Source organism: Galleria mellonella, unplaced genomic scaffold (genome assembly GCF_026898425.1).
Source record: "Galleria mellonella isolate WM207_F2 unplaced genomic scaffold, CSIRO_AGI_GalMel_v1 utg21, whole genome shotgun sequence".
Lineage (NCBI taxonomy): Eukaryota > Metazoa > Arthropoda > Insecta > Lepidoptera > Pyralidae > Galleria > Galleria mellonella.
In genome coordinates this window covers 2,032,414-2,104,502 of record NW_026442037.1, presented here as the reverse complement: position 1 = coordinate 2,104,502, position 72,089 = coordinate 2,032,414, and the positions used below count along the sequence as shown (strand labels likewise).

At 34.0% G+C, this 72,089-nt stretch overlaps 3 protein-coding genes and 1 pseudogene across 3 annotated transcripts; 1 reads left to right on the top strand and 3 right to left on the bottom strand.

Annotated features, from left to right (window-relative positions):
- The first annotated feature begins 9,420 nt into the window (after positions 1 to 9,420).
- LOC113520695 (uncharacterized) lies at positions 9,421 to 11,470 on the top strand. Its single transcript, XM_026906138.3, has 2 exons — positions 9,421 to 9,482; positions 10,353 to 11,470. Exons 1-2 carry the CDS (start codon positions 9,471 to 9,473, stop codon positions 10,890 to 10,892), a joined length of 552 nt encoding a protein of 183 aa, XP_026761939.2. The 5' UTR covers positions 9,421 to 9,470; the 3' UTR covers positions 10,893 to 11,470.
- A 15,837-nt stretch (positions 11,471 to 27,307) lies between these two features.
- On the bottom strand, positions 27,308 to 29,022 carry LOC116413222 (uncharacterized; annotated as a pseudogene).
- Positions 29,023 to 33,763: 4,741 nt separating this feature from the next.
- On the bottom strand, positions 33,764 to 44,859 carry LOC113521848 (uncharacterized). The gene is made up of 5 exons (XM_026907506.3): positions 44,671 to 44,859; positions 41,539 to 42,377; positions 37,524 to 37,536; positions 34,975 to 34,995; positions 33,764 to 34,775 (listed from the first exon to the last, which is right to left on the bottom strand). Exons 1-5 carry the CDS (start codon positions 44,731 to 44,733, stop codon positions 33,870 to 33,872), a joined length of 1,842 nt encoding a protein of 613 aa, XP_026763307.2. The 5' UTR covers positions 44,734 to 44,859; the 3' UTR covers positions 33,764 to 33,869.
- Position 44,860: 1 nt separating this feature from the next.
- On the bottom strand, positions 44,861 to 63,150 carry LOC113521366 (putative uncharacterized protein DDB_G0282133). Its single transcript, XM_052894385.1, has 2 exons — positions 63,012 to 63,150; positions 44,861 to 49,172 (listed from the first exon to the last, which is right to left on the bottom strand). Exons 1-2 carry the CDS (start codon positions 63,030 to 63,032, stop codon positions 45,894 to 45,896), a joined length of 3,300 nt encoding a protein of 1,099 aa, XP_052750345.1. The 5' UTR covers positions 63,033 to 63,150; the 3' UTR covers positions 44,861 to 45,893.
- Positions 63,151 to 72,089: the final 8,939 nt, after the last annotated feature.

The following is a 72,089-nucleotide window of genomic DNA, read 5'->3' as shown; positions in this document are numbered from 1 at the left end:
AAAACTAACTAGTAGTAACCGAAGTAAAATAATGAAAATAATAGAAGATAAAAAAGGCTAGGCCACCTTAATCGAAATGACGATTTTTTAAAGAGCATAGTAGAAGGAAAAATAAAGAGAAAGAGAGGAAGAAGGAAGACCGGGGAATAACTACATGGAACAGATAAAGGAAACACTAGGTGTCGTGTCGTATAGGGAGGTCAAGGATAATGGCCTGGGATAGAACTGGCTGGAAGAAAATGAATTAGTTGCACTGACAAAAGGAAAAAAGAAATAAAATTTAAAATTTTAGTTAGAAATTTTCTTAAATATAAAGAGGCCCGAAGCATGTTACCAAAACTTATTGAAGTAAGACAAATAAAGTATTTTATTATATTTCTTTATTGACATTCGTACTGACATAACAAATTCTCTCGCGCGATACGCAAATTAGTTTCGCTTGGCCGACTCTGTTTAATTGAGATATGTTGTCGTAGTGTTGTTTGCAATAGAGATCAGGCCTAATATTTTCGAAATGGTCCGCTCACTTAAGACAATACATTACATTACATTACATTACAATACATTTTGGACAAAAGAATCGCCTGTTACACTACATATACAAACAATCTTATCGGAGCGCGGCGGCGCCGAGTCGAAATCACATCAAAAATGCGTGAAACATTTACGCAATTATGAGACAATTAAATCTTTAATTTGCTAATGTGCCATTATTTTATGCACTGCTGTATTTTTTTTTAATGGCAACAATCCAATAATCAGCCCCTATGGCTCTTTGATTACATATTTTACAAAGAGTTTAAGATAGCGAAAATTTGCGCGACAAATATTCATTTTAACAATTTTGAATTTAAAAGCGAAGCCGCCTTTGAAGTGTAATTTAAACTAACTTTACCATTATGTAATAGCTGTTTATAAGAAAAAAGTGCATCTAAATCATTTAATGATTAGGAAGCAATTATGCATTATTATTGACAATTAATAAATGAGCGCCAAATGATTGTACAGTATTTATAATTGCTAATTTATAAATAAACAGCTTGCGAATTTCTTTTTGCTTGTTACTAATTGTGTAAACGTGTCATAATTGCCATACGCTACCGGTCACCGGATTTGAAGTAGTAATATATATATATATATATATATATATATATATATATATATATATATATATATATATATATATATATATATATATATATATATATATATATATATATACTTATAAATTACCACTTTTACTGTAATGTTGCCAGATGCTATTTATATTCCTCCACTTTTACCCAATCATAAACTTGTGTCGATTTTTACTACGTATTGCCATATAGTCACAAAGTAGACGTTGAAAAAAGGCTGGGGCAGCCTTTTGATTAATCTCTCCAACCCTTCCTTCACCGGTTATACCTAATTATATTTATACTTATATCACTCTGCAGTTCACAAATACAATTGTTAAAAAAAAAAACAATTTTCTTCAAGCCCATTTCACTTTTCTTTAAACTTTTCTCTAAGAATTCTATTTTCCCAAAATTTCACAAACAGAACTTTGTGTTCACCCAAAAATGTAAAAAAGAACATGCCCAGTCTGGCAAGACTGCCTTATTCAATCTTTTTGGCGGAAATACACAGTTTCATCGGTAGAACACTACCATAAAATGATACGAATTATTTTGTTTTTTTCCATGTATTGACATTTTTAACATTAGTACGTATGAACGGACTTTTATCTTACCGAATCTGTTACAACGGAAACTGATTGTACTTTTGTCATTAATGCACTAATGATGTCGTAAGATAATAAAAAAATCAACGTCCTTGTTCTGCTTTTGTGTGAATATTAACTTTCAAAATGGAGATATTACTGTAAGCATATTTTGGTTAAATAAAACTATACCAAATACATCAAGTTCTTAATTAGAATCCTCTATGTTATTATTATGGAAAAACTAAACATTTACCTATCTAACTGTTCAAAATGAACCTTTTTACATACATACATTGATAGATGTAGCTTTTGTATAAAAAAGAAAATTGATAAACAATTGAAATAAAACAAAATATATATTACATGAAGTCAACAGACAGCATTTTCACTTACAATTAATATATAATAATAATATATACAACAAGAACCAGCATAATTTATAAACACTAACTCTCGAGACACTAACACTAGGTGTCATGTCGTATAGGGAGGTCGAGGATATGGCCTGGGATAGAGCTGGCTGGAAGAAGATGCATGAATTAGTTGCACCGACAAGAGGAAACTCTTAAATAAAAAAGAAAAAAGAGAACTCTCGAGACAGAATATTTAAATAATTCCAAATTATTAAGCTACATTGAGAGTTAGGGGGAAGGGATTGATTGAGTAATACGGGCTACCAATCCCATTGCTAGCAATATCAGGTCGACTGACTAGGGTATGGTGAGGGATGGGCAGCAGCGTTACTCTTAAAACATCTCTAAAGCCTGACTGCGGTTGTCAACCCGCCTGCCAAGGGTGGCAACTAGTGGTAAAACCCCCCCAAGGGAAAGCTTATGTTCAGCAATGGATAGTTAAAGGCTGATATGATGATGATGATTTATTAATAGTTTAAAAAGAAAATTAAAGCAACTTTTTTGCGTTTTTTTTTATGTAAGTTTTTTTATTGTATTTTCTTATTATTATTTGTAAGTATATTTATTTTTATTTATATTGTTTATATTGCGTTTAAATTTATCTTTAGCCCTTTTTTTCTCTCTTTTTTAGTCTTATTATTTTTCTATTACGCCTTGACCAGACAATTTTAATTAGATCTTTCCATTCGTAAGGTTACCTGGAAGAGATCGCTATTTAGCAATAAGGCCGCCCATTGTTGCCTCTTTATTTTGCTTTTGTATAATTAAATTTATGTAATTAAGTATTAATTGTTTGTGTAGATATTGTTAATTTTAATTTTATTATTTGTATCACTCTTTACTCTCAGGGAACAATAAAGAGTTTTTATTCTTTCATTCAATTAAAACAATTTCACAGGACATGTGAAAAAGACTCCATTTTCCGCGCTTAACCTCTCACTTGGGCCATTGTGCGTATAAGTCGTGGCTAATGCAGCCAACCTAGCTCCGCCCAGAAGCGCAGAAGCTTCCTGGGTTCTTCACAGGCCTCACGGAGCGACCTCACCATTCCGAGGATTTCTAAACGTTGATGGGCCACAGCCTCACATTCCAGGGTTACGTGAGCAGCCGTTTCTTCGGAGTCGAAACAGCCTCGACATAGAGGGCTGTCTGTGGCTCCTATTGTGTATAGATGTTTGTTTAATGGACAATGACCCGTTATTGTCCCTATCATTATTTTAAGGTTTTTTCCTATCTAGTTTTGATAGTCGTTGATTCAACGTAGGCATGGCCAATTTTGATTGTCTGCAACCAGTAGCCTGTATCCATCTTTGGTCTTTTCACAGGACAACGGTTAATCATTTTATCAGACAGACGATCTTGTTTAGTAGTGCAAGCGACCTTCAAACTAATGAAAGCACAGTGTTCACCAATGACGGAATGATGATAACGACTGACTACTTGCCTGTATAAAGCATATGAATACATGATAAAATTAATCATCAGTATTCTTCTAGCGCAGTATTCTACTAGTGAAACTAAACATTTTTCTTAAAGGAACATGAGTCGAATAATAAGAAATTTTAGGCTGCCTAAGTCTAGTTACCATAAAGGTATTTATTCTCATTAGAAATTACAATTTAATTTAACTAGAGAACAGCAATATTATTAATATAATTATATCAGCCGTTAACTGTCTAAACATAGGTATCCTTCTATTGGTAAGCCAATAGTAAATAAAAAAAAAATATTTTTTTTTTTAAGTTTTGTCCGTCTATCTGTGTGTACATTTGTTCTAAAATCGCGTAAACATTACTGAACCAAATCGAATACGGTTTCCACAGTCATATTTGTGAAGGTCTAACTTGAAATCTATTATATGTTCTAATATATCTTGATACGCCATTAGGTGATATTTTTTATTGGTTTTGCTTTTTTTTATACCACCGAGGTTGCGAACAAGCATACGACCCACGTGATGGTAAGTGGTTACCGTAGCCTATGAACGCCTGCAATACCAGGGTTATTTTTTTATACTACTTAGAATGGCAAACTAGCTGACTGACCACCTGATGGAAAGTGGTAACCGTCGCCTATAGACATGAGCAGTACTATGGACATAACAGAGTATACTGTTTCGCCCATGTTACCTCCCATACATTGCCATTCCAGAGGATTCAGGTGTTATTCCTCTGTACCCTGTAAATTCACGCCATATCCCACCTTTCAAACCGAAACACAGCCATGCAAACACAACTGCTTCACGGTTGAAACACGAATGGGAAAAGAGGTACCCAAGCAATCGACTTTTGTACAAAGTCTTCCTCGCGCGCGTTGCTGACCCTGAAGAAACCTCTTTAGCCCTCTTTTGAAAAACCCCATGCTGTAGTCTCTTAGGAAAACCGCTACCTCTAAAATCCACGTATACGAAGTAGCGGATAAATAGTTAATAATTAATAAAATAAATCATTAATATTAGTCTTATAGTTTTATTATCTGATATATAAAATTTTCGTGTCGCGTTGTTTGTTACCAAACTCCTCCGAAACGAATTTTGTGTGCATATCGGGTCGGTTTGAGATTCGGCCAACACCTATTTTTCATACCCCTCAATGACAAGGGTCACCCTTAAATTTTTTTTCCACAACTTTTTTTATTCTTATTTGATTATGATTCAGCAATGTAAAAGACCCATAACCTCAAATTTTCACCCTTATACGATCAATCCCTGTTTTTCAATCGCGATTTATATTCTTGCAATAGGGTTGCAAGATGGCAATTGACTATCATAATTGTAGTATGATGAATTTTCATGTATAATTCTAGAAATAATGTATATGGTGGTGCGTTGGGGGATTACTTTTAATTAGTATTAGTATTTAAGGAATTTTATATTAACTTTAATTTATTGTTGTATTGTTTTTATGTCCTGTATCTAATTTTTCTTAATTTCCAAATAAAAGATGTATATGGTAAAACAACGTTTGCTGGATCATCTAGTATATATAGATAAACCCATATACATATTTATATATACATATTTAATAGAATAATATAATACGGCGGCGACAGAAATAATAAAAAATTAATGCCTATAAAATTATGTAACTGATTGCTGTTGCTGATCACTTTATCTCGAATTACATCAAGGTTATTAATATTGGATTTTTATTATTGCATTCGAGGTCTGTGTATGTTTGATTCTTAACGTAATTAAAAAAAAATTGGGATAGCCTTTTTAGATTAATAATAATTGCACGTCACAACGAATACCTTATTGATTCTTTATCATCATCATCTCGGCCATTATCCGTCCACTGCTGGGCATAAGTCTCCCACATAGACTGCCATAAACGGTCCAGAGCCACTTGCAACCACTGACTCCTTTGCAATGCATTTGAGGTTGTCACTCCATCTAGTGGGGAGTCCTGACGGCCTACTATGAAATGTTTTCCGAAATTTCGGAGCCAAACGAAACACAAATTTGATGTTAAAATTACATAATACACACCGTTTGGAAATATTAAAAATGCTAAAATATCATTCCTTTGGACTTTTATGGTAGGATGTATGACGAACGAAATGTTAAACTTCATTTGTTGGTTCGATTTTGGTATAAACAAAAACACGATATTGAGTCCGAAAATACGGAATTTCATTTCATGGTAGACCCGCTGCACTGCATACTACTGTTACTAATTGCTACTATTTAAAAAATAATTTTGTTAAAAAAAACATAGAACTTCAATCGTGATAAAAACAAGTATGTAGTTTGAAGACTATTCTACTGAACTGGGGGCCTACCATGAAATGAAATTCCGAAGTTTCGGACTCAATTTCGTGTTTTCGTTTATACCTAATACAGCCCAGTAAATGGAGCTTAACATTTCGTTTGTCATAAATCCTACCATAAAAGTCTAAAAGAATAAAATTTTTAATGTTTTTAAACGGTAAGTTGTATGTAATTTTAACATTAAATTTGTATTACGTTCGGCTCCGAAATTTCGGAAAACACTTCATGGTAGGCCTTCTGATTTGAATAAAATTTCTACAAGACTAATTTGAAAATAAATACTTTCAGACAAAAAAATCCAATCGGTTTATAAATTGCAGAGTTATGCGAGAACAAACACGAAATAAAATACAGACGAATTGAGAATCTTACTTTTTTATGAAATCAGTTGAACAGTGCTGATTCGAAATTCAAAATCTCACTGTGACTAAGTATAAATCTTACTTATAGATAAGTAAAAAGTTTTTTTTAGTTATTTTTTGAAGGAAACAATAAATAGTATCTATTTATATATATTTTTTTCTTTTATACAACTTAGAATGACAAACAAGCTGACGGCCCACCTGATGGAAAATGATAACAGTCGCCTATAGACATGAGCAGTACCATGGACATAACAGAGTATACTGTTTCGCCCATGATACACCCCCCCCCCCATACGTTGCCATTACTAAGAACTTGTGCGTTATTCCTCTGTACCCTGTAAATTCACGCCTTATCTATCTATAAAGTAGTAAAAATTGGTTCTTGTGTAAAATGCACGATCTATTATATCTATTGACGTCTTTTAATTAAAAAATTTGTATCCTTATTTAAGCAAGAAATTAGATTTGCATGTCTACAATTTTAAGGCAATTAAACAGATGCCAAAAAGTTTTGTCACATGGCCCTTATAATGTCAAATGTCTGTTTAAAGCAAATAAATATTTCATTTCATTTCAAATATTTCATTTCATTTCAAATATTTTATTTTATTTCAAATATTTCATTTCATTTCAAAAAAAGTAGTAATATTATTTATTAAGTATATACTTTTGATTTTAAGACAGTTACGCCACAGATAATATAATACTATGGTTACGCTTTAATATTCAATAATAATCTATTTAACATAGGTGCTATATTATTGTAGGATTGTTTTTGAATCGTATTTCACTCTCGTTACATCCATACTTAATTCATATATCTAATACTAGTACATAGGTGATAGTGAAAGTTTAGCATGATGAGACAATTTACAAAAGCTACGAGACGATAGGAATACTAATGACATTAAAAAAGTAGATGTACTCGAGTAGAACAGTATTAAAAACATCTGTCTAGCATTTGTTTTGTTATTTATTCGCTTTCGGCGTGCATTAACAATTGATTTTGGCAATAATGAATGTGTACCTTGTTTGACATTTGAATGAAAGAAATAAAAGAAAAAGAAAGAAAGAAAACATTTATTGACAACAAGAAAAAGTTACATAAATTATGAATTAAAAAAAAAAACTTTACATTTATTATTGCCAACGTGGTCACCACTCAGCATGTGCTGCAGCAATTTAATTGCTACAGCGCTGATATTCTGTGGTGCCCATACGTGACATTACGAACGACGACAGCAATACATACATATATATATATATATATATATATATATATATATATATATATATATATATATATATATATTATATAATGCTGGTCTTATTTTAGTTTTGGTCTTCTAAGCAAGTGGTTTACAAATCTATTTATAGTCACGTTATCATACGTTATTCCATGTAATGAAGTGAGACAACAATATTCGGCATTTGGTTCTTTATTGTATGTCATCATCATCATCATTTCAGCCATTATTCGTCTACTGTTGGACATAAGCCCCCCCATAGACTGCCATAAAGAACGGTCCTGAGCCACCTGCATCCACTGACTCCCTGCAATGCATTTCAGGTTGTCACTCCATCTAGTGGGGGGTCGTCCTACACTGCGTTTGCCCGTACGCGGTCGCCACTCAAGAACCTTTCTTCACCATCTTTATTGCGTGTATAAAAATGATAATGATAGATTCAAACATCTAATCCACCCGATTGTTATTTTTACTCATCTTGCAGCAATTAATTTTTAACCAACTTAAAAATAGGACGTTCTATATTTCATTGTTTTTATTTAAGTTTATTACCTCATAACTCTCATAGTTGTAAATCGATTTGTAAAATTCCTTTTTATCTGAAAAGTTATACTTACAGATTTTTTCCATAGAAATTTTATTAAAATTTGTTTAAAGATCTAAGTTTTAGACCAAAACAACTGGTTTTGTCACAATTGAAGTCGGTTTTTTTATTATTATTCTACATTTTATTCCATGTATTCGTCTGTGACTTACAAACATCTAAAACGTACAATTACATCTAACCCAATCATGTAGTTACAAATATCACACGGTTTCAAAGGGCTGATTGCTACAGTACATTGCATAAACATAAATTATACAATCTTGGGTGAATTTATGAAGCAGTATTACTTGTTCTAACATTACAAATGTTAATAAAAACATTTAAGCAATATCTTCTTAAAAATCTTAAATGCTAAACTAAATTAGGACCCACTTGATGGAAAGTGTAATTTTTTTTTAATGGATGAAAATGGAATGGCAACCCCACTTGCGCTATCGATATAAGCTGGCGGAGTACCAATTAGAGATGATAGGTGAGGATGAATGCAATTCTAATTAGGTTTTTTTTTATACAACTTAGAATGGCAAACAAGCTGACGAACTACCAGATGGAAAGTGGTAACCGTCGCCTATAGACATGAGCAGTACCATGGACATAACAGAGTATACTGTTTCGCCCATGATACCCCCAAACGTTGCCACTCCTGCGGACTCAGATGTTATTCCTCTGTACCCTGTAAATTCACGCCATATATCACCCTTCAAACCGAAACACATCTATTTCCCACTCATATTTCTGTCTAACTAAGCAGACGACTTTTATGCAAAGTTTCCTTCTGATAAAACTAAATATTATTGTATTATTATATATTTATAACCCAAAAGTTTTCTAAATTAGCTAAGCTTCTGGTGCTCTTATTGTACTCTCAGATGTTTGTGACTGATTGTTCCTAATAACTCAAGGTACAGCTCGAGGACCGAGCGATTGCTGTGAATGTGTAAACACTTATTAAAAAAAAATTGAACATAGAAATAATAGACTTTGCATTTCGCAATCCAATCGAACTCATCAATCGACTTTCATTTGAATTTACTTCAATTATGTAAATCACAACTCCATGCAAATGTGTTGTTCTCGATCGATTACCGAACAATTACGTTTACACACAAAGGTTACATGATAATTATGGTAAAAATCTAACTGTCTGTTGACTTTTTTATTTCTATCTCCCAACGAATTTCTAGCTATTGTTCTAAGATGCCGATAGACTGTCAATGCGAACGAATATATACACGTAACAAATGGAGCACACACACATGGAAGGTATAAGTGAAACGGTGTATATAAGCGATGTAAATTACAATCGCTAGCACAACCTGACACCCTCTCGTGCAACAAGCAATTGTAGCAAGCAGCCAGCAATGAAATACCACGTGCGTACTTGTGTTGTGTTTGTGTTTGGTGCCAGTGACCGTGCTTGGAGGAAGTGAATTTAAATCTTAAGATATATCGCATTAGGATTATATTCTAACGTTAATTTGAACCAATTAACAGTGAATTTTAGCAGATAAAAAATATTGTTTTTTTTTTTTATATTTAAAGAAATAATTGCATTCTAAAAAAAGAAGTCCGTAATATTATAGCCAATAAGTTGAGAATATGTTACGCAAAAAAAAAAACGTAACAAAATTAATATGGATCGTAAATAAAATAGTAAATACACAATTATAATATTTAAGATAAAAATAATTATCAAAATCAGGTCAGAATTAACGACATAATTGCATAACATAGCAATAAAAAGACAACAGCATAACATTTGATTGGGAAATTCTTTTTTTTTAGAGACCTATTAAAATGTAGTTAATATTTACAAGGTATTAATAAATTCATCTATAAAAATAATACATTTTATTAAAAATAATTTATAATTTTAAGTTGTTTCTAAAAAAAAAAAACATAAAACACTTTCATTTATGTATCGATTTAGTAAAACTATATTTGAATAATTCCACATCGGCATGATCAGATTTATAGGAAGACTTTCACGTTACGTAAGCCCTAAATGCGGTGTTCCTCGTATCATTGCATTCAGCGAAACAGGTTTCGTAAGAACTAACTCACAGTATCACGAAGATCTCGAGTCCCTTGCTACTAATTGGCAACCATGTCCATTATTGCATCAAGAGGAGGTTTAATTACAATGATTTCCTTCGATGCAAACTAATTCGTAGCACAGTTATCCTTCAACTTAATCTCTTTATTATTTTCAAAGCAAAACTGATAGTTATTTTCTTTATCAGGTTTTCCTGGGATTCCTGGCCATCGCCGCCGCCTACCCCGGCATCATCCACGAAGAAACACCCCAACTGGACCACCATGCCATAATCGGCGAGTCCGGACACCATCATCAGATTCAGCATGAGCACGCCAAGTCACATCAGTCGATCAAGTTCGAGCACTTCCACCCAGTGCCCGTTTACATCAAGAAAGAGCACCAGCATTTACTTGAGCACCCGCTCGAGAAAGGAAAGACTGAGCAAAACCTAAAGCTGATCCACCCTGAGACCGAACACAAACTCGGCGGTGGTCTGGTGCTTGAAGACCACAGACTCGACACAGAGCATCTTGCTCAGGCTCTTGAACACCAGGGAGCTGGTTTGGAACAGGGAGGTTACGAGCACGGAGGCTATGAGCACTTAGGTGGCTATGAGGGTTACGAGAGCGGGGAAGGATTGAAAGCTTACGCGGAAATCCAACCGTCTCAGGGCCATTACGTCCCTGAGCACGGCCAGCTGCTTTCTGGTAACAGTGGAGAGAGCTACAAGTTCGGTGGATATTAATTGTGAATAGTTTTATTTATGAGCATTTGAGGAGTCCTTCCTCAAAACTAATTAAGGTCTGTTTCTTGCCTGTTATTCTTTATCTGGTGATAGCACTCATGGAGAGGAACTGCATGTTCCTTTCAAGTTTCCAATTCCATTCATTACGAACACTATTTCATTACATTTCTCGTGCCCAGTATTGGAACATATGAGTTTATATGAGAACTATGTTCCTCTTTATGAGTTCCTAAAACCACTATTATATTAAAACTTATGCTTAGGATATGTAATAGAGGCGCCCTTATTTCGGCATTAAGTACCTGATTTAGGCTAGAAATTGTTCAGTACATTGTATTATCTCTATACGTAATACCTATTGGAATATTGAACGTTTATCTGATTATGTGAAAATTATGAAATAGTTACGGCCGCCGCGCATGCGTAGAAAGCAGCGGGTCGTGCTCGTGTAATAAGGCGGACGGTTTTGTCCGTGTGTTTGTTGTACTCGGCGTTCCCTCGCTTGATGTTAGTAATTATTGTGACCGTCTATTGAGTCCCAGTGAAATTGTGATATTAAAATGTTTGTTTTAATTTAATGTTTTGTTTTTTTTTATTATCCTAAGATATACTTATAAAGACGTCATAAAATGAATATGTCAGCAGGAATATAAATATTTGTTTGTATTGTATTATAAAAGTAAACCCGTGATCGTTGGGAGGAAAGGGATTGTTAGCAATGGAGACTGAGAATCCCATTGCTAGCAATATACCCAACCAGGTCGACCTGCTCGCGGTTCTCCCTGGAAACTATCATGGTTAATTCCTGATGAATTCATCATAATGGGCAAAATGACCTGTTTTTATTCTCATCTATCACCCTTCGCTGGTGTTCCGCCAGCGTATCCCGGTAGCGCAGTACCATACCATTTTCACACATAAAAAAAAAAAAACACGTGTTCGTTTGAATTACATTATAAAAATACCTCATAGTAAAGCTCGTTCCCATAATACGACTATCAACTATAAACATTTCTAATTAAAAAAAAGGGAAAACCTACTCATTGCTTTTTAGAACATAAGTAGTAGTTTCATTTTTTCCTTTTCTTTTTAAATTTATTTTAGGCGCATTTTTCTATATATGCCAGTCCCATGTTAACTTATATACGTATTTGGCACGCCTGTCTCCATTTCCCATTTTATCTTAATGTAATTTCTAAACACATTACATACAGATAATAAATAAATACAACATAAATTAATAATATAATTAAATAAATTTATGTTAACCAATCATAATAAAAATTAATTTAGCACCTTGATCTAAAAGCCCCATCAGAATACTCTCTAAAAAGTGCATTTCATTAGGTCTGGTAGTTTTTTCGCAATGCCCGAATAAACATTTTTTTTTTATACAACTTAGAATGGCAAACAAGCTGACGGCCTACCTGATGGAAAGTGGTAACCGTCGCCTATAGACATGAGCAGTACTATGGACATAACAGAGTATACTGTTTCGCCCATGATGCCCCCATGCGTTGCCATTCCTGAGGACTCAGGTGTTATTCTTCTGTACCCAGTAAATTCACACCTAAGTTAAAGAGTTATACAGTAAATATTTAGTCAAGTAGATAAATTAAAAAAAAAATCTTATCTTGAAGAGCCCTCTTATAAATATTTCTTAAAAAAATATGTACAAATATGGTCTGGTTACAATTTTATGGTGCGTATGTAAATGTATGGATAAGTACATTATGTCGCTTCTACGGTTATAATTTTGTGACGCCATTGTTGGGCACCATGGTCTTGCCTAATTCTACAGAGAATCACCAATGCATGAAAGGTTTAATGTTTGGAGATTGAGAACGTTGTACTATGTTTATGGTGTGTTACGTTATGGTACGGTAAGCTCCAGGGAAATCTGACACACAAGAGGCGTAAAATCTTATTTCTTTGATGTAGCAACGACTAATAAGTACCGGCATTGTATGTATGCTGGCATTATTTTAAAGATATAATTTTTTATGAATATATATATATATATATATATATATATATATATATATATATATATATATATATATATATATATATATATATGTATATTCTTCTATAGATACGGTTAACACTTTGTATCAAATGGGCAATGAATTTGGTTCGGTAGTATGAAAATTAAAATTTACATAACATTGAGTTTAAATTTGAGTCTCCCAAAAAAATTAATTCCCCTAAAGGTTTAATATTAAATACTTACTGTATTTATAATCATCATCATCATTATATCATCCGTCTACTGTCACTGAGGAACAAAGGCCTCCCTCAAAAGGAAGGTTATGCCAGCTTTGGTGATGTTTTAAGAAGGACGCTGCTGTCAATCGCTTGGCCATTAAGTTCCTTTAATCGTCTCTTACGAGACCCATAGGAAAGGAAGAGGTTGGCCTATTCTATACCAGGGCTACATAGCAAAATATTATAATAGATAACAAAATATAAGTAGGAAATAATCACCACCTGGTCCTCGAGCTGGGATATCCTGTGTGATAAGGTATTAAGCAACGAACTTATGGATACACAACGCAGAAAGAGAGGAATCTGAAACAATTAAAAAAAATCCTTTATTGACCCGTCTGGATATCGATCTCGGGACCATATTTATGCAAATCAACATGCCTGCCACTGCGCCTAGGAGATACAGATAATTTACATGTGACTAATTATATAAATCAATGTATACCCTGGTACTCACGAAATCAAAACATACAAAAAGTGTGTGTAAACTTTTTAACAACTTCTGGATGATTGTTTGTTACCTCATAACTCCGTCAATTGTAAACCGATTTGGAAAAATATTTTTGTATCCTTTTAAATTCAAATTTAAATTATCTTTATTCAAATAGACTTTTTCAAACACTTTTAAATCGTAATTTTTTTTTACTCTACTGCAAGGTTTGAAAAGTTGTTGAAACTCAACAGTTACTCTTTTAAAACTCTATTAACATTATGTGTTTTTATGGAATTGTACTAAGTCGACAATTATTGGTCATTAAATAGCCCATGCATGATCGATTAACACCATGCATGTATATAAACTAACACCATGCGTTCAGAATACACTTACAGATTGATCCCATAGAAATTTTATCCAAGATCAGTTCAGCGTACAATTTACACAGCGTACGGGCGTGTGGGGAGCGGAAGCAAAATCCTTCATAAAAGAGTTGAGTCTGCGCATTGCGGATGGGGGCCATGATCGCCGTTCTGGTTCGTATCTTGCTCAAAGGATATCTCTGGCAATCCAACGCGGAAATGCCGCAAGTGTCATGGGGACCTTTGGGTCGGGTACGGATCGTGAATGGGACTGATTGTTGAATTTTTTTTTGTTGTGATACTGTGAAATGTATTAGTTTTAACTTAATAACTAGCTTAATATAATTTCTTGTTTGACAAATAATTGGCTGTAAAACATTGAAAAAATAAACTAGTATATATCTATTGGTTACAATAATAAGAAACCTATATGTTCAATAATTTAATTTTTAAACCAAAATAACTGGTTATATCACAAATAAAGACAGTTTTTCTGTGTAACGCAATCTTAATTTTGTACATAAAAATTTTTTTGACTACTGTGTTTTTAATTATAAACACGAATCCAAAATTCCACCAAATGCCAACAGTTATAGCAGCAATAGAATAAAAGGTAATTAATAATTTTGTAGTTTCCTCGTCTAACAATTCAAAAACAGCTATCTATCTACCAGTGGAGTGGAGCGTGTCTAACAAATAGTGAGGTAACATGCGGCAACCAATATATCTTTAGCTTTGTTATCTAAATCTACGTAACTACTGTAACTGGATGGCCGATCACGCGATACGTTTACTGTCTACATTTCTCTATATTTTCAGACTATATTTATAAACATAGACGTTCTCGTGGCGTAGTGGCGGACATTTGCTTTGCACAAGTAAGGTATCGCGTTCGATTCAATGTCAGTCGATTCATTAAAATATTTTTGTCTGAATTGAGACTCAATTGTCTCGAAGTTTTCAGCGTTGTGCCTCAATATATTTCCCCTCTGATTCCTCTTAACACGAGGTCTCCTAGTTAATATTTTTGTCTTAATGACTCAGATCTAAGTGTTTTGGGTTGTGACATCATTAAGTGACTTTGAAAAAGCGAATCTGTCTAATTTTCTTGAGGCCTTTATGCCCCCCCCCCCCATAGGCACGGTTTGATATAATCGGAGGCAGTGCCTGCACAATCATTAAAGAGTGTTTTATATTGCGATTTATTGATTGCGCATCTTGTAATCACACTTTGTATTTAATTGTAGAATCATTTATCATTTCTATTCATTCACTTCTAACATTAATCATAATTTTAATTTCTGTTTTTTTTTATTTATTTTAACAGCAATTTTGACAGCAATTAATTGTTCTCTAAAACTGAAATTAGATTATATAAGTATGCTACACTATACATATAATTTAAGTTTGGCCATAAATAAAAACTGTTACATAAAAACTTTTCTTTTTTTCATATATAATAATTATAGTATATAATTATTATTTATTTAATAGTAGTATATAATTTTTATAAATTTTAGTAATATTACATTACTTCATAAGTAAATGCATTTTAATTTATAACAAATTTTATGGCTGGACTAGGTATATATATTTTATTATAATATCTATATTACTCAGTAGCCAGGTATTTATATATTTAATGACAAAATAGATATATTTTTAAAATGTTGTTTTCAGTTTTTTAATTTGTAAAATTAACCTATGGCTTACTACACGTTTTGTGATACTGTAAGTGTGGTGAGTAATTTATGAATAAATAAATAAATTGAAGTCGATATTTACTATGGCACAAGCATGAAGGAAAGGAAAGAAAGGAAATTGTTGGTTTGTATATTTTGCATTTTGTTTTTTTTTTTTTGTTTTGTTGCTTTTTTATTTTCATTCTTTTATCTCTTTTACTGTGTATTATGTGTTTATTGTAATTTGTGTGCTGTAAGTAATGTAAATAAATTATCTATCTATGTATTCCGACATTTCATTGCCTTTGGTCGTGGTTACACACACGTCCATTAACCCGGCCCTTGGGGGGTCAGAGACACCTTCTCTGTCCTCCACTTGGGTAATTCCTGACTGGCGCGTCCTAGTCGCGGGGGTGGGCACCACTCATATCAGTAGGATCGATTGAGATGGTGGCAAAGTTTAGCAGGGACCCAGTTCCGTAGGGTATAATACGGATCCCATGCCCAGGGTTACGGGTGAAGACCTCAACGGCTATAATGGCGGAGATTGCATCAATCGGTACGGCGGAATAGGCGGAAGAGGCAAAATCCCAATGATAGGCTGCCACCAATTATTGGTGTTACAGGCTACATTGGAGCTGGTATTAAACAGAATAACTCTAAGAAGGATGGTGCCGGACGAACCTGATAAACAAACAAACGGCAGCTCTCAAGTTCTCTGGAGAAATTACTGACCTAAAAAGAAAGTGGGATACCTATACCACGAGGACAAGACCTTAAAATAAAAAAATAGGGGATAGAGGCTTGGGTAACCTCTATTACTATAAACCCAAAAAAAAAAATTACTTAATGATGGATGGAATAATTGATAATGTTGTGCCATGCTTTCCGGCTAGCGACCGGCGCTTGGGGGTAACCGGGCCCTCGAGTGTGAAATTGGTTACCGAAGACGATGTGGAGATAGGTACCCAGGTCTCCTCATTAGTTAATGCTACTGGTCAAAATGAAAACATAATAAAGCCCACTGTAAACACAGAAATTGTATTAAAAACTACACCACACACTAAATTAACCCAACAGACTTTCCATAGAAGCATGTTCTACAGTAGGGAGAAATCAAATAGTGAATCAAATTTACTCGGACAACAGATTACAAAAGATAACCAGCAAAGACCATCATGGCAACGAGCTCCAGGGCCAAAACATAAAAGAGTCATATCCCCAGAATCAAATCCAATAATAAAGAAAACAAAAGTCAATGAAAAACGACAAACAGAGTCCAATAAATTAAAAAATAATATGAATGTAGTAGATCTCACTATAGAAACAAGTAATAAGTTTGATGGCTTGAACACAGATGTAGAAGACAGTGAAGCTGTAATAAATAAAACAAAAAAGATATCTTCTAAACCACCACCTATAATTCTATATGGAATCGAGGACCTCAGCAAACTTGCCAAATTTATCGAAGAAGTAATAGGTAAAGAAGACTACACATTCAAAATAACTTCCAAAAATCAATTAATTATATCCTCATTCAAAGTTGAAAAATATAAGTCACTTATTGAGCACATACGAAGCAAAGGCCTAATTGGACACACTTTTACAAGAAAAGAAGAACGATGCCAAAAGATTGTCATCAAACACCTTCATCATTCCACTCCCAAAGAAGAAATAATAAAAGCTATAGAAGAAACAGGAAATAAAGTTAAAGGCGAAATAATAATTGCAAGAGTCAAAGGAACAAAAGAACCTCTTAATACTTTTTTTGTAAATCTAGAGCCACATGAAAACAATAAAAGAGTCAAAGACATAACCTACATCTATCACCAGCGGATACAAATACAGGATCCAAAAAAAACTAGCAATATAGTACAGTGCATGAGATGTCAACAGTACGGTCATAGTAAAAACAATTGCATGAGACCCTTTCGATGCGTTAAGTGTGCCGGACCTCACAAAACTACAGATTGCAATATCGGGAAAAATGTTCCAGCTCTATGTGCGCTGTGTTCAGGGCAACATCCAGCTAACTACAAAGGCTGTCAAGTTTACAAAGAAATAAGAGCAAGGAAGATGAGAAAAAATATCCAGAGACCGCAAAATTCTAATAAACTAATTGACATTACAAACAATAAATCAGAATACCCACCATTACCTAAAATAAACAAGAAACAAGATCCAAAAGAAGAAATATGTATGAAAGAAACCCAGAATAAAATAATACCTGCATACAGCGAGATAGTAAATAAAATAGAAACTAATTTTAAAGTGAACACACGGAAAGATCAAAAAACAAGAACAGATGACTCTAAGTCACAGAGAAACAATCGTAACGACTATGAAAGTAACGCAAGTAAAATAAATTCACATGAAACTACCACCTTACATAGAATCGAAGAGCTATTCTTAAAACAGTCAGAAAAAGTCGACCGTATCTTAGAAACCATGACTTCACTGATGAATCTTGTCACAAAGCTAATCAGTAAGAATGTCTAAAATGGATTTTAAAATAGCAACATGGAACATAAACGGCTTACTTCCCAATAGTGACCAGTTAGAGATTCTAATAAAAACACATAAACTTGATGTCATCCTCATATCAGAGACACACCTTAATAATAGTAAAACATATAAACTAAAAGGCTATGATGTCTATAATACTAACCATCCTGATGGGCGATCGTATGGTGGTACAGCTGTTATCATTCGGAATAACCTAAAACACTACCTGCATAATAAAATTGAAGAAAAATACCTGCAAGCTACAACAGTTACTGTTATGGATTGTAAAGGAACATTAAACATTAGTGCCATATATTGTCCACCAAATGAAAAAATCAGCGATAAAATATTTGCTACCTATTTCAAGACATTGGGTCCTAGATTTGTGTGTGGAGGTGATTGGAACTCAAAGCATACATTCTGGGGGTCTAGACTGAGTACAACAAGAGGAAGACACCTAAAAACTTGTGTTGATAGATTGAAACTACATCCAATGTCAGCCGGTGAACCAACTTACTGGCCAACTGATATCAATAAGACACCTGATTTGCTTGATTTTTATATAGTGAAAGGATTGTCCAATCTATATACCGTTGTGGAATCATGCCTTGATGGCTCCTCTGATCATACTCCAGTAATAGCTACAATCAGTACTGTCATATTAAAGAGAAAAAGACCCATAACCCTGTATAATGAAAGAACAGATTGGGACGCATTTGCTGATTATCTGGAGAATAGAATTGATCTGAAGATTAATCTAAAAACTGAAGAAGATCTAGATGATGCGACATTTTATATAACCAACCTAATACAAGAAGCAGCATGGCGTTCATCCCCAGACCTGGAGGAAAAAGATCGGGCACCTTACATAACAGTAGAGATACGGGAAAAAATTTGTGAAAAAAGAAGACTACGTAGAAAGTGGCACCAAAGTAGGAATATGTTTGATAAAAAAGCCTATAATAGATCAGCGAAAGAACTTACGTTGATGATTGATTTGCATGTGAACAATACACTGGATAACAAGCTTAAAAGTTTATCTTCCACAAAAAAGGATGATTATTCATTGTGGAAAGTAACAAAAAATTTAAAAAGACCAATTCAACACATACCACCACTTAAAACAAAATCTAATACGTGGGCCCAAACAGACGAAGAAAAGGTTCAATTATTTGCTGAACACTTAAAGGAAGTCTTCACTGCAAACCAGTCAGATATGATAGGATTTGAGGAAGAAATAGATAGGGTCTTGAATAGTGATCAACAACTTTCTCCTATGTTGAAACTTGTCACACCTAGGGAAACAGCAATATATACGCTATCTAAAAAATAAAAAGGCACCAGGCTACGACTTGATAACAGGAGAAGTGCTCAATAAACTGCCCAGAAAGGCTGTGGTATTCTTGACTATGATATTTAACGCTATCTTTAGATTGCATTACTATCCTGCGCTCTGGAAAGTATCACAGATGTGCATGGTTCGGAAACCTGAAAAAAGTCCCAACGAAGTTACATCATATAGACCAATAAGTCTCTTGCCTACAATGTCAAAAGTCATTGAAAAAATATTACTTAATAGATTGAGACCAGTTCTAAATGAGAACAAAATCATACCTAATCATCAGTTTGGATTTAAAGAAAAACACTCAACAATTGAACAGGTGCATAGAGTTATACAAAAAGTGAGAGAATCGTTTGAAAAAAAAGAATATTGCTCTGCTGTATTCCTCGATATAAAACAAGCTTTTGATAAAGTATGGCACAAGGGGTTGTTATATAAACTTAAAACACAACTACCTAATTCATTTTATATGATTTTGAAGTCTTATCTTGCAGATAGAATATTCCAAGTTAAATCTGGTGAAGCTTATTCAAAATTCTACAATTTATGTGCGTCGGTCCCGCAAGGGTCCGTTCTTGGACCTGTACTATATTCAATATATACGGCGGACTTACCTATGACAAACGATATAACAATAGCAACTTACGCTGATGACACAGCATGCTTGGCAAGTGACACAGATCCCCATGTGGCATCACAGAAAATTCAAGCACAATTAGATCAAGTTGATTATTGGTTGGATAAATGGCGAATAAAATGTAGTACAGAGAAATCCCACCACATTACATTCACATTAAGAAAGGGAGATGCAACACCGGTGCAAATGAAGGGACAAAATATACCAAAAGTAACAAGTGTTAAATATCTGGGAATGCACCTGGATAGAAGACTCACTTGGGCAAAACATATTAAGACTAAGAGAACTCAGGCAAACCTGGAATGCAAAAATCTATCATGGCTAATAGGAAGAAATTCAACACTATCATTAAACAACAAGATGCTTGTGTATAAATGCATAATAAAACCTATATGGACTTACGGGATCCAACTGTGGGGTTCTGCTAGTAATTCCAATATAGAGATTTTACAGAGATTTCAGAACATAATTTTAAGAAACATTACTAAATCTCCATGGTTTGTTAGAAACGAGGAGATACATAACTATATGCAAATTAATACTGTTAAAGAAGAGATAAGGATGAACAGCAAAAAATATAAACAGCGCCTTATAAATCATACGAATGACCTGGCTGGAGAATTACTAACAGCACAACAATCTACAAGACTGAGACGATGGCTTGTATTGAACCTTGACACTAGAGTTTGAAGAGCTCTACAAAATCATTCTGAGAGAGCTGTCAGTGGACTGCTTCTCAAAACGCTAATTTTCACACATGACTCTATCTGATTATGGCTGTTATGGAAGAGCCGATTGCAGATAACAAGGGAAAAAAAAAAAAAAAAATGTATTCCGACATAAGTATAAACGAACTCCGAATCGAAGTTTAGCCGCAGTCAACTGTAGCTCTATTAAGTCCAATTAAAAGCTAAAGATTAACACGCAAAATTGAACGGTTTCGTCATTTATTTAATTCCATATCTATGGTACTCACTGTCAGATTTGTAGTAGGACTATTTCATAATCAACTTTACTAAGCAACCTGTCAACTCTGTTCCATTTCACTGAGCAATATTAGACTTAATATTTAATTCCTCTACTAGGTAATTAAAAAATGACGAAAAAATCTAATAAAATCAAATATAATTTATGTATGTCATTTCTAGCTAAAGTATTTCACAACGAAGAATCCAATTAGGTAAAAATTTTTACCTGAGGGAGACTTTGTACAAAAGTCGTTTGCTTGGTTACCTCAGTCCCATTCGTGTTTCTACCGTGAAGCAGTTGTGTTTGAATGGCTGTGTTTCGGTTTGAAAGGTGGGATATGACGTGAATTTACAGGGTACACAGGAATAACATCTGAGTCCTCAGGAATGGCAATGCATGGGGGGTATCATGGGCGAAACAGAATACTCTGTTATGTTCATGGTACTGCTCATGACTATAGGCGACGGTTACTACTTTTCATCAGGTGGGCCGTCAGCTTGTTTGTCATTCTATGTTGTATAAAAAAAATGTTCCCAAATTTTCTGTTTCGTTACAATAGTTGTCACTATATGCGTCTCTTTATATAATATTTTCTTTTATATAAGTGTCTGTTTACACAATTTGGATAATTAGAAGTCGGTATTTCTATTAAATTAATTTTGATGGATATTTTCATACACGAATAAGAGAAAAATAACGCAAGCATCTAAATAAATCTATTATGAAGGCTAAGCGTAACAAAACTAAGCCAAGAATCTGTTTTTCTCTAATTAGTAAACAGATAATTAGTAACAGTGTTAACATGTTTGCAACGTTTTAATTAATAACCAATAAAAAAAAAACCTTTTTAAAATAGATGTTCATGCGAAAAAATATTTATTTATTTATTTATTAGTACAAATATTCTCTCCCAGTATAAAAGCATTCTCTCCCAGTCAACTATAGAGAAGTGTCAGAACACTCGAATGCGGTACTACTAATTATTGATATACATACATATTAAAATTACATATATAAACGAATAAATATATATAAATACCAAATATACTTACTCATGTATGACATATACTATATTATACACGAAATTGAAAATAATATCGGTTAATATACTTACTGCTCAGATAAAGTAAAAGTGTGAGCGTGAACGTTTTTTTGAAAGAAATTAGCAGCTATTTTAAAAAGGTTTTTTTATTGGTTATTAATTAATTGTACATTATTGCACTTTATTATTTCGATAAAATACAAGATAAATAAGTAACAACAAGATATGAAAGTAAGTATGACAAATTATTGATTTATTTAATTGATTAAATCGAAAATTAGTCAGAATCCAAGTACGCTTTTAAGCTTGTTGAAAGGCAAAAATTGGTTTACAAGTATTATTTTACTAATCTATGTACTGTAAGCCACGTTTACAAGGAATTACAATTTGGAGGTGGCAATTTTCAAAAAGCGGCTCCCCAGGAAACAGGAAAGGGAGAATTTTTTTTATGAGTGAAAATGGCATGGTATCCCCGTCTGCGCTATCGGTAAACACTGGCGGGGTACCAGTGAGAGATGGTACAGGTGAGGATGAAAAGACAGGTCAGTTAGCCGATCGTGACGAATTCAACGATAAATTAGTCACGATAGTTTCCACGGGGAACCGCGTGGAGGTCGACCTGATAGGGTATATTGATAGCAAAAGGGATTAATCTACCCATTACTAACAATCCCTTCCCCCTGGGAGAATACTATTAGTGCAATCGAAGTTATCGTTCCATTTTCATCATTAAAAAAGATTTTACAGTTACGAAAACTTTTTTACAGCAGGCCGGCCGTAAAACTGTTTAATTGATAATAAAAACAATTACACCATGGAATGTTGATTATTGTTATCAGTATGTTAAATTTATATTTACTAATGATCGTCCAATGGTCGAAATTGGACCATAACATATATTGTAATAAATGAATTTATTATGATTATGTTTGACATTCAGTAAGACCATAGACAAATAATATTAAAAACAAACAATATTAATCTATTCTCAACTTGACCACAGACTTTAACGATAAATAAAAGAGTATATATGCATGTGTGTGTGTCAAATACATGGTAATGTGTGTATAATTTTTCTTATTGATTTAATGTATTTTTTTTTTTTTGCATAATAAAAAAATATTGCATTTAACACAGAAGTGCAGAATACTAATATTTTTATATAATATAATAAACAGAGAAGGATCTCTGTATAAACTGTAAGTGTGCCAAATTTCATTCTTCTCTGTCCGCGCAATATTCGTATAAAAGGGTAAAAAGTTTTTGCTTCACGTATTAACATATACTTAGATTTATACGCGTGACTTTTGACTCTACACTGTTAAATGAAGCAACAGTGTGTACGTATATTGTATGGACACAAATTATATCCCGTGTACATAAAACATTACGCAGTGATATGGGGTAACCGGCACATACAATGTAAATTTGAACTAAGACCTTTTTTGTCATTCTCTTAAAGTATTCACCGACTGATTTTGTTCTAATATTTACACACTTGTCTCACGAGATAAAAGCATGTAAAATCTAACAATAATAGATTGGACATAATTGTCTTCTCATTGTTGGCAAACATACGCAATATTTGTAGTTAAAATAACATAATAAGTTGTAAGTTATGATTATTTGTAAATTCACGCTCTTACATTGTTATGTCAGTTAACCCAGTTTGAATTTGTATGCATTACAGTAATATAGTTATACGTACTTATACTGCCTACCTCGTGAGGAATTTTATGTGATGACTTGAAATAATTTTTTTTTTTAATGCAACTTAGAACAGTGTAATCGTCTTGCAAATGGTATCCGTCGCCTACAGACATGAACAGTAGTATGGACATAACAGAGTACACTATGTCACCCGTGGTACCCTTCATGAATTACTATTCTTAAGGACAAAGGTATTATATATATTCTTTATTGCACTAAAACATACAGTAACAACAATAAGTTAATAACAATGTTAGCAAAGGTGAACTTATCTCTAAAAGAGATCTCTTCCAGTCAATCTAACACAGCGGCATAGGAAGTAGTGAGTGGGCAGTAATAGTGCTAATAGTTATGCCTCTGTACCCTGTAATTTCATTGTAATATCCCAACCTTACCAAAAACACAGTCATGCAAACACAACAGTTTCTCGGCAGAAATACAAATGGGACAGAAGTATCCAAGCAAGCGACTTATGTACACTCTCCCTTTGGTAAATAAACAATATTAGTAAATATATAAATTAATCTTGAGGGATGGGCAGCAGCATCCCTCTTAAAACGCTACCAAAATCTTAAAAAAACAAATAAACCTCTTATGATGGAGCAACAGTTGATATGATAATGATGTTGATACAAGTGAAATTATATTAAATTAAGGAAGAAATTATATTAGGAGATAAATTATATTATTTAATTAATTATTTTAAGGTTAAAGTAAAAAAATAAAAAAGAAAAACATTGTCATAATATATATCAGCCTATACCTGTCCACTGCTGAACATAAGCCTACCTCTTGAGGAGCTTTGCAAGTAGTTACCATGCTTGGCAGGCGGATTGGCAACCGCAGTTAATCTTATGAGATGTTTTAAGGGAAACGCTGATGTCCATCCCTTGCCCTTCCTTAGTCGTCTCTTACTATACCCATAGGAAAGGAAGAGATGGCTTATTCTGTGCACGGGACCACACAGGGCAAACAGGAAAACGAAACACAACTCTTAGAAATACATATTAAATGAACAAGTTAAACAGTGTATAATTCGTGATGATGCTTATCTTTTAATTACTTTGATGTATATCAGTAGTACATTTAAATTTAATTCATACATAATGTATTATTATGTATGTTAATATTTAAGTAATACGTACATATATATATTTATATTATATCAGAAAGAGTAGTTCTCAATTAAAATTTAAAAAATCAACTTGGTCCGGAAAGTTTTAATCTTGCAACTGTAAACTTTCAATACTAAAAGAAAGCGTGTTTTGTTTTGTTGTAAAAAATATGTTATTCAAACGTCAATTTGGCTAACTAAATTTTCGCCTATTTTTGTGATTCTATTCAGCGTTTTATTATGATATAAAAAAAAAGTGACAAAATTTTTATGTTCAAATGTCAAATTAACTAATTAAATTTTTACTTATTTTTGAGACTCTATTCAGCGTTTCATTATGATTTAAAAAAAGTGTCAAAATTCTGTTGTTCAAACGTCAAATTAGCTAACTAAATTTTCGCCTATTTTTAAGACTCTATTCAAGTATATAATCCTCAAATGCCTCTCAACCACAACTACGAGTTCTTTCTCACATTTCCTGATCCTCAAAGTTCACAGACAGCTCGATACAGATCAATGAGTTAGTAACTCAGTACCCACGACAATATAAACTTACCATTACATAACCAAAGGTTAGCATTAACGATGCAGGGTACTGTGTCGACATAATTTGCGCAACTGGCGTGTGAATACAAATCTATGTAAATTTTAAACGACAACTCAGTTTCCTGGCGAGATTCATATTCAAGTGAGCGACAGCTTTCTATGTTGCCGATACTGTTTTGTAATTCAATTAAACGGAAGAACTATTGCGACAATATCACGCGAAAAACTACTAAGTGCATGCTTCCTTACATACTTATAGACAATTTTCATCAATTAACAATGTTGTAAATGTTAATATTTTTAGATTAGGTAACAGTTTATTTTCCTGTGTGTCGCTACGGAATAAGAATACGGTACGTATCCACTCTTCATATCGAGAGTGATGTAAGAACTGACTAAAGAAATAAAGCAAAATACACAAGACAAAGACAAAAAAAAATCCTGGTTGGTGTGTATCATTAATATACATATCTCGGTGAATATAGGCCTTCCTCTTTTGGGAGCTTGCCAGTAGTTGCCACGCTTGACAGTAGGGTTGGCACCCGCAGTTAGGCTTTGGTGATATTTTCAGAGAAACGCTACTGCCCTTCCCTAAAGCATTAAGTTTTCTTAGTCGCCTCTTACGACACTCATGAGAAAGAAAGGGATGGCCTACTGTACGCTGGGATTACACGGCAACAACGTGCGATAATAGTATTTAAAGTGTACTTCATGAAAAAGGGAGACCTGTGTCCAGCAGTCGAACAATAATAGATTGTTAAGAAGGGTTTCGTGAAGGTAGATAAAATCGAATCGAAGATATTTCTTAATTTATTTTTGTCTATGGATTGTACATTGATTGTTTCTTTTTATATGAATTTTGTATCGCTGCAGGCATTGTTCTATAACTACATAAATAAGTAATAATAATTAAATATTTTTTATAGAAAAGTTTAATGAATATTTTAAGTTATTAGGTGCTGTTACTCTAAATTAATAGAGTTCATATTTCAACGCAATCAGTCTCTTTTGAAGGTGAAAGTAGCAAACCAAGAAATGACAATGCACTTATTATTGTTTACTGACAGAAATGAACTGACATTTAGTTTCTAAAATTTATAATACTAGCTTGCGAATTCACATGGCATCGACTAGATCTCTTTTTATTACGTTCAAATTAGACTAACAATTACTTAGTTTTTTTTTATACAACTTAGAATGACAAACAAGCTGACGGTCCACCTGATGGAAAGTGGTAACCGTCGCCTATAGACATGAGCAGTGCCATGGACATAACAGAGTATACTGTTTCGCCCATGATACCCCTCATGCGTTGCCATTCCTGAGGACTTAGGAATGGCAATTTCTTAGTATCAGTTATAAAAAAACCGTTTAAAATATTTTATATGTATTAACACAGTTTGGAGAAACAGCAAAGATATGTAGGTATTGAATTCATTAAGTGATATTAAGACAGTATTAAGTAATATCACTTACTGCCTTAATATCACTTAATGAATTAAAGAAACTATAAGCACTTGAATATTACGCATATCTAATATATTCATATCATTTTGTCAAAAATATTTGATGTCGATATTTTGATATTAGAATGTTATGTACATAGTAATCAATTGGCATACTTCCCAAAACGAATATTACTATTTTTATTTAACTATTGTTATTATGTTTAGTTTAAATATAACATTTGTAAGTGGATGTTTTATATAAGCAACAAATTATACCTAACAACGTTGCTAATGAAAAACCGACATCTAAAGCAAAAGTAAACAAGTATATTTTAAAAGGTGTTTATTACAATAACATATTTTACTATATTATAAATTAATTTCAGTCTATCACTATAATTTTAACTATAATAAAAATAAACTACACTACTTTTTTTTTAATTAATAACACTTTAAAAGTATTACCGATTTATGAAGTTATCTCGTCATATTTGTTTAGTCTCGCCAGACATGACGAATCAAAGTCAATTTTTGAGGTTTACGAACTGGAATTTCGACTGAACCTTCCTTTTGAACTTCCACAGAAGCTGTTCTGTCTGCTAAATAAGGTTTGTCTGCTTCTTCTTTCTCTGCCCTTATTGGGAAATGTCTGGTAATACCATATGGTTCAGAATATGGTTTGCCCACTTTGTCTTCAACCGGGTGTGGTACACGCGTCAGATATCTTTGGAGAACTTTGACAGTTTTAACTAAGGGATTGGATTTTAATTTTGTAATTTTTTTTGGTGCTTTAATTTCTCTATTGTCAAATATAGAGGGTGTTTCTTCCTTCGCGGTATCTGTACGAATCTTTTTCCATAAAGGTATATATTTTTGTGGTTCAACAGATCTTTTTTGATCGCCATATCTTGGAGAGTTGTTCCATTTGAGCAATTCTTCTTCAAGATTTTGCGTTTTTTGTTTTTGACTATTCAATGATTTAATGATATGCTCAGTTTCCAATTCACCGTTCCATTTAACATCGTGTGGGATTGGATGATATATTTTAAAGTCAACATTATTTTCTGGCTTTTTCTTATTGTATAAGCTAAAATAAGTATAGCTGTGTGGAAATTCGATCGATGTGGGTTGTTCAGTTATTGGCGGATTCAATTTAACCTCTTCTTGGGGTTTGGGGTACCAATCAAATTGCGGAGTGGGTTCCAAAGGTTTTTCTACATCAGGTTCTTCAACAGGTGGAGGGCGGTATATAATCCCGCTGATTTTGAATAGATTTAGTCGGTTCTTCATTTTGTTGATTTTGGTAAGCGTCTTGGAATTCCCATTGTTTCCTATACTCGTTACTATAATCATCGTAGCTGTCTTGAGATAACCGACTAAAAACATATTTTTCTTGATTATTATCGGGATATTCGGACAGTGTCTCAGGCGCAGGTTTTATTATTCCTTGACCAGATTCCAGAGCTTTTATTTGACTAGGTGTTAAGTACATGATGACTTCTTTTGTCTGATATTGTGGTGTTTGTTGTGATGATGATCTCAAGGGCTCGAAGGTTTGCGGGCCTAGGTCATCGGTACGAGCTAATACTGTAGTGAACACCAGAGACGTTATGGTAAGCCACAACTGAAATAAAAAAAGGGTTTTATAGTAAAACTTGTTTAAACTGTACTAGTCGCAGGAAGATACATTGAAACTAAAAGAACAAAAACTATTAAAATTAAGTTAGAATGTAACGGAGTTAGATTTAGATTAAAGGAACAATACAAAATTAAGACATGATTATTGACGAACACAGTCTGCATTGAAAGAGCGTTACAGGAACAAATTTAACCTTAACAGGTTTATGCTAACTTAAAAATGGAAGTAGTAGAGAAAGAACTAGAGTCTCGTTTCGTCAAACTTCACCTTCAGGTAAATCAATCATAATTATCCAAAATATTTGATGCTTACTTTAAAATCCATTTTTAATCGGTGCAGTCAGCGGGCACACGGCATGAACACTGTATGTTATTTGTAACGGATCACCAAGAATCGAGTTTTATATGCATTCGGAAACATCTTTTGACTATTAAACAGTTTTGGTTCAACCAAGGAGCACATCGGCATTGATTAAATCAAAATAAAATTTGGCCGCGTACGCTAATGTTTTCGATTTGTATGAAATAAGTGTTTTATTATCACCTCATCATATAGGCCTTTAATTATCCACTGCTGAAGATACGCTTCTCCCTTGGGGGGATTTTCCCAGTAGTTGCTATACTTGGCAGGCGGATTGGCGACCACAGTTAGGCTTTAGAGATGTTTTAAGAAAAACGCTGCTGCCCATCCCTCGCCCTCTCTTAGTCGCCTCTTACGAAACCCAGGGGAAAGGAAGGGGTAGCCTATTCTATGCCGGGACCACACGGCCAATATCACCTGATTGTTCATAATTAGTAACAATACATATTATTATGATTGCTAAAATTCTTCTTGTGAAAACAGAGTGAGAATACAGTGTCGCCGATTTCATACTAGACCTAAGACATCCTAAGAGATGAGAAGAGAAACTCAGTGTAACAGTTACATATGACCAAGAAAAACTCGAGTTATAACATATACTAGACTAAACCGCCTGGCTAAAGAAGACAAGGTGGCCAACAGTGAGATAAAGCTTGACTGTGATCCCTACAAAAGGTAATAAACTTTTTCTTCATTAAGATATTTAAAGACTGATGATGTAATGATGACTCCATTGTCTTGGCCATAGTTAAAATTATTAAGTGTTCTATTTGAATTGATAACAGTTAAAATGAATTATATTACTAACTAGTTGCCTGCTCTACATATATTATGTACGAATTTCAGGAGAACGAAAACTAATGACAAAAATCACTTCTAGTTATAGTATCAAAATAAAATATACATATTTTTTTTAATTAGACTTTTAAAAATACAACAGTGATAACCGTATTCAAAATGGTGCAGTAGTTATTTCGTAACGCCAGAACAAACATATAGACAGGCAAAATTTTCTGAAAACTATTGTTTTGACTCCTATTAAAGCCCCTTACGTATTTTATTAAATACCTTTCATATACAGACATTGCAATTTAGTCCTATTAGTAATTTTTTTTTATACCACTGAGGTGGCAAACAAGCATACGGCCCACCTGATGGTAAGCGGTTACCGTAGCCTATGAACACCTGTAATACCAGAGGTATTACGCGCGCGTTGCCGACCCTGAAGAAACCTCTTTACCCCCCCTTTTGAAGAACCCCATGCTGTAGTCTCTTCGGAAAACCTCGGCAGGGAGCTCATTCCACAACCTGAGTGTACAATAATAGATACAAATAGTAAGAATATGTTACTAAGATTTAGTGCGTAAAAGAAACAATAGATGCTTTTCTTTATTATTAATAATAATTTATAAATAATAAAAGATTTAATTTATTATAATCTATCTTCTTTTCAGAATCTATATAATGTACCTTGATAAAAAAATAGTAATCCTAATTCTTCAGTTATGAAGCCTAAATAAGCTTTCTTAGCAAATATATATTACACACTTATTGCTCATGAAATAAAAATCGATGAAAAATTTAGTAAGCACAGCATTTTGGTTAAGCTTGTTTGTTAGTTTGTAACACTTTATTATACAGTACAGTAAAGTCTTAAATTATAGGATACAGAGTTCTTGAGAAAAGAATGAGTACAATGGACTTATTCCATGAAAGGGATTTCCAGTCATTCTTTAAATGTCTGATAGAAATTGTGAATTGACATAAGATGTGTATTATAATCGCTATTTAAAATAGAAATTTATTTTTATTGATTACAATGTGTTTATCCAACTCATTTATAATAATGAAACTTAATAAAAATATTTGAGCGTTTGTTATAAAATTACATTTAAACGCCTGAATGGATTCGAATGAACTCTAGTAAACATGTATATACTCTGACAGTCCGATAGAATATTTATTAAACTAATGCATTGGGGACAAAGGGATTGCTTGAGGGAGACTAAAAATCCCATTGTTAGCAATATACCCAATCAGGTCGACCTCCTCGCGGTTCTCCCTGGAAACTATCATGGTTAATTTCTGATGAATTCATCATGATGGGCTAACTGGCCTGTTTTCATTCTAATCGATCACCCTTCCCTGGTACTCCGCCAGCGTAGCCTGTTAGCGCAGGCGGGGTTACCATTCCATTTTTACCCTTAAAAAAATACTAATGCATTACTGAGTTATATAACATAGCTAGTATTTATTAATTAATTTAATACACGTTCAATATTATGTTCAGTTAAAAACAAAAAAAGCTAAAACAAAGATATTAAAGTTAATATAGGTTCCCTATATTCGTGTTTCTACCGTGAAGCAGTTGTGTTTGCATGACTGTGTTTCGGTTTGAAGGGTGGGATATGACAGTGAGTTTACATAGTACAGAGTAATAACACCTGAGTCTTCAGGAATGACAACGCATGGAAGGTATCATGGGCGAAACAGTATACTCTGTTAAGTCCATGATACTGCTTAGTTAGCGACGGTTACTACTTTCCATCAGGTGGGCCGTAAACTTGTTTGCCGTTCTAAGTTGCATAAAAAACCTGTAGGAATCATTATTTTATAAATAGTAATAAATTGAATTTTACCAAATCTATTATAAAATATTAATAACACAAATATGTGTGGCAAAAAGAGGCAATGATTAATCTAAATAGATCGTGTGTTATTTAAAACAGAAGAAGAGTCATTGAAGTTCTCAATTAAGCACGAGATGAATTATGCTAAATAAATAATTGATTGAAGAAAAAATCTTTTGGCATTCGATTGTTTCTCTTAACTTTATAAGCAACGTGCCGTGAAGATAGTTATAGTAATACTGCGGGGAAAGGGATTGTTAGCAATGGAGTTTGACAGCCCAATTGCTAGCAATATGCCTTATTAGGTCGACCTCTACGTGGTTCTCCATGGAAACCATCGTAAAAAATTTTTGTTGAATTCGTCATGATGGGCTAACTGACCTACTTCATCCTCATCTATCATCCCTCATTGGTGCCCCGCCGGTGTATACTAATAGCGCGGGTGAGGCTTCCATTCCATTATCTTCCATTAAAAAAAAAAAGTTATAATAATACTTGAGACAATAACTCCTATACAAGAACTTATAGCAAAACAGACTATCTGCGTTGCTAGAAAACGAATTTTTATGATACGTTTAAGAAATATTTTAATTTGATTGTAATATTTTTAATAGTGAAATTATTTGAATTTATTAAATTAACCTGCGATGCCTCGGTGTTGCGGGTTATCATGGGCAGCGGTGGTCATTTACCATCAGGTGAGCCGCATGCTCGTTTGTTCCGTGTTATAAAAAAAAATGTAGTATACAGTGGGTATAATAAAACAACATAACTAACATTATTACTATTATTATTATTATATTACTATTTTTTTTATTTAATTAATGGAGAACTTCTTTCTTTCCTGCGGTTGTATTTTTTTAATGGATAACAATGGAATGGTATCCTCACCTGCACTAACGATATACCGTTAGCGCTGGCGAGACACCAGTCAGGGACGATAGGTGAGAACGAAAAGGCAGGTCAGTTAGTTCATCGTGATGAATACACCTGGAATTCAGCACGATGGTTTCCAGGGGAGACCACGTGGTGGTCGACCTGACAGGGTATATCGCTAGCAATGGGACAGGTAAGTAAAGCGGAGGCATTACTAGCAATCCCTTCGCAAAATTCGTAAGAAGGGACTAAGGGAACTTAATAGTCGAGAGATGAGCAACAGCGTCCCTTTTAAAATATTTTGTAAGTCTTCATTTATCTGAAAGGATATTTCAGATAAATGAAGAATTTTTTAAATCGGTTTATATCTGACGAAGTTATGAGGTAACAAACATAAAATAACTCTTTTTGAAGTCGAATGAAAATAGGCTATTAAAGTTGGCTAGCATAAGTTTCACCAATGAATGACGCATTATTATTTTCAATTCTCGCATAATATTATCATACATATTTGTCACTGACCTATTTATTATGTAATTATTTAGTTATTGGTGACTATTATATCATCAAATTTTAATACAGCTTCATTAGAATATTAGTTACATTAGAAGACTACGTCCAAAAATTTATCTTAGTCAATAAAAAAAAAAAAACACATTATTAGCTTTATTCGAGACAAACGTAGCATTAGCTAGTTTTAAAATTTTCTATATATCTTATTAATATTATAAAAGCGAAAATTTGAAGAATGAATGAATGGATATTTGTTACTCTTTCGCGCCAAAACCACTAAAGGGATTTAAATTAAATTCGAAACTCAGATAGGTTATATCCTAATTTAGCACATAGGCTATTTATGTACTGATTCACGCGAGCAAAGCTACGGTATCGGTATAGCTAGTTGTTTATAATTTCACCTATGGAGGACAGAAATACTAAAAATTAATAATCTAATCCGTATTAGACATACTACCTACTTATTGTTACAATAGCATAAAATGGAAGCATAAAGAAATTTAGTACGTATTTATATAAAAAACTGACATAGCTGAAACCATAAAATTTTACAATTGTCCTTAAACATTTACTATAATTTACTCTAATATTGTACATCATTCTCAATATATTAGATATTAACTGTCCACTGCTGAACATATATCTCCCCCTTAAGGGGGATTATACGTACTTAGTTTATATTAAAAGTTTATTCTCGTTAAGTTGGAATATTGAATTTTTTAACTTACACCTAAGAAGAAGTAGTAAGAAGTAAGTACTTCGAAGTCACATGAAATAAAACGAATCATCAAGTGAGATAATATTTGTTTTATTATTTACACGTATATCTAATGACTATCATTAATATTTACATGTCTATTGACTATTTGGTACGATCACGACTCATATCATTAGTTCACCAACAGCAATGCTTCTTCTTGTAATGAGTGACATGTTTAATAATGTGAATAGGGTATGGTTTCCAGATTGGCACCGGCACTTCTACGTGCTTCTCGATGGGCACTGGCACCTTCTTGATCACCTCATAGGGTTTTTCAACTGGCACTGGTACCTTTCTGATCACTTCAACGGGTACTTTCTTAATCACCTCATATGGAACTGGTCTTTCAACCTCTACGTGCTGCGTCTTGTATACGGGATACGGTACGTGTTTCACAACATCCACATGCACTGGGTAAGGCTGAGGTACAGGCACTTTAACTTCTTGAGGCACTGGAACTGGGACAGCATGTGGAACGGCGACCTTGACGTGGCGTGTCACTTCGATTGGGACGCGACGAACGACTTTCTGTACGACTTGCTCGAGTTCGTACTGTGAAGCGTGGGCGACCGGTCGTCCTACTTGTACTGAGGTGCCGATAACTCTTGGAGGTCCAATTGGTGCGCCACCTAATCCTGCACCTGCTCCGGAGAATCCACCAGCAAAGCCACCGCCAAAACCTGCACCTGCTAAAGATCCAGCTAGACCAGAGTTAAAACCGCCATCAGAATATGCAGCACCTGCAGCCGCAGATGAGTATCCAGAGTCAAAACCTGCCCCAGTTAAAGCACCAGCACCTGTAAACCCATGGCCGTGGTCATCATCTGAATATCCTGCGTCGACAGCGTTTGACCCATGACCACCCAGATCTCCAAAACTGGCACTGCTTACAGCAGGAGGACCGTACACAGTTGATGGCGTTCCATATGAAGCTGATGGGGCACTATGAGCTGAGGTTACGTATGAATCCTGGCCGTGATCACCAGACAATACTCCCGCATGAACGGCGCATGCGATAGCCGATATATAAAGTACCCTAACCTGCAACAAAAATTAAAAAATATTGATCAATTATATTTTTCAAAAAGATGTTCTTAATTGTATTTTTGCACGACATTTGCTAATTGTGAACTTATTCCAATAAATATTTCAATTGATCCAAACTCTTCATTTATACTAATTTCTTTAAATTTGGAATCTTTTCTCTTGTCTAAAAACAATATTGCTGTCATGAACTTACAACAAACGCCATGGCTTTTAGCTAATCGCTTTTAAAGCCAGCCCAAGACAAGCTCTTGTTTTCCCTTTCGAGGCCGAGTGGTTTGTGTATTCATAACGTAACATCGCCGTGTATTTATACCAAATCAAAGTTGTTCTTTCGATATAACGCATATGAATAATTTAAACCCAATTCTAACGGATGTCTCTGTAGCAAAACGTCACATCACATCTGCTAAAATGTACGATAATATGTAAATCTTTGGTCCCGATGCGATGACCGTTTTCTATGATTATGCAAGCGATTTAATTTCTTTATACACATAAAATGGTCGTTGGTTCAATGTTTGTGAACTTGCAGTTGTTGTAACATGTACAAATTTTGATCTTTATTTTCTAATAAATTATATTTCAACGGCAGTTGCTTCAATCGTGGGAAAATTAGAAATCGAAGCAGGGGAGACCCTTATAAATTGCAAAAGAGTCATCAATATTAGTTCAGAATTGTCAAATACATTTCATAACGTATATGCAAATAAGAAAAATTATGAGCCTCTCTGAACGTTACTCTTGATTGATATATTCTATTTATCAGTACCATTTGTTTATGAAGATTTTTTATCACACGTTACTGTGGATTCTATCGTGATTATATTTTCATCATTTATTCATCATTACTGCTCTTGGTTTCTGTAAGAAATTAAAATAACAAACTTTATGTCGTTGGTTTTTTTTAAAGTCGTCATCATTATCATCAAATCAGCCGTTAACTATCCACAACTGAATATAGACCTTCCCGAGGAGACCAAAAACCTTTTGCCAGAAATCGCCTTCCTTGACATGCGGATTTGCAACCATAGGTACGCTTTTGGGATGTTTTGAGATGTACGCTGCTGCCCATCTTTTGACTACTAAGTTCCCTAAGTCGCCCCTTACAATATCCACGTGAAAGAGGAAAAGAGTAAGAAAGTTTTATAAGAGTATTCTTTATTACTCACCAATGTAACCAACACCGTTAGAAGTAACAATGCATGAAGTGATATTCAAATTACATTGTGATCTTTGTTTTCCATGCCTATAATCTTTACCTAAATGAGATTTAAGTAATCAGGTGTATTTATAGTAATCCAAAAACAGCAAATAATAGTTGACTTTTATTGTCAGGGTTAAATCACTCGAAAGCTCTAAATAAGAGGCTTTCTGAAAATTACTCAAAGAAATTATGTCTCTTGAGTAAAAATAATATTTATGTATTAACAAGGGCTCTCATTGGACGCTACAAGTTATGCACATGTCCTAACTAGGTATATACCTGAGGGGAAAAGGATTGTTAGTAAAGAAGACTGAGAATCCCATTGCTAGCAATATACCCAACCAGGTCGACCTCGTCGCGGTTCCCACTGGAAACTATCATGTTTAATTCCTGATGAATTCATCATGATGGGCTAACTGGCCTGTTTTCATTCTCATCTATTATCCTTCACTGGTGCTCCGCTAGCGTATCCCGTTAGCGCAGGCGGGGCTATCATACCATTTTCACTCATCAAAAAAAAAAAAAAACTAGGTATATACGTAAAAATTGTTTGCAGATTTTATTGCAGTCAGGAGGAAATTCCAAAGTATTATGTAATTTGTAGCTGCAGTCCACTCATATATAAACGATATATCTCCTTTGGAAAATGCACTTTATATCCTGAAGAGGTGAAAGACATCGTTGCTAAGAGCAGCTTAAAATACCTATCACTGACAAAAATCGGCAGCCTACTTAATAAAGAGCAAACACAAAAATCACGGAGGTCGCAGTATTACAGGTCTGAAAAAGTCTGAAAAAGCATATATAGTAATCAAAATAGTGTGTGTGTAGTAACAATATTTTACAACATAGTGGTTCGAAAATTTCTGTTGCGTCTCATTTAGTAACTGTAAATGTGGGAAGGTTCAAGGTTTATAGTCCTTAGTGTTACTTCATTCGTTCATAGTTTTATAAAAAATAGTATACTTATTAACAGTCAATGAATGAAAATTATTGATAGGGATTAGTACAGATAAGAATTACTAATATATTCTAATCAAGCGATCTATTTATTTGTTTTTTAAATAATTATAATTAAACAAATATACCAGTTAACACAAATTAAATTATAGTATTTTAATCAAGCGATCCATTTATTTATTTTTTAAATAATTATAATTAAACAAATATACCAGTTAACACAAATTAAATTAAAGTATTTAATTCAAGCGATCCATTTATTTATTTTTTAAATAATTATAATTAAACAAATATACCAGTTAACACAAATTAAATTAAAGTATTTTAATCAAGCGACGCATTTATTTGCTGCTTTTTTAATAATTCTAATTAAAAATAACAGTTAACACAAATTGAAATATTCTAATAAACGATCCATTTATTTGATGTTTTTTTTAATAATTCCAATTAAACAAAAATCTATCAGTTAACACAAATTAAAATAAAATATTCTAATCAAGCGATGCATTTATTTGTTTTTTAAATAATTCTAATTAAACAAATATACTAGTTAACACAAATTTAAATCAGTCACAAACTTGACATAATAACCTACACAATTATAAAATTTTAGTTTCCGTTAAAATTCGTTTAGTTATCTTCTCGTGATGATGTAACAAATAGTGAGATATTAATCAAAACATTCTGGTTTAGGTATTATTTCTTATTTATAACTTCCTATAGCTCATAGCTTCTTATGTGACAGAACTTGTAACCCTTGCCATTTTTATATTAAAAATGAATGAATGAATTAAAACTACTTATTGCTGCCTTCCGCCGGTTGGTCCCGGCATAGAATATGTCACCTCTTCATTTCCCGTGGGTGTCGTAAGAGCTCACTAAGGGAGGGCGAGGGATGGATAGCAGTGCCCCTTACAAAACATCCAAAACTCCAAAGCCAAACTGCGGTTGCCAATCCGCCTGTCAAACGTCGCAACTACTAGAAAACCCCCCAGGGGGAGGCTTCTGTTTAGTGGACAGTTAAAGGCTGATATGATGTTAATTGTTAGATTATTTACTAAATTCTAGATACAAAGTCATGGTATAAAAGAAACAAGTCGTAAGCCTTACGGCTTTACTACATACCGCTATCAGCAACATTTATATAAGTTATTTAAAACTACAAGACATTAACAAACGATAGATATTAATTTGGTATGTTAACTGTGTTGTCCTTCACCGGGGAATTAGTCGAAAATTTGATTTGACAAACTAGTTTTAGTGTCATCAAAAACAACAAAACAATCAAACGACAAACGCTTGTTTCGTTTGTCGTTTGTTTGTTTTGTTATTTTAGTAATTAGAGATTGTTTTCCACAAAAGAAAAGCAACTTCAATTGTGGCAAAACCATTTATTTTCATTTAAAAACTAAACTATTGAAACCACTTTGATAAAATTTCTATTGAACCAATCTGGATGCAAATCCTTGTAGATAAAAAATAATTTGCCAATTCCAAATAACTGAGTTATGAGGTAACAAACATAAAAAAAATACAACCGAATTGAGAACCTACTTCTTTTTAAAATCATTTGAAAATCACTAATTTTATTTAAAAGTGTATTTCTAATGGTATCTGTTATTTATTTAAAATATAATATCAAATGGAGGCGAATGTAATGGACACACACAATGCATTTTATTTATATTTCTTTTTATTATTATTTTTAATAAGGAATTTCGCAACTGACTCTTGGCCACAACAGAATATCAGTGTTTTGCTCTTTTAAGGGCAAAGCAATAAACTGAGATGTGACCATTTTGTGATAGAAAGGGAAAGAAAGGAAATTGTTGGTTTAAATATTTTGCTTTTTTTTTTGTTTTGTTGCTTTTTTATTTTCATTCTTTTATCTCTTTTACTGTGTATTTTTTGTTAGATGAAAATGGTATGGCAACCCCGCCTGCGCTAACGGGATACGCTGGCGGAGCACCAGTGAAGGGTGATAGATGAGAATGAAAACAGGCCAGTTAGCCTATCATGATAAATTCATCAGGAACTAACCATGATAGTTTCCAGGGGGAACCGCGTGGAGGTCGACCTGGTTAGGTATATTGCTAGCAATAGGATTTTTAGTCTCCATTACTAACAATCCCTTTCCCCCCATTTACTGTGTATTAGGTATGTGTATTTTTTATTGTAATTTGTGTGCTGTAAGTAATGTAAATAAATTATCTATCTATCTATCTGTCTATTTCCTTGATAATTTCAACAAAATTATTTTCCATTAAGTTTTAAACATATAATAGATACAAAAAGTAATATTTTACATATCTTAATATATATTTTAGAGACCATTTAATAATATTAATTAATTATGAAATAATATTAGGCAATATAACCGGCAGTAGCCTAAATTACATCTTTTCTATATTCATTTGAGCAATACTTATGTAATATCAACCATCCCTTTAGATTAACACAAATTTGTTATTCTAATAAAAACGCTATCTGGTTTCTCCATTTAATTTCTCCACTTCGGTAGGGATTTATATGCAAACGATGAATATATGTACACTATAATTTCGGCACAAATTGTTTTATCATAAATTTATCATAAATTCTAGCTTTTATCGTTAACCTTGTCCGTATGTCTGAGATATGATCGCTGACTGGGATAAGAGGAGTCAATATCGATTTCCTTGACATATATGTAATATATTATACTAAAATATAAATAGTTTTATTTTTTATACCGCCATCGAGTATCCCTGCACATCTTAAAGGTTCTTTAAAAGGGGGGTAAAGGGGTTTCTTCAGGTTCGGCAACGCACGCGTAATACCTCTGGTGTTGCAGCTGTTCATAGGCTACGGTAACCACTTACCATCCGGTGGGCCGTATGCTTGCTTGCCACCTCAGTGGTATAAAAAAAATGTTAAATATTTTTCCCATAAAGGGATCTCTGTATGTAATTTATGTGTTTTTTTTTCAAATACTTTGGCTTAGAATTGTGCAGTGTAAATCTTCAATATCTTTATTTATTCAGCAGAGATTTTTAAGTCCTTAATGTTTTTCCATGGAATGTAACTATATATAGCGCATATTGTAATTGTAGACTTTTTATTATATTACCTATATATATTATTATTATAAAATTAAAGTCTTGGGTTATGTCTTATTGGACATAAAAAGCCTGAGAAGATAAGACAAATAAAAAGCAAATTTTATTCTCAGACAAAAGTGCTTCATCTGCAAAGGCCAATTGGGTATTACTCTATAAAATTTTTGGATACTAAAGTTATCCCTTGATCATTTTAATGAAATTGGATATATCTTCAATTTTATAATTTTAGTTTCTTTGCATATTCTTAGATTCAGATTCTTTATTTGCATTAAACATGGTTACATTAGATGATCGGTAGTGTATACTTCGAAGAACATATTTCATCAAAGTCTGCAGACCAAAGTATGCGGATATCGAGAAAAATAAGAGATTAGATAAGAATGAAAACAATGGGAATGGCATCCCATGACAATAGATTCTGCAGAGTTTCTGTTAACCATCTTACATCAGTTTGTTTGTCATTTCTCAAAATTCAAAATTAACAATTGGGTACTATTTCAGTGGTCATACGACCATTAAAAAATATTTATGCATAAGCATAAATATTTTTTGTACTACTTATATTTGCTACTTCTATTATTGTAATTTAATATATTCTTCTACAAAACAAAAACTATACCACTACAGACAAAATAAATATCGAATAAATGTCATCATCAAAATCGATTCAGAACAAGCAAAGATGTCATGAAATAAAAAACTCTTCCTTTTTTATGTCGACTAAAAATTTATTATATATAAGCATAGATTTTTAATATATAGTGCTATTATAGATATATATAGAATAAGGTATAAAATACCAATGGATTTCTATTTTTTCTAAGTCAATAAATGTAGATATTTAAAAAAAATCATTACTATAATGATATATAATCGTACATAACTGACTTAGTTTAGATATATGTATTACATTACATTTAAAAAATCAAGTAAAGTTTAATATCATCATCATTATTTCAGTCATTGTCTGTCCACTATTAAAAATAGGCCTCCACTATAGACTATAAGGGACGGTCTTGAGCAACCTGCATCCACTTTTTTACCTGCGACTTCATTCGCGTAACCGGGATATATTTATTGACCAGAATAAAAAAAGTTGCTTATATCCTTCTCATCCCACATAATATATGTATACTAAATTTCGTAGTAATTGGTTTAGCCGTTAAGGCGCTATAAGGTAACAAACAAATAAACTCATTTTCCGATTCATAACGTCAGTAAGGATCAGTCTCACTACAGCCCAAAAACATTATGTCGAGGTAATAAATAAAATCAAACAAATCTTTGGGAAATCGTTTTAATAAAGTAATAGAACCTATATTACTATTTACAAAACGAATAGAAATCATAAAAAAAAAACATATACACCTAAATTAATGACTTAGTTTAACACCCTAGATTGCAGCCTCGCGATGAGCTAATTGGCGAAGTGTATTTACAAAAGACCGGGACTAGGTATGAAAGAATATTGAATGTATTTCCTATAATTTACCAGCCCTTCCATCCGTGGTGGTGATGGTGAGTGTGGACTTTATGGTGGAGCGTCTTCACTACCGGTACTGGGTACGACTTCACAACATGGACTGGAACCTTAACCAGTTTAACCACTGGCACTTCGACGACTTTCTCAATTGGAACTGGATGTTCCACTGGTACTTCGACTACTCTTTCAACGGGTACTTTGACGATCTTTTCCACTGGGTAAGGGACAGGCTTGTCGACTTTGACGTGCTGGATCTTGACTACTGGTACTGGTACGTTTCTTACCACTGGAACCTTAACGGGGTAAGGCTGTGGTACAGGCACCTTCACTGGATGAGGTACAGGCACAGGCACAGGTTCAGCTACCTTGTGTGTTACTTCCCTGAATACTTTGTAAGGCTCTTCTCTGACGCGGTATTGTGTCGGGGCTCCTCTACTATTAGCAAGACCGTGGATTTCATCGATAACAGGTGATTTAGGTCCTGGTAGAGGAGCTGATCCGCCGGCACCAGCGACGCCAAAACCACCTACGGCTCCTACGCCTAAACCGCCAGCGAATCCTACGCCGTGTCCACCTGATGAGAAAGCACCACCCACACCTCCATATGAGAAGCCACTGTGGGCACTGCCTATACTAGATCCGTGGTAAGAAGCTGATGGAAGAGATCCGGCGGGAAAACTGCTAGGAGAGAAGCTCGATGTAGCACCCAAGGCACTAGGTGCGCTGAAACCACCAACTGATGCAGAAGAATAGCTCGACCCGTGATCGACATCACCCACATCATCATGCCCGTGTAAAACGCCAGCGTGACTGTAGCTCACGAGGACTGCCAAGAATGTTAACTTTGTCTGTAACAAAAACATATTCGAGTTTAGTCTATGACGATTCCATTTTCAAAATTTGGAAATGGAATGTTTTTATCATCGATACTTACAAAAGCAGCCATTTCGATTAGCTAATCGCTGGCTACCAAGTGAACTTGTTTCCTCAACAACAAGCCACGCTTGTTTGTGTGGCATCGTACCTTTTCTTCATATTTATATCGGTGTCATTCGCAAGCTACAAACTGTGACAATATTGAGAACGAGAGTGTTTTGACTGGTTTTAGATATGCCCATCTTTTTCTAACGGAACCAAACGTGAATTAATTCAACGTTATGTTACTTAATAGTTATAGCTATGAAGGAATAAGGGGCACCAATGATGATACTGTAACGATTTCCTAATAAGTTACGAATGGTGTTTAATATGGAAATGGGTCTAAAAACCCATATAGGAGAAATTACAAAAGGTCATATAGATTGACAGTACATAAATTAATGATAAATATCATCTTACACATTTGCCAGATAGTTATGGGATAGTTATAGTACGTCAACTATTATTTCATTCCCAAAATGTCATAGAAACAAATAAATAGGCATGGGCAATATTGGTACAGTACCGATATCTATGGATTGAGTATGTCTAGAAGTCTAGACATTTCTGGCAGAAAAAAAGGTCTTATTAATATTGCCCATTCATGGCCCATAATTACCTATCGGATATCTATAGTAATATTGATTGGGCTCTTCATGTCGATTTTATATATTGAATAACTAATATTTATATATCGTTATGGGGGGTATATAGGCGAAACTATAATATATGTGTAGTATATGTTATATATTTTACTATATCTATAGGCGACAAGTTAAAACTTTCCATCAGGTGGGCCGTCACCTTGTTTGCCATTCTAAGTTGTAAAAAATAAAAAAACTAATATTTAATAATATATCCGTCACTGGGTCAATATATAAATATTATAACTAAATATATATATATATATATATATATATATATATATATATATATATATATATATATATATAATATAATAATCGGTTCAGTAGTTAAGTTCTTAATTCAAAATAAACTGTTTTTTTTTTTTTCACAATTGAAGTCAGTTTTTTTTTGTGGGACTCGATATCAATAAATGTAATAATTTTAAATATACTAAGTGACTGCTTCACTTGCAAAAGATGACTAAAACCTACTTTTAAGTGTTTTATATTTTGAATATTATATTTATAATTTCCATGAATAAAAAAATCTATAAAGTAATGCTAGTAAACAGGCGTATAATATAGACTATGTATAGAATACCAAGTCTACTTAACTTAGTGGTAAAGCATGTAAAATCGGTAAAGCGTTAAATATAATAAACCATAGACAATATATGTTATCTGTATGTTTAATGTAATATGGACATAGTAACACATTCATTATTATTTCAAATACCCATGTTTATCTATAAAAATTTACTTCTGCATAGACTGTCAGAAAGTATGGCCTTTCGGGATAAACAGATGCCACTAGCTCAGACCACACGCATCCATTGACTTTGTCGCTACCTCATCATTGCTATGTCAGCCATTATCCATTTACTGTTAAATATAAAACTGTCCCATAGACTGCCATAAAGAATGGTCCTGAACCACCTGTATCCGTTGACTTATTGAACAAATTCTACCCTTCATTTACCTGAATGAAGTCAGCATTCGAGAATTTGTTATCGATTCGACATTTTAGGTCTTTATTGCCTTATTGCCATTTTAGCTTGCACATCCTTTGAACTACTTTAGTAATTATCTACAATGGAGCAACCTCTAAATATAATTTACAAATAACACAAACTTCTTTCTATAAATATCTTTTTTAAAATTTTATCAATCCTTTAAAATATTCAAGTCATCATAAAAATATTTCGATGTTTGCATTACATGTAAATGACACAAGACGACTAAAAAACGAGTTTCATAATTTCATCCATTCATTAATATCTCCAGCGAAATATTGTCAGATCAGGTATGGTGCCGTTGCGATCAGAAAGCGAATCGCACGCAATCCAACTGCGAGACAAACGCTTTATATTAGCTCGACATATGCGAGATAATTAGAACAATTATTCACAAGAACTGTTATTATTATTTATCGATTTTTTAAAAGAAAATGGAATCAATATTTAATCGATACTTCGATGAATACAAAAAATCAATACAGATATAGACGAAGACGGACAAACATTACATTTAATTATTCATATATCACTGACATTTACTGTTAGTGACAGACAAAAATATACTAATAATAAATACTAACTTGCCAATAGTTTCCACGCTTGGCAGGCGGATTGGTAACCGCAGTTAGCCATCTCTCGGCCATTAATTTCCTTTAGTCGCCTCTTACCACACCCACGGGATAAGAAGGAATGGTCGATTCTACCCGAGATCACACGACGACTAACACCTAATTCAGTAAAATATAAAAATATTTTGTTACAACTTTATTTTTGCAACTATAACAATGTATTAACAATAATAAATTGTTTACTAAAAGTAAGGTTGGTAGATAAGTACTGTTACTGAGAATAGGTACACTCAACAACAAAAATGGGCCCGACTCTGAGGTGTCTTTCTTATAATTTCGCAAAATTACTGTTTTATTTACTGTCATATATAACTAGATTTATAATAATTTTAAATTAAATCTATTAAAAAATACAATTCATATTTGTCTTCACAGTAAAGATTACGTTGTGATATTCAAAAATAGATTTTTTGTAGAAACAGATTTAGAGACATGACTCAGAATCGATCCCGATATCAAATAATGACACTTATCACAAAATAACAATGTAATAAACAACCAACAATTAAATATTTACACCTTAATCGTACATTTAAGATTTGTAAATAACATAAAATAAGTATTCAGGTACCTTAAAACTATAATTATTATTTACAACACTATATTAACTTATATAAAACGCACAGAAAATTTTCAAAAACACAACCTATTAGTTAACTGTATATTTTGCAGTGACTGCAATTTTATTTCCTTGAAATTTTTTATAGGTAAATGCCATATTTTTATGTAACATCATAAGAATAAAGACTAGATAGAAATAACTCTCTCTCTTGAGGTCCTCGCAATATGTCTCCATCTACTTCAGTTCGCTATAGAAATATTTATTCCACCCCAATTTATTTATTCTTATGGTATTACATATACACTTACAATAATATATGTATTTGAAACAGCTATCCCAAGTATTTAGATGATAAAATTGTTGTTTTATAACAACAATTAAGTTATATTAAATGTAATAAAAAAAGATATATACCAGGGCCTCTAGACAAGTGGCAAGCGAATTCGTCGACGGAATCGACATCGCTAGCGAGTCCGTGAGTTGGAATGAGTCACCCGGCATTGCTATCTCATTCTATCTCACGGATTCGCTAGCGATGTCGATTCCATCGATGAATTCGCTTGCCACTTGTCTAGAGGCCCAGGTAAAGCATAGATTAATTTATCAAATAATATTATACATCTTCATCTTCATTATTTACAACATCGGCTTTTGCCTCTGCGATTGGAGTAGGTGGTCTTAACACAGTTGATACCTGAGTATCTTTATCCTCGATATCAGCTCCAGCCTCGAATAATGGTTCAGATTTCATAAACCGTGGATTTAATGGCTTGTTCACACGTCGCCTACGTGAATATTTGTCATATTTACCGCGCCCACGTCTATTTCTAGTCTGAGGAGGGGGCTTTAATAAAGGATATGGTTCGTTAATATCTGATTTAGGATATTTTCTCTGATACGAATGACGCCCCGTAACAAGTGCATTTGGATGCCTATGTCCTATTCTGTGGCCTGAATTAAATTCTTTTTTTGGCTTATCTTCAAAATTATTCATCTGATTGTCTTGAGCAGTTATATCTGATAACGTACTTGCTTCGCTGTCACTTGATATGTCATCTATTTGTTCTATAACAGCACCAATTGGATGAGTATTTGAGGAGTCTGCAATTGGAATAATACTTTCTTCTTCTTCTTGACTACGAGAATATTTCACACCTTGATAAGGAAATCGCCCAGAATTATAAATATCTAAATATGGGCTAGCAAATGCACCAAGACCATCATTTAATGCAGCATAATTTGGATTGTTATCATTTTTTAAAAGCAGTTGTTGTAATTGGGATATATCCAGTTTAAGTGGTACAGTTTTACTAAACTGATCTCTTAAAGATAACATTTGGGTATCATCTATAGCTGGTTTTCCTTTTAACATTTCTGCCACTAATTTTAAGTCGACATTGAATGGGTTAGCCACTTTAAAGCCATTAATTGTAGATAATAAACCACCGGCTTGCGAATCAAGTTCAGGTCCGTTAAGCTTGACAGTAGGTTGTTTGTTTAGAATTAATTTATTAAGTATACTTGTTGCTACATCTAATTGATGACTTCCAACGTTTTGATTTATTCTCATTGGCAAAGATGTAGGTATAACAGATTGTTCGAAATTATTATTATGAAGTCGTAATGTATCACCTTCAGTTAAACCTGAAGCGAATCTATAGGGAATATCATTCAATTTAAAAATATTTGAAACATCAGATGTAATTTGATTATTTAAAGGACGCTGTAAAGTTTGTTGTTGGATATTTGCAGAAGATTGAAGGTTTTGTTGAAAATTATTATTTGGTGAATTAAGTGAAGATGCTTCTAAATAACGTTTATTATCTGATACACTTCCCTGATTATATGTGGGTTCTTGCAATTGTTGCTGTTTAGCATAAAACGCATTAAGATCTAGTTGTTTATTCTCATTTGTTATAAGATCTTCTGGTTTAGTTTTAATATTGAAACCGTAAATTAAGTTTTTATCTTTGTAATATGCATCAGTGACAGATCTGTAGTATTGTTTTAAATTTTGCTCCAACTGATTATCTTTTCCGTAATTCATTAAATTCTGTCTGTTATTGTTATTATTATTTGCTACGGCCATTGCTTTTGATTGAGAATCTGAATTTGAAACTACGTTTGATACATCAATAGATACAATATTTTTTAAAGCTTTGTCATGATCAAATGGTTGCTTTGTTTTAGCATCTATATTATTTTCCTTTGAATTTGCATAGTAATAAGGCGAAGCAGTAATTAAATCAGTTTGAAAATTATTATACGCGTATAGATTTGGATTCTCCCCATATTTATTATTTTGTTTATCATTATATAGAGGCCCAGGTGTAACAGTACCTAATATATTATTGTTATTATAATTATTTTGTAAATTATTGCCGTACAATTGTTGCTGCTGTTGTTGTCTTTCATGAGCTTTTGCAGCTGCTTTTGCAAATTCCTGTGCATCTAAATTTTCAGACGCAGACTTGGATGTCTCATAGGTGTTAGGTTTACCTGTATCCATGTGGAAACTGAATTGACTTATAGCTGAACCTGGTGAAGGTTGCAAGGGAAATTGATACCTTCCATAATTTCCAGGTGTATAGCTATCAGGCGATTTTTTGTTAGAAAGCTTCCAGCCATAATCTCCATGAGAATAAATTGAAGTTTGGCCTGTTTCTTGTTCTGTATCCCTAGGACGAGCTCTTAAATTATTTAATTGATATTCTGGCGGTACAACGTTCAAAAACATTGTATTGGCTTCTGCCATATTACCATTACGATGCGTTTCACTATTAATATTTTCAGTTCTTTCAGAATTTGTTCTTGTCTCTTGTTGGTTGTTGTTATAAGGATAATTCTGGTATTGTGTCAATGACATATCTTGTAAAGACTTTGACAAAGTATTTGAGGCCGTATTTGAACTTTGCCAAGAATCGGGATTTAAATTAGAGTAAGACGATGAAGAAGGATTCGAAGTAGAATATGATTGTTCACTTTGATATTGCTGATGTATATTAATAGGATATTTGATTCCGGAGTTATCATAATTATAAGAATTACTGGCGACAGTTGAAACTCTGTTACTGTAATCAGGTGATCCACTTTGAATATCTGTCATTGGAGAAGAAATATAATGTTGGAAATTGGGAGGGCTAGAAAGATACATTGGCGATGAACTGGAAATGTATGTACTAGACTGTGTACCCACAAACTGATTATTTGGGACCGATGTTGATAATTGAGAATGAACAGGAGATGGTGAACTTTGGACACTATCTAAATATGAATTACCGCCGTACTGATAGGTATTTGTATTTTGATAATAAGGTTGATTATGAGATGTTTTGGGTTCAAGTTGCTGAATTTGATTGGATACTTGATTACTGTTATCATAATTAGGAGAAATCGTTGAATACTGATAAGATGGCTGCGGTGTTGCAGTGTACCCCGAATTTGGAACTGGAGTAGATTGCTGCTGTTGCTGATAGTACTGATTTTCCCTCATCTGTTGAAGAAATTCTTCAGGCGGTAACGAATACTGCATGGCTGCATACTGGTTACTAGCTGCAGTGCCGCTGTCTTGCATTTCAGTATTAACTTCGTGCATCTCACTATCTTGATTCTGGAATGGATTTTTTATATGATACACTTTTCTACTTCGGGCACGATCAGCTCTATTATATTCTTCATTCATTTCTTGATCCCCCATATTGTACTGTCCATTCAGCGAACTGATAGATTGGCTATTTGGATCTCTTTGCATGACATTAGTATTATAATTGGGAATAGTATCGATATGTCCATCATTGGAAGCCATGGCTTGGAGACGAAGTAAATCTTGTTCGCTATATCCATCTTGACAGCGGGCGTATCTGATGACTTGTATAATGACTAGTATCCGTATCTGAAAAAAAGAATGTACAATGAATATTCTAAAATCTTAAAAGTTTTGTTCACAATTGAAAATGAATTTCTAGATATATTAAATTTTATAAATATTTCTATTAACTCCAATCATTTACACAAACGTTGATAATCTTATTATAATGAAGATAAAAATAAAAATATAGAAAATAAAATGCAAGCGATAAGGCTACTTTGAATATGGGGAATAGATTAATTGGATACCGCATAACGTGTTTTTCTAGAATTTTATAACGTAAGTACTATACAAAGTTTCTCTTACCCCAAGTATGAAACTATCACGGATAATTCCTAAGGTAAAGATAAGAAAATGTCCGGTAGTGGTCCTATTATAAAAAATTTAATGCCTTTACAAAATAATTACGACAAAAACTTGCTGAGGCCATTATTTTTAAGAATTTAGGTCAGTATTTTTTATCTAATTGTGTTTTATTTCTTGTATATATTGTTTAAAAAATAATTATATAATATTTTCAAATATTTCTTTAAAAATTGACAGTTTTAAGATAGTGCTTATTAATTAACAAAATTATTGATGGAGAAATTATACAGTTATATCAATTAAGACATAAGACATAAATCAATGCCAGTTCTTAATACAAGCATCATTTAGGAAGGTGCTTTTCCATCAAATCCTATGACTCATCTATTTATCCTGTATCCAATTTATCAGAGGGAGACTTTGTGCAAAAGTCGTTTGCTTGGACACGTCTGTCCCATTCGTGAATTTACTGTGAAGCAATTATGTTTGCATGGCTGTGTTTCGATTTGAAGGGTGGGATATGGCAGTAAAATAGGCTACAAAGGAATAACACCGGAGTCCTTAGGAATGGCAACGCATGGGGGGCATCATGGGCGAAACTCTGTTATATCCATGGTACTGTTCATGTCTATAGGCGACGGTTGCCACTTTCCATCAGGTGGGCCGTCAGCTTGTTTGCCATTCTAAGTTGCATAAACAAAAGACTCTTTACGAACAAGTAACTCGTAGACTGCACGGTGAGCACTTGGAATGTGAAGCGACAGTGACATTTATGTGAGTGTTGCCAGTCGTGAAATGTACCGGTCATTGTAACATGGTAACTTTATAAAGTCAATGTAACATTTGAATAACCTGTTAAGTGATATAATATGAGATAATTTACAATAAATTTATTATATTAATGATATGAATATTTATTTGCCAAAACATTTTTACATGGATGATTGACTCTACTACACACTAGGCTTGCAAGCCAGTATCGTGAAATACAAAAATGCAATTTAGCCATGGTAGTATATTAAATGCTCGGTTGATATATAAATTTATATATATTGACATAAAAATTTAATATTAAAATAAATTGTTTATATTTTTTTTCTGGCAATGTTAATTTTTCTTTTTCTTCTTTTTTCTTTGTTATATAAATTTTTTTTTGTGTCAATTATTTAATTTTTTGTTAATTAACAAGTCTACACATAAAACGTCGTGTGCTATAAATTGTTGGTTCAATAAACTACTATATTAATATTAAAATAAGCCTTTTCTCTAACAATGCTTTCAAACCAAAACTGCCATGCAATCACAATTGTTTGGATAAACAAGAAAGAGACAAAGTTATCTGTGCAAATGATTTTTGCACAATATTTGCCTCAGTAAACTCACTAGCTTAGGCTTAAATTTCTTTTTACAGTGTATAAAAAATATGAAATATCTGAATACTTTCGAGATGCAGAAAAACATGAATGTAAGGAGGCAATGACATATGTGTCGCGAGCCGTGAAACCAAGCCATGTTTCGTGTTGTTAAGATTGATAGCTGCGTAATATCGCGATCTCTTACAAAGTTAGCGTTTTATTATCCAACCGGCTCATACACTCTCAGTTTTTTACTCATCCATATATATACATAAATTAAATAATAGGTACATATTAATTTTATGGCCGTTGCGAATTGATTAATAGACATGATGGCATAACTTATTCTCGATTTTACTAATTTTCCTATATTTTTTTCCGTTAACTACTTCCGTTTATGTGCCTTACACAAATGTTATACTCAAAAATATTTTATATTAAAAAAATGACAATTTTCTTAAGACAAAAAGTAAATAGAGTTCATTATTTGTTTTGTGAAAGTGCAAGAGAATGCACTTGTTAGGAAAAAAAACACATGGATTTTTTATGCAACTTAGAATGGTAAACAAGCTAACAACCCACCTGATGCAGTGGTAACCGTCGCCTATAGACATGAACAGTACCATCGACATAACAGAGTATACTGTTTCGCCCACGATACCCTCCATGCGTTGCCATTCTTGAGGACTACGGTGTTATTTCTCTGTACCCTGTAAATTTACTGCCATATCCCACCTTTCAAACTGAAACACAGCCATGCAAACACAACTGCTTCACGGTAGAAGCATGAATAGGATAAAGCTGCCCAAGCAAACAACTTTTGTTTATATTCTCCCTCTGGTAGTCTTATTATTTATTTATTTCTTACTGCATTTCATAATGTCATTGTCAGATATTGAAACATCTCTAAATATGGGCACTGTGGCGCACAGCAAGTAGGAGAGTGGAGGATAACCTTTTTTTACTTTAGGAATAATTAATAACTTTATTACAATATTATTAAATTGTTGAAATTATTTCACAATAGGAATGTATTTTCTGTGTTATTATTATTCATTATTTAAGTATTGATATATATTGATTCATAGTAAAAATATTTATTATTAGTACTATCCATAATAACTTAAAGTCCATTTATAAAGAATTTAATGATAAAATTACAGCAGCGTCGGTTTTAGCATTGTCTTAAATTATTATTAATTTATAATTAATTATTTGTTTTATAGATAAGAAGATAAATTCTGTTTGCCATTCAAATATTCTTTAGTAGTATAGTAAAATTTATTGATTAATAACTTTTTAATGTCTTTTTTTTACAAAAATATTATAATTTTTTTCATTAAGTCACTGTTTGAATAAAAATTTAAGGCATCAAATTGTTGTTTATATTTGTCACATTATCTATAATTTATATTTTAAATTAATAATATAATGTTTAAATATATATAAACCTCCCTGAAAGTAATTCTGGCAGCAGCTATATCCGTATTTAGACGTCATATTTTTACAAAATTTAGAAGTACATCTCTACATGTTTGATTACAAAATTCACTGAATAGATAATAACTATTCCATAATTTCTTAGTAAATACATAACAATTATAATTATTTACGTGACAGTTGTTAAAAGATAGTTGTCATGAATAAACAAACAATAAATAGACGAGCTTTCGATTCGTGAGATGCATACGTAAATAGGATCACGCCGGGGTGAAAGGTCAAGACGACGTTGGTTCGGCTCTATCTACGTCAACTCTTGTCCTCAAATTGGCTTCAAACAGTTTCTCTATTCTAATTTATGCCATATGAAAATCCAATGATTCGTTCTATGAAATATTATATAAATATAAATAGTATAAATGTATATAAATATTTATATATAATATAGTTTTTTTTTAAACACAGTAGACAAAAGAACATGCGGCTTAACTGTAAGTTATTACCGTAGCCTATGAACGCCTGCAATAACCTGCCTTGCCTGTAAAAACCTCTTTATCCCTTTTTTGAAGAACCCCATACTGTAATCTTTACATTCTATACTTATATCTTCTATCGCCGCCCATGTGCACACCATTATGTATTTTATATTAAACTACAAGCGTCGCGTAAACTAATTCCTTTAAACGCAAAAGACATTATACTCCCATATTTTTTTGTACCATTGAGTTGGCAAAGAAGCATACAGCGCACCTGATGATCAGCATTTACCGTAGCCTATAAACGCCTGCAACACCAAGGGCATTACTTGCACGTTGCCGACCCTAAAAAATACCTCTTTATCCTTTTTTTTGAAAAATCTTATGTTGGAATCATAAAGATTATTCTGTAGTTATATTTTTTAATTATTACTTGATTACCCTGACAATTTCCAACAAACGTTAGGAGCATACTTTCCGTATTACATTGTTGCATAGACGTAAAATAACCCCGGCTTACCTCATAAAATAACAGTATGCGCTTCCGAAAGCTGATAACATGCAATAAGCGTCTATACCGGAGATAAACGTAATAATATACGGCTCAATGCAAGGCCAGAGGTCGGCATGACACGGACCCAGTGGGATGCGCACAGTTTCTCTGCCCTTTAGACACGTTTCTCTGAGGCATGACGACAGTGAAAGTCCTTGCTTCCGACCCCACTATCGCTTTTAACTACCTGATCGGCAACTATTTGATGCACGTGGGAACATTGAAAGGGAAACAGTGAATAATCATTGGGAAACAAGTTTAGGTAGAACGTCACGATTCTCTTGCTGTGAGAAATGGCTGTAGCGGCATATTATTTTGTTATGCCATTAATTTATTTATAAATAAAAATGTTTTGTTCGAGATAACTTTTTTCGAAATTACTTTCGTATAGTCGTTTTACTAGCTGATATCTATGCCCAACCGTGGGTTATTAATGTGTTTTTGGCACATTGCTCTGATATATTTTTGTTTTCTCAAGTAAACAAAATAAGTAATATGAATGACGTAATATGAATGAATCACCAGAGGGAGACTTTGTACAAAAGTCGATTGCTTGGGTACCTCTGTCCCATTCGTGTTTTAACCGTGAATTAATCATATGAGAGAGGGAGACTTTGTACAAAAGTCGATTGCTTGGGTACCTCTGTCCCATTCGTGTTTTAACCGTGAAGCAGTTGTGTTTGCATGGCTGTGTTTCGATTTGAAGGGTGGGATATGGCGTGAATTTACTGGGTACAGAGGAATAACACCTGAGTCCTCAGGAATGGCAACGCATGGGGGGTATCATGGGCGAAACAGTATAGTCTGTTATGTCCATGGTACTGCTCATGTCTATAGGCGACCACAGTTAGTCCATCAGGTGGGCCGTCAGCTTGTTTGCCATTTTAAGTTGTATAAAAAATAAATAATAGATATCATCATCAGTGTCCGTCCCGTCCGTTATTATCGGTCCACTGCTGGACATAAGCCTCCCCCACAGACTGCCATAAAGAAAGGTCCTGAGCCACCTGTATCCACTGACTCCCTGCAATGCACTTCAGGTCGTCACTTCGTCTAGTGGGGGTCGTCCTACACTGCGTATTTTTTGGTAATATAACAATTAATCTTTCTACTTCTCACTTTTCGTATATAAATGCTACCCTATTAAATACTAATTCTACTAAAGAATGGTTTACGTTGATTAACATACTGTATACATTTTAAACTTTAGCGTTGTTTACACATATTTTAAATGTGTCCTGTCCTGAACAGGACATAGTACAATCCACGTCGAAACGTTGGCAATAAAGAAGCAGGTATGTAGGTTTTTTTTTGTTTACTTGCAAATTTTTCATCGCTTTAACTCCCATAAATAAGTATCGAATTATCATAAGTCATTTTAGTAAGTTAATTTTGTTGAAATCGATAACTATAACTAATGAAGAAATTATAAAATATATCAAAGCAAATACGCATGTGGGTTAAGTATTATTTATATTTATAGTTTTAGGGCTTTCGTATGCCGGTTACATCACAATTAGATTTACGACTCCGTCCCATAAGTGGGACGCGTCTGTGGCAAACGGAAGAGATGTCACGTAAGTAACCCACCTACCTTGAGACCGTTGACAAAGCAAGTTTTAAGTAATAAAGTTTAGGAAGAAGCATTATTGAGAAATTAAGATTAGATGTAATTTATGATCGACTTCGAAAAAGAGGTTCTTGTTAGCCTATATTTTCTAGTGAATGTTATTTTACCTTTTTAAGTTATAATAAACATTTATAACAGGTATTAAATAATATGCTTATTTCTATATATTTTTTTCTTTTCTCTTCTAGCCAAAGATTGTCTGGAAGAAATTGCTTTAGCGATAATAATAATAATAAATAAATAAATTCTTTAATCAAGGCAACCAGGGCCCACAAAATTTTAACAATCTTAGTTTGTACCAGATATAAATTATTAAATTAAATTTTGACACTTATAAATAAATAATATTAACTTAACCTACTTTTTTTTTGTTTATAATATAATAAGAAAAGACCGCCTTTTGTACTTCATAGATGTAATATATATTTATCTTTGTATTATCCTTTAAGTGGTACAATAAAGAGTAAATAAATACATTCAGATACTGCTATTCACAACAATAAGAACGAAATATTAAAAATAACTGGATTCTTAAACACTACCTCGTATGCATGAATTTCAAAAATAGAAAAACCAATAAAATATATATATTCATTATTGCACTAATAACATACAGTAACAACAATAAGTTAATAACAATGTTAGCAAAGGCGAACTTATCTCTAAACGACGAATCAAGATAAAACATACATAAAATTATAAGTTAGATCTTCAGAAACACAACTGTGAAAATCAAATCCAATTTAGTACAGTAGTTTTTGCGTAATATCGAACCAAACATATGCATATACAGACAGAATTTCTAAAAACCATTGTTTTGATATCTATTGGTCTTATTAGTTTTATAAAGACTTCCTATGCCACTGTTTTGTTAACTGGAAGAAATCTCTTTTAGAGATAAGTTCACCTTTGCTCACATTATTTCTATTATTTGTAACTACAACTGTATTTCACTCAATTACATTGCACTTAATAAACTAAATAAAATAATTTCTCTTAAGTATTTCCACGTACTGACATTTTTAAGTTACAATTTTTTATATTAGTAAGTTTTAAGCGCTTTACTTGGTAAGGTTTTCCCTCTATAATAAGGATATGATACGACCAATTGAATATTGTTCATTAATCACTGAACAACCGTGAAACTCGAATCAAACGATGTCCAAGTAATTACCCAGTGGATGCTATAATACTGTAATAAAAGATCACAAACGTTAACAAGCCATGACAAAATGGCGTAATGCAAGTGTCAATGACAGGCTATAAATTACTGATTTATTAGTCACGTATAGGTATCTATTCTACACATATATGTAGGTGTATATATACATATATTTATATGTATTTATTTATTTATACTTTATTGTACACACTTATTGTACATATATTAATATGATAGAGGTGATCAAATGTACATAGATAGAATAGAATTAGAAAATCATTTATTCAAATAAAACATTGAAGCACTTTTGAATAGTCATTACTTTTTTTTAATCTACCGCTCGTTCGGAAAGGAAGAACACGTATATGCATTTTTATTTAAGTGTGTGAATACAAACCACCAATTAGTTTCAATTAAATACTCAAAAAGAAAAAATATTGAATACAAACCAACTGGTTAATTAATAAGGTCATCCTTTCACTATGTGGGCCATCACTGTCGTAAGAGGACGGCCCACCACGCCGCCACAAGTAAGAGAACTACTCAAAACACTTGATTGATCTGGTTATAGTATTCACATTTTACATAAGAATGACAACAAAAACCGCATCACTATCAATCAATTAAATCAAGAAAGCAATGAGAAAATAAAATCATAACGTTGTATGCTAATAAACTAATTATTTACTTGATATGTTGTCATCTATGAATTCGTCTATCCTGTAATAGGCTTTCTTACATAAAAATTGTTTAATATAAGATTTGAACCTCTCTGTCATTTAATGCAGATTCTGGCAGTTTATTATAAAATCTTATGCAATTACCATAGAATGATTTACTGATTTTGTGCAGACGGCATTTAGGTAAAATAAGCTTATTTATATTGAAGTTTCTACTTGTACAGTCTTTGAGTTTTTTAAAACTCTCTAAGTTCTTCCGTATAACATAGAGAGTTTTTTAAACAACTCTAAAATGACAAACAAGCTATGATATTTAGCGTGGTTCCACCTGAATAAGGTCACCCTTTACTGTGGGTGTCGTAAGAGGCGACTAAGAGAATTCATTGATTGATGGATGGACAACAGCATCCCTCTTAAAACATTACCAAAGCTTATAACTATTGACATAGAAGCATATATACAACATGGACATAACAGAGTATATCGTTTTGAGTTATTGGCTGATACACATGAGCAGTACCATGGACATAACAGAGTATACCGTTTCGAGTTAATGGCTGATATGGTATATATATATTATCTGGCAAATTTAATAAACGATCTTAATTAAATTGTATTTTTATCTTATACTGTCATTTAAAAAATAAAACAAAGAATAACTATCTAATATAATAAAATTTGATGCTATTTGTCTATATATCTGTATGTTTATTCCAACATCACGCAATAATACTGCATTGCTACGTTTTAACCGATCAGTAAATAATTCAAGTTCACGCGGACAAACAAGCAAGTAAAAACAAGTAAACAATAATAAAATAACAGATTAGAAAAGCACTATTTAAATTTATGTTCGACAAAGTAACAAGGAGTTAAAGGATACTAGCTGTTGATTAAAAAAAAAGTATAGGAAAGAGGTAATAATACTAACACCGCACTAACTGGTAGTTAGGTTAATGGATTCCATAGAAAGCCATCACCATAAGCAGCAAGCAGTAATTCAGAGGTCAGCATGTAGACGTGAAGCCATAGACAACTACCACTCCTTCAAACACCTGCTTTAATTGGGTAAAATCTTGTGAGAAAGTGACAATAGTGAATAAACTACACTATGGTGTAATAAATTTTCGATGCACACTCAAAGTGTCTTTTCGCCTAAGCAAATATAATAAATATTATACTAGTACCTAGTAGTATGTAGTTGGGGGGAAAGGGATTGTCAGTAATGGAGACTAAGAATCCCATTGCTAGCAATATACCCAACCAGGTTGACCTCCTCGCGGTTCCCCCTGGAAACTATCATGGTTAATTCCTGATGAATTTGTCATGATGGGCTAACTGGCCTGTTTTCATTCTCATCTATCACCTTTCACTGGTGCTCCGCCAGCGTATCCCGTTAGCGCAGGCGGGGTTACCATACCATTTTCACCCATCAAAAAAAAAGTAGTATGTAGTTATAATATAGGTATTTTTTATATTACTCAAATGGCAAACAAGCATACAGGCTGTCTGATGGTAAACAGTTACCATACCAACAGCAAGGATAACATGCGCGCGTTGCTGACAATTAAAAAACCTTAATACGTCCTTTTTCAAATAAAATCGTTTTTTTTTTATACATACAACTTAGAATGGCAAACAAGCTGACGACTCACTTGATAGAAAGTGGTAACCGTCGCCTATAGAGGGGAAAGGGATTGTTGGCAATGGAGTTCGACATTGCTAGCAATATGCCCTATCAGGTCGACCTCCACGTGGTTCCCCCTGGAAATCATCGTGAACAATTCTTGTTGAATTCGTCACGATGGGCTAACTGACCTGCTTCATCCTCATCTATCATCCATCACTGGTGCCCCGCCGGTGTATAGCAATAGCGCGGGTGGGGTTACCATTCCATTATCACCCATTAAAAAAAAAAATCCGTCGCCTAAAGACATGAGCAGTACCATGGACATAACAGAGTATACTGTTTCGCCCATGATACCCCCCATGCGTTGCTATTCCTGAGGCCTCAGGTGTTATTCCTCTGTACCCAGTAAATTCACGCCATATCCCACCCTTCAAACCGAAACATAGCCATGCAAACACAACTGCTTCATGGTTAAAACACGAATGGGACAGAGGTACCCAAGCAATCGACTTTTGTACAAAGTCTCCCTCTCTCATATAATTATTATTAATTAAATTATTGTACATTATGTTTAGAAACTTTATATATACAATAATTAACTATGAGTTAAGAAGAAGAATAGAACAGAAGAATGGATATCATCTTTATTCAAATAGACTTTTTTACAAGCTCTTTTAAATCGTAATTGTTTTACAATTCAACTGTGCTGATAGATTCAGAATGTTATCTACTGAGAAGAACCATTCTTTTTGTTAACTCCTATTTTTGTTGCTTTGTGTACAACGCCTTGTATCTATATTGTTGCTACTTGTGAAAACCTATTAGTGGCTTATTTTGTGATCCTAAACTGTATCTTTTTGCTCAAGTGTAGCCCTGGTTTTCCTATGAATAAATAAATAAATGATATGATGATTTATTCCCACGCATCTCAGTTTAAGAAAGGCAATTTTAAACCCAATTAATAATAAATATGAAAGAAACTATTTCAAACTAAATTCCGATCTCGATTCGTAATGCAGTTTTCACTTTTGTCTGGAGTAATTAACTGCATCGTAAATTTATGTACGCACATACAATATACGTGGTCGGTCGTCATAATTAAGTATTTTTACACTACAATACTTTACTCTCGTCGTGATAAAATCATTTTATAACAACAGCTAAAGAAGGCGGCTGTCTCATCTCCTGGCACGTTGAATTCTAATCGTATCGTACCGTGCCAGCTGTTAACTGTCCACTGCTAATATAATAATAATAATTGTTCAGCTCTTGCCAACACTGAGTACTTGCACAGACACAACCAGGTAGCCAAAATACTCCATCAAGAGCTAGCTCTGAAGTACGGCCTCGCGAATGAGAGGTTGCCGTACTATAAGTACGATAAAACAGCGTAAGGCTCTACTTCCTTCATCACGGACAGGACCGTTCTTGCGAACAAACCTGATATCGTGGTGATGGATCTCTCGAGGGTGTTTTTGGTGGATGTCACCATACCGCATGACGAGAACCTCGTGAAAGCCGAAACCGAGAAGAAGAGAAAATATCTCGACCTGGCTCACGAGGTTGTGGGGGGTGACATCTACCGAAATCATCCCAATCGTTATGTCGGTGAACGGTCTTATCCCAACCAGTCTGCAACAACATCTCAGACGGTTGGGATTCCGAGGCGGCTCACTCCCGGGAAAGATGCAGAAAGCGGTGCTCTTAGATTCTGCCCGCATTGTACGCCGGTTTCTCTCCCTGGGGCCCTGAACCCCGGCCGACTGTGCTTCTGCCGGGGGTTAGTTGCCATCTCCTCTCCTTAAGAGGGGAGATGAGAATTTTAGTGAAATTTAAAAAATAATAATAATATACTTTATTATCCAGACTACAATGCGGTCCAATTTTGTTAGTAACAATTTTCTTACAAACTATGTTAGTAAAAAAAAAATAAGCTTTTCCCATAAGAGGTATTTTGCCAGTAGATGTCACACTTAGCAGCTGAGTCGGCAACCGCATTTAGATTTTTGATGATTGTTTTGAGAAGGACTCTGCTGTCCATCCCTCAACTATTAAGTTCCATCCATTGGATTTTGCCAATAGTTTGCAGTCTTGGCAGGCATGTTGGCAACTGCAAATAGGGTTTTGGTGATGTTTCCAGAGGGATCCTGCTGTCCCTCAACTTAATAGTCCCTCAACTATTAAGTTCCCTTAGTCGCCTCTTACGACACCTATGGGAAAATAAGTGACTTATTCTTTGCTGGGACTAGACGTCGGTTAATTATACGACTTGTAATTAAAAGTATTATATTTTTTACTACAATATAAATATCCGCCATTTGTTATTTTTCCTTTTATTTGTTTCCTTTGTTTGTTCACTCCAACAAACAAACAGCGGAAATAGGAAAAAAAATTTAATCATATCATATCTAGTTATATTTATTAGTAGTAATAATTATGTTTTTCTTTTTCATTTTATTGTATTATTTTCAACCGACTTTAAAAAAGGAGGAAATTTTCTATTCGATAGAATTTTTTGATGATTGTTACCTCATAACTCCATCAGTTATATACAAATTTGGAATAATATTTTCTTATCAGAAAGGATATACTTTCAGTCCTGTCCTATAGAAATTTTATCAATATCGGTTCAGTAATTTAGTTTTTAAATCAAAATAATTAGTTTTTTTTTCTTAATCAAAATTCTTTGAATTATTATTACCTATGGTTTATATAACTTCTATGAGACCAATGTGATATATCTTTTCAGAGAAGAGAAGAATTTTCTTAAGTTTACAACTGATATAAATATGAGGCAACAAACATAAAAAAATAGGACCGAATTAAGACCTTACTCCTTTTGAAAGTCGATTGAAAATAGAGTAATTAACTATCCTCCTAATAGGCCTCCCCCATAGACTGCCATATGGAACGGTCCTGAGCCACTTGCATCCATCTAGTGAGGGGTCGTCGTACACTACGTTTACTCATACGGGCTTGCCATTCAATTAATCCCGTTTTCGCAGCCATATTACTATCATTGCATTAGAACAATATGATAGTTTTTGAAACTATGGAAATATACTAAATTAGATTATTATGTATAACTAATTTGAATATCAAAATAATGTGTGTGAAATATACATAACTTATTTCAGCCATAACACTGGAACGATGTGACACACATTTTAATAGATTACTAAACCGCAGAAACCGATACGCTAACTCATAAAAATTCTTTTGATTTGACCACTGATCGTTGTGTAAGCTGGTGACATAGAGTCTAACACAGTCAACGAGCTACGTAATCGTACAAGTTACGCCCACGACGTCATCCGTATGGTAGTCGAAAATAATTGACATATTATGATAATGTTACTAACGCCATCTATGGGATCTTCTCGTAAACACACCAATCAATCGATAAAAACAATACTCGTATCTCGCTCTGCCGGTTATGGTAAAATAAACTGAGTATGGAATTTCATTGAAGTGCAGTATATTGCTTGCTGCTGATAATATAGTTTTCTGGGGGAAAGGGATTGTTAGTAATGGAGACTGAGAATCCTATTGCTAGCAATATATCCAACCAGATCGACCTCCTCGCGGTTCCCCCTGGAAACTATTATGATTAATTCCTGATGAACTTTCATCATGATGGGCTAACTGGACTGTTTTCATTCTCATCTATCATCGTTCACTGGTGCTCCGCCAGCGTATTCCGTTAGCGCAGGCGGGGTTAACATACCATTTTCGCCCATCAAAAAAAAATATATATATATAGTTTTCTAAAACTGAAAGAATTTTTCGATTGAGTCGTTTCGATTCGATTTTGATTCCATAGCATCGATTGAGTAGTTTTCGTGTTTATCCGTTGCAAATAAACAAACAATCATATATTTCCTCTTTGCGAGTATAATATTAATATAGACTTATATGTAAATAATAATATTGTGTAAGTTAACATACTTTCATATTAATTTAAATTAAATACTATCCGAAGAACTCCCGCTGAAATTCAGCGCTGTAGCTCTTCGGCTGCAGCATAACGCTGAGCGGAAATCATTTCGGCAAACATTGCCTTCAACTCCTATACATGTTATTTTACTTTGTATGAATTTTTGTTGTAAGTGTATTAATGTTTGCTGATTAAGCTGCTATTTATTTATTTACTAACGGCCTGTCCCGGCTTCGCACGGTAGGACATTTTTACAACATTTTAAAAAGTGGTTATTGTGACATAACAATAATAGTTGGACATATAGTATCGCGAAATTTTTCGTAGTTATTGATATTTTCTTCAATATTGTAGTACATACTTTAGTTCTATCACCAATAGTTTCCGCAGCGCACGCGACCAAAGATATTTTATAGCATTTTTTTACACATTGAGTTACGTTACTAAAGTTTTAGTATGGATCCCTAATCTTTTCTAGCAATAAATACAGCCTATCTTACTAAGGGTGAATGTAGCTTTCTAATGGCGAAAGAATTTTTGAAAACGGCAAAATAGTTTTTGAGTTTATTCATTACAAACATACATACACACCAAAATACAAATCTTGCCTCTTATAAAGAGGAAAGATTTGTATTTTGGTAAAGATTTGTATATAAGTATAAATATAGATACATTCCCGGTATATTAAACTCACCGTTTGCAGTACGATATTCATTGTAACAGTTCTGTAAATTTTACTCAGCACCAACACTTTTCACACATAATTTTCACTCACGTCACTATCCGAACTTGTATGCACTTTGCGAGTAGCGATGGGGTGGTTCACGCAGCCGAGCTGGAGTGAAGTTCAAGGCTAGTCTGAGCCAGGCTTATATAGGGGGTAGCAGAGCGTGGCGCGACTGCACTTGTGTGGGTGTGCAGTAGATGCAACTAGACGGGTGGACGGTGCACGGGCTGCACACTCGCGCAACGGTGCATACGCTTCTCAAAGTGTTTGCGATGTTGACAGCCGGTTTGTAATATTTATTAATCATTACACTCAACCATTGCCAATCCGCCTGCCAAACATGGCAACTGCTGGAAAAACTCCCGAAGGGAGTGGCTTATGTTCAACAGTGGACGATGATAACGCTCAATCATATTTTAGGGAACTCAATAACCCGACCCACCACGCCACCACCTATCTGGACATTTTAGTGAGCATGACTTATTCAAGGCCCCCAACCACGTCATAGCCAAATTAAAACAATTTTATACTTCATACTACATAACAGTTTGCAGTATTCACACATTATACAATAAAAGGCTTAATTTAATTAATAATAAAATTGCCACATAATTGTAAACAAATATTCTCCTTGTAATTTAGAGAGATCTATTTTCAAAAGTGTTCTAAGTTTAAAAGTGTACAAAAATTACTAACTATTTCCCGTGTCTTTGTCCGCGTGACCGTGATATATTTACTGTCCAGCATAAAAGTCATGTGCTTCTCTATCCCATAAAGTAAGGGTATACCAAACTTCAAAGTGATTAATTAAGCTATTCAAACGCTATAAGGTAACAAACTAACTTTCACATTCATAATATTAGCAAGGATTAATGTCAAAGATTCATATAATAATTGCATTTATTAATCATAAAACATTACATAACATCTAGGTATATATATATAAATCTTTCAAAAATATTACAAAAATATTAAACACATAATATCTGACGAAACATTGGAAAACTCTCATAACGTGAATAATGTCATTAAACAAATTTCTAGAGTCTAAACACCGGCCATATTTTAATATTAATTTCTAAAATATTTCGTCATATCCGGTATACGAAGATGACTATAGGCATAAATTGCTTTGAGAAGTGATTATTGTACTGGAAAACAAGCGTTCATTAATAATATATCCCATCTGGTCGACCTCCACTCATTAATTCCTACAAATAGTTCTCATCTGTTATCTCTCGTTTTCTTGCCAATGTTTCGAGGAAAATATATTTAATCTATTATAAAAGAAATCGACATAACCCGAAGGATAAGCAAGCTGAAGTGGCAATGGGCTGGTCAAGAAAGGGTAGTGGCGACCGCGTACGGGTAAACGCAGTATAGGACGACCCGCCACTAGATGGAGCGACGACCTGTGGATGCAAGTGGCAGTCTATGGGGGAGGCTTATGTCCAGCAGTAGACGGACAATGGCTGAAATGATGATGATGATGATGATAAAAAAATCGTTTAATGTCTCGCTAAGAAAACAAGTCGGACATGACTGGACCAATTCGGCAATTTATTTTTTCAAATAATTCAAAACTGAAAAGGTTTTCGAATAATTTTCATTGAAGGAAAAAAATTCTTAGAAAAAGGTAAAATTCCCCATTTTTCATTTTCCCATACAAACTGTTCCCAGTTAACAATTCGGGACGTCTGTCCACTTACCTTGTTATACATTGTGTTTTCTTACTAAGGTCGTGTTACACAAAAAAAAACTTCAAATGTAACAAAACCAGATATTTTGATTTCTAAACAAATCTACTAAATCAGTATTGATAATTTCTGTGAAACCAATCTGTAAGTATATCTATTCGGGTAAAAAAAATATTTTTCAGAAGAAAAGAATTTATGAGGTAACAAACATAAAAAAATACAACCGAATTCAGAGCTTCCTTCTTTTTAAAGTCGGTTGAAAATAGTAAATTATTAATATCATGCCGTATAATAAAATTTATTCTTTTTTTTTCTGTATATTGCTTAAAAAGTTTTAGAAACGACGTCTATTTTATGTGCTGAGTTACAGCGGGATCAACGTTTTCATGCCCAATAGACCAGCACTGGTATTGCGTACTTGCGTACAATCAAAAAATATGATATAATTCATACAAACTATGACGTCACAAATATTAAAACAAAATCCGATGAAGAGTAACAAAATGTGAAATTTTGTTTCACGATATAATATTAATAAATCAATGAAATTTAATTATTTTAATTACATTTTAACCTTATACGACATGACGAATGATGACAAGAGCATAGTACAATTAAAAGTAGAGGACAAAATAGGAAGGGAAAAACAAAAAGAAAAAACTAACTAGAAGGCCCGAAGAACAATAATAGAAAATAAAAAAAGCTGGGCCACCTTATTCGAAATGACGATTTTTTAAAGAGCATAGTAGAAGGAAAAATAAAGGATAAGAGAGGAAGAGGAAGACCGAGGAATAACTACATGGGACAGATAAAGGAAACTTAGATGTCATGTCGTATAAGGAGGTTAAAGATATGGCCTGGGAAAGAGCTGGCTGGAAGAAGATGCATGAATTAGTTGCACCGACAAGAGGAAACTTAAATGAAAAGAAGAATAACATTAGGTACTTTAAAGAATAATTATCATGGAGAGGACCAACTTCTGAGGAGTAATGGCTACACAGAAAGGTTTTTTTTACTATTGAAAGGGCCCAATATTGTTCACGACCTCACCTGATGAAAGGCGCTTGTCTCTAACAAGTAAATATTGTTTGTACGTATTTTTACCTTATAACTCTGTCAGTTGTGAACCGTTTATCAAATTCATTTTTTAACTGAAATTTAAAATAATTTAAATAAAATTGAAATTTAATTTAATACTTATAAATTGGTCTCATAATTTTTTTATCAAAATCTGTTCAGTGGTTTAGTTTTAAAATCAAAATAAACCAATTTTTGAAGTAAATTTTTTTCGTAGAACACAATCTTATATTATTTTGAAGGAGAACAGTTTCAATTTTTAAAATTAATATCAGAAGGCTATTTTATAATTTCACTTTATGTGTTTAGTCAAAAAATATATATTTTATATATTGTATATATTTTTATTATTTATGTACATGTACTTCATTGTTATTTACTAAATTCATATGCTTTCTTTATTTAATTTATAATTTAACAGTGTTTGTCAACTGCTTTAACCATGCTATGTGTTTACCAGAGGGAAACTTTGTACAAAAGTCGATTGCTTGGGTACCTCTGTCCCATTCGTGTTTCAACCGTGAAGCAGCTGTGTTTGCATGGCTGTGTTTCAATTTGACTGGGTACAGAGGAATAACATCTGAGTCCTCAGGAATGGCAACGCATGGGGGGTATCATGGGCGAAACAGTATAGTCTGTTATGTCCATGGTACTGCTCATGTCTATAGGCGACGGTTACCACTTTCCATCAGGTGGACCGTCAGCTTGTTTGCCATTCTAAGTTGTATATATATATCCACCGTCTACTGAGAGAAACCATCGTTTGTTAAGAGATACGCCTCCAATGTCCTGAAGGCATTGTATTATCTATTAAAATATGAACAATGGCCGTTGCAATTGCTGTATCTGTAGGATGTTATGCAACCACGGAACACTCGTAAATTAAACTGCATACTGTAACTAATAATAATTTTACTGTAAGAAAATATATTGTATTTATGCACACGTATATGTCTTAAAATTTTAATTTATTATGTAAAATTATTAGGATAAAATTACATTCCGTTTATTTTAACTGGTCTTGTCACAATTAAAATCGTTTTTTTTTTTCTTAAGTAAGTGATATAATGTTTTTGAAAAATATATTTAATTGAACTCTATATGCTCTACTTGCATATAAGGCTCGACTAAATATATTTTGTAACAAGACCAGTTAAAATAACCGGATTTAAAAACTCAACTATTAAACCGAATTTGATAAAATTTCTATGAAATGATATAAAATTAAATGTATTTATTTTACTAGAATGTAAATAATTTTTAGACGAATAAGGTTTACATTGTCCGTATATATTCTACCTTTATGTAGGCGAGTAAATATTTAACAACAACAATATAAAAATTTACATATATATGTATGGGATCAATCTATAAGTATTTCCTTTAAAAAAAAGCATTTTCAAAACCTGTTTATAATAGATGGAGTTACGAGGTAACAAACATAAAAAAATACAAACGAACTGAGAACCTCCTTTTTTAAGAAGTCGGTTGATAAGCCTAAACATTCAGGATGATGATAAACTACTTTAGTAATTAACTAGCGACCCGCCCCGGCTTCGCACGGGTACACATTCCATTACATCATGATAGAAACCTTTAAAATGATTAGTGTTTCTCTACAATATTATGCATGTATTATACATATAAACCTTCGTCTTGAATCACTCTATCTATTAAAAAAAAACCGCTTCAAAATCCGTTGCGTAGTTTTAAAGATTTAAGCATACATTTGGATAAACAAAGAGCGACAGCGACTTTGTTTTATACTGTGTAGTGATTAAGACAATAATAAGTATGTCACCTATAGTTTTACAGATCTGTAATATAGGTTTCATTTATTTATTTATTTATTTTTAAAAGGTACATCAACAGTGTAAATACAGACATTAATTTTAATTGATATACAGGGCTTGCATCTTGTATTTACACCAATTACAGATGTACACAACATTTTCTTAAGTCATCATAAGTTACATAGTAACAAAACTGACACGAACAAAACAATAAAAAAAAAACATACAAGTAACAAACATAAGAAGGTGAAAATGGTATGGTAGCCCCGCCTGCACTAACGGGATACGCTGACGGAGCACCAGTGAAGGGTGATAGATGAGAATGAAAACAGGCCAGTTAGCCCATCATGATGGATTCATCAGGAATTAACCATGATAGTTTCCAGGGGGAACCGCGAGGAGGTCGACCTGGTTGGGTATATTGCTAGCAATGGGATTCTCAGTCTCCATTACTAACAATCCCTTTCCCCCCAATATACAATTATTAAAATTACAAGAACAGTGCACAAAGAATTAAAATTATTGGTTGTGATGGAGGAGGGGGAGGTTTTAATATTTATTAATAGTATTACTATTTAAATTCTCCTTAACTCAGCCATTATCCGTCCACTGTTGAACATAGGCCTCTCCCATACATTGCCATAAAGATCCTGAGCCGCCTGCATCCACTGAATCCCTGCAATGCATTTGAAGTCGCCATTTCATTTAGTGGGGGATTGTCCTACACTGGTTTTGCCCGTACATTGTCGCCACTCAAGAATCTTTCTTTCCTATTTAATTAGTCAACATAAATAAAAATATCATTAATAAGAAAATTAATGTTAATTAAAAGATTGCTATTATGTCAGACTTATGTGAAATTACTTCATATATTACTTTAATATATTATTGTTAATCAATATTAAGCCAGTTATATAAATATTTTTTGAAATATCTAACGTCAAGAATCTTAATATTAGTTAATTTTATTAATCTTCCGCGTTGTTTACACATGTTTTAAATACACAATCGAGACTTAACATCATTTTCCCAATTATTTTTTGGATTCGGCGTAACATGTTTCCTCTTCCTGATTGCCGAATGGAAGAGAAAAACAATAGGGACTTAAAGCGATGAAAATTTGTTTTTGCAGGTAAATAGTAACTTCATACCGGGGGGAAAGGGATTGTTGGCAATAGAGTTTGACAGCCCCATTGCCAACAATGTGCCCTATTAAGTCGACCTCCACGTGGTTCCCTCTGAAAATCATCCTGAACAATTCTTGTTGAATTCGTCACGATGGGCTAACTGACCTGCTTCATCCTCACCTATCATCCCTGACTGGTGCCCCGCAGGTGTATACTGATAGCGCGAGTGGGGTTACCATTCCATTATCACCCATTGAAAAAATTTACCTTCGTACCAACGTCGTATATAACATCATATATATATATATATATATATATATATATATATATATATATATATATATATATATATATATATATATATATATATATATATATATATATATATATATATATATATATATATATTAGGTACCTAGTGCGTCATCATTGTATGTCATCATTATCATCATATCACCCTTTAACTGTCCACTGCTGAATATAAGCCTCCCCCTTGGGGGGTTTTGCCAGTAGTTACCACGCTTCGGATCGGCAACCACAATCAGCCTTCAAAGATATGTTAAGAGAAACGCCGCTGCCCGTCTCTCGCCCTCCTTTAGTCGCCTCTTACGACACCCATGATCATTGTATGTGAGTTGTATTATTTCAGGAACATAGACCACGTATGTACCTAACGTACATCCCGTATTGATTACCTAACCAACTCGCGATGATTTCCTCATCAATTTCTCGCTTAGCCTCGATACAGACGGATACACACGGCTACGAGGTCATCGAACGTTATCTTATCTTATATTCTTTTTTTTTTATACAACTTAGAATGGCAAACAATCTGACGGTCCATCTGATGGAAAGTGGTAACCGTCGCCTATAGACATGGGCAGTACCGTGGACATAACAGAGTATACTGTTTCGCCCATGATACCCCCCATGCGTTGCCATTCCTGAGGACTCAGGTGTTATTCCTCTGTACCCAGTGAATTCACGCCATATCCCACCCTTCAAACCGAAACACAGCCATGCAATCATAGTTGAAAAATTTTTTCTGGAATTTCGCTGTTTTCTCGCTGTCCCTCGTTGTCAAAGTTGTTGTCTAGTCGCTCCCTACAGTTTAAAATAGTTTTTGCACCCCTCACCCCTTTCTACCCCCTGTTGCAAGTAGTTTTATAGTTTTTTCGAAATCTCAAAAAATCACTCGTAAATTGTCTTTTTTTTCGTCGTTTTCTCTCGTTGAAATAGTTAGTTTTCGTTCCCTATTGTCCCTCATCTACCTATCATCCCCCTACCCCCGTCAACCCCCTCGATTTTTACTACTTACCTACACGAAATCGTACTATTTCTCCCCAATTTTCTCCCCCCCTGTCGCTTTTGGAATTTTTCTAGTATTTTTCCCGTGCTGTGCGCTCCGTCCCGAGTGCATAGACACCACACTTGTCCCCATCGGAGCACTTTTGCGAAAAATTTGCCCGCCCACCCGCCCATTTTTCTCACTGTATAAGGTGGAAATTTCGAGACCAAAAATTTTTATTTTCTTTTTCGCACTTTTTCGTTCTGAAATTGATAGTGCTGCCCCTCAGCAGCCCCCCCGTCAACTTCTTACTCACCTTTGCTTCCCCAGTTAGCCTAAAACTTGAAAATGATCCTAGCACGGTCACCGGTCAGGCGACCCGTCAACTTGCCGTCGGCGTCAGCTGAGGCTCGAAAGGCCGATTCTGCGGCCCCTCAGGCATCCCCCCCTTCTTCAGGCACCTCATCTACCGACTTCCACCCAACGTGGAGACCAATAGCAGAGTCAGACTCCTCCAGTCGCAGCTGCCACGGTAGCGCTTTGGATGACAACTCAGTATTTACCTCGTTACCTCTTCCCCAACGTACCCAGTCTAATGTCGTAGCAGAAGGGGCTGATTGTTCGGAACGAGTGCAAACTCTCGCACTGGGTATAGTCAGCACCCTAAGGCAGGCTAAATCTGTCACTGCCGATATGAGGAACAGAGCCATCGACTCAGCTAACCAAATCGCTTGGCTAGCGGGTAACTCAATGGCCCGCCGCTTAAAGGAGATCGAGACAGAATCCGCTGCACACAAACAAGAACTCATGACCGTACGCAGTGAGCTTGGCGAAATTAAGGCCCTCATAGCGAGTAACAAAGCGGTCAATATTGGTGAAGGTGGACAGATAGACCTTAACTCAGCATTCACGGCTTCAGCTCTTGACCCCTTAATGAAGGAGATTCGTACTCTGAGGGAGGAGCTGACCAAACGGGAAGACGTCTGCTCCGCAACACATGTCACCAGAGAACAGCTAGACAAGATTCTTGGTGACAAAATAGAAGCAATCAAAGCCGATATCTCCACAGCAAAAACGGCAATCATGGACATGAGAGAAGCCAGACACGAGGAAGTCATGTCTCTGATGCATGAGCAAGGAACTGCGCTTGATGCAGAAGTTGCTCTCAATGAGATCAAAGAACAAATTAAAGAAGTTAGAACTAAGGTACAAGAAAATACCAAGGCGATCAGTGACCGTGCGGAGCTACAAAAGGCCAAGAAGTCAACCGATCCGTCTACTGCACCTACAGCATCTGTTGTAGAACCGAAACCTGTAAATCAGGCCAACAAAAATAAACCCCGTCGTCCCAGCAGCTATGCCGAAGCTTTGATCAAGCCGAACTATGCGGTTTTGATCGAATCGGCTGACCCCAGGAAGACGTCTGAAGACGTCATAAACCAGGTGAAACAGAACGTTAACGTCATTGATTTAGGCATTGGCGTTAACAGAGTCACAAAGATAAAAAACCAAAAGGTTATCATGGCTTGCGGGTCTCAAGAGGAACGTAGAGCACTTCAGGAGGCGATACGCCAAAAGTGCACACAGATCTCGGCCAGAAGTACGAGAGATAGACTTCCTCAAATCAGGCTGGTAGGAGTCATAAATAGCCTCACCGATGCAGAAATTGAGAAGGCGGTCACCAGTCAGAACCGACATCTGCTTGGCTCCCTTCCTCCTAATTCACAGGCCAGGGTTCTACGCAGAACGAAAGGCAGAACCCAGGAAGTCAAGAATGTTACTCTTGAAGTGTCACCGCCGATTTGGAAAGCGGTTCAGGGGCAAAAGCTCCACATTGGACTACAATTAGTGCCCGCAGTCGATCAGTCGCCCTTGACTCAATGCTATAAATGCATGGGTTATAATCATAGAGCCGCCGAATGCAATGAACAGACCAGGTGTGGGCATTGCGCCTCAGAGCATGACACCAGAGCTTGTCCCAGCAGGAACTTGACTCCCCAGTGCTGCAATTGCAAAAAAGCAAAAAGAGAAGTTGCGCCTCATCCAGCATACAGCCAAGACTG

What these genes read in the sequence shown, in the direction of transcription:
- LOC113521366 (XM_052894385.1), bottom strand. Translation starts at nt 63,032, where the DNA reads ATGAATATCGTACTGCAAACG. An exon ending in TGAATATCGTACTGCAAACG is followed by an intron (nt 49,173 to 63,011) that starts GTGAGTTTAATA and finishes TCTTTTTTTCAG; the next exon opens with ATACGGATACTAGTCATTAT.
- LOC113521848 (XM_026907506.3), bottom strand. Translation starts at nt 44,733, where the DNA reads ATGGCCGAGAGATGGCTAACTGCGGTTACCAATCCGCCTGCCAAGCGT. An exon ending in AGCGTGGAAACTATTGGCAA is followed by an intron (nt 42,378 to 44,670) that starts GTTAGTATTTAT and finishes TTTTTGTTACAG; the next exon opens with ACAAAGTTAACATTCTTGGC. An exon ending in TAAAAGCCATGGCGTTTGTT is followed by an intron (nt 34,776 to 34,974) that starts GTAAGTTCATGA and finishes TTTTTGTTGCAG; the next exon opens with GTTAGGGTACTTTATATATC.